General features: G+C 34.7%; 1 non-coding gene across 1 annotated transcript; it reads left to right on the top strand.

Annotated features, from left to right (window-relative positions):
- Positions 1–48,971: 48,971 nt before the first annotated feature.
- On the top strand, positions 48,972–49,053 carry TRNAL-AAG (transfer RNA leucine (anticodon AAG)). The gene has a single exon. It is a non-coding gene; the product is annotated as a tRNA-Leu (tRNA).
- Positions 49,054–72,089: the final 23,036 nt, after the last annotated feature.

The raw sequence follows: 72,089 nt of genomic DNA, 5'->3' as shown, positions 1-72,089 counted from the left end.
ATTTCGATTCAATCCAGAAATTGCGTTTAATTTCGTAAAGGCTACTCTATAAAGTCTCTAAAAAGAGTAAATGGCAAACTATTCACAAATGAATATAAATTCTCTAAGAAGAGTAAATCTACTTCTTCTGCAGCTTTTCCCACTTAAGTAGGGTCGCTGTTTGTAGTGAGTCTCCTCCACAACTTCCTATCTTGGGCTGTAGCCACATCCACGTTCTTCATCCTCCACCATCTCTTCTTTGGCCGTCCGCGCTTCCTCTTCCCCTGCACATCCATCTGGATGACCTTTCTTCACACATACTCTTCCTCCCTCCTCATCATGGCAGGAAAGTAACAGCAATAGCCGAGCCTCAGTTAGAACTTCATTGGCTACAGCTTTGCCATCCATTACCCTCCAAGGGTATTGGATTGAATGAATCATTCACCGTATCTCACGGTCCCTGAATAATGAAAATTGGTATGTAGAAAAAGAAATTGTATGCCTTTGTATATTAGAAATTATTTGGTGTTTGAAATTCTAACATGTATTCATATATTATTGTTAGAAAAATATAAAGTACTTGAAATATAAATTAATATAAATATATTTTCTTACATTTTTATAAAAGAATAAATTAAATTACTGAAATAAATTTGTTAAGAGCTGATCGTCATTAATTTTAAATTTCAGTAATAACGAGTATTTGAAAGTCATACTATTATGGCATTTATTTGGCAACATTCTTGTAAATAGGCACGTTAAGGATAGTTAATGTGTCTGTAAACAGACACGTTAAGGATAGTTATTATTAGTAGTAGAAGTAAGCATTTTCTTGGAAACATTAATAAACTGCTATATTATAAATATCAACGAAATTCTATATCAATGAAATTCTAACAATTATTTCATAATATTATTTAAAAATACTTCTGCTGCTATAATTTGTTCTGTGGGTTAAATTTTCATTTTAACTGATATTTGTCAGCTTTGCACGTTTTCCTTGCTCTATCAAAAAAGCAAGGAGAATGTGTAATTTGTTGAAGTAGCGTAATCGTTCGCTAAAGTAATAGCATGAAGAATATACCTGTACAGAAGAATTTTTATGATATAAATCGTATTTAGTACATAAATAATAATAATAATAATAATAATAATAATAATAATAATAATAATAATAATAATAATAATAATAATAATAATAATAATAATAATAATAATAATATATATATATAGATATATTGTGCACACAGGAAGACGTTTATCGGTACAAGCCTTCTCAGACGACAGCGATCTTGAGTATTGTGGGTTATTTTTCTACTGATTAAACATTCGGTATATCCTACCTTTTGAGAAACCAAGCTCTGCTGTTTTCAAAATTCTGGCTCCAGCCACCCACAATAATCCCGTTATCGAACTCCGAAAGATCTTTAGTTTTGTTTTTCCCATTGTGATCAACATTATTACTGACTCATCATCATCATTACTCATCATCATTCTTAAATAGTTGCCTAGAACACGTAGTGACGCACGTTTGCACTCTGCCAAATGACATTTACGTACATCTACATGAAGATTTCTACTTCAGTGGCCGGCATATGTAATATGGATTGTATGAATGCACAAACACATGCACATATACACACCACAAATATTTAAGCAGTAATCCATGATCAGGTGGATTTGGGATTTATCTAATGTCAGCAGCTGTACAGTTAAGATGCAACGTTGTAGTTCTTAGTTGGAAAATTACACCAACATTTTTAGGTTGAAGAAGCTATTGCCGAAATGCGTTTGTGCTATGAAAAGTCAGGTTGAAATACAGAGTAATGAGATTCTTCAGTATTGGTGGGGAAATTTGAAGAGAGGAAACTATCTGTCGTGACAAATGATGGAATGTCAAGGGCAACCAATTGAATTTCTCCAAATCTTTTTAATAGTTTGTGTTCGATGGTATGTTTGATTATGGCTTGGTTATGGAAATGAGCTGTGGACCGAGAGCGACATAATCCATATTACTGATCAATAGTAGCAAACACAATTGGACGATAGTTTGTTGGTAAGTTTTATCACCTTTGGTGATAAAAGGTGAACTGGGACAAGTCTTGTTTGCATTCATACTATACAGTGCCTGCCAGTCTAGTAGAAAATATTGAAAAGGCAATATAGGATGAGGGTACCATCAGCACCTGGTGATTTGTAGTGCCTATTCCACAGAATTATTCTGATTTCTTTCTGACAAAGACCAGCCAGGCATGAAATTACCGTTCTCCGTAATGTGAATAGTAATTTGCTGAATGATGCCAAGAAGTGTTTGCCTCATAACCGAATGATAATGCAAGCAAACCTCAGGTTGAATGAGAGATTGGATCATGGAAAAGTTGTATTGCACTCCACTCAATGGCAGAGGGAAGAGAGCCATGGATTGCCATTTGAACTGAAGCGATTTTTTTTTTTTTTTTGCATTTGTCGCTTTCAAGATCAGATTGGATTTCTTGATTGTTTTTGCATCTTAAGATCTACATTGTGGTATAAGTAATATATTAAATTTTTTGGACTGGCGTTGCATACTTATTAGAGAAGACTTGAAAAGTGGTCAGTAATTTTGGTGCAAATCGGAAGGACTTTATTGCGGTTTAGAATCTTTGTGTAGTCGGAGCGGGTGTTTTGATCAGAAAACCACAAACTGTAGTCAGAACATCGAAAAGAGTACAGGTTACAGATATCACTTAGCATCGCTGAAATTTCAAAGAACGCGAGGCAGAGAATATCTTAATGCAGGGGCTTTCATTGTATAGAAAACTTGCAGGAGGTTATGTTTGATCTACCAAGAAAATTTACATCTGCAGTGTATTTGGAAAGAGAGCTGGTTAAAAAAAAGTCTTAACGAGTTGGTGAGGATTACCTGGTATTCTGTTCGGTAGATAAACTATTTGTTAGGTCACTGCTAATAGGAGTTATCTCTCCATCCATATCAGATTTATCTCTGAAGCTGCAGAAGGAATGTCGATATGGACGCTTGGGTCTACAAGAAACATGACCTAACTTTTGCATATTTGGACTGCAGCAAATGAAACTTCAGAGATAAGCAATCAAAGAGTCAGAATACTTATCAGAATTCAGAGAAAACGGCACAGACAGTAAGTGTTCAAGGAAATTGAGGCAATACAGAACAATTTTGGCATACAATACATGGGATGACAGTCAGATCAGAGAGAGTATAACCATGCAAAGGGAAATAAAGACTTGAGACACGTCACTAGCACCGAAGGAATCTAGTCTTCTGTCCATGCGTGACTTCGAAAGGTCCAATTACATACTCCTCAATACAAAGACTTTCTCCGGACATTAATATGGAAAGTAAGTGTCAACAAGATTATTCGCTAGTTGTGGGGACGAGGCCTCATGACCTGTCCATCACTTTCGGTCTCCCTTGTACTATCCAGCGATCTGTTTTACTGCTGTTGTGAAGGATTTGTAATCCTACAGAGTATTTTTGCATGCTTTTGAAAGTTGTCCCTTTCACCACATATGAGAAGGGAGGGTGGACAGAACCACAATCATCGCTTCCAGAGACAAAACACGGCAGCAGACCATTTTAGGTTCAAATAAACAAGGTCGTGATGCATCTGGTGAAAGTCATCTACTATCAACAAGTGAGTTAAAGGTAATCTTTTTACCGAATTATAGTAATCACTGGCATTTTTAAGTTAACATATCATGTTAAATTAAGATCGAGTCATTTAAATGAAATTCTTCACCACAATAATTAAATTTAGTCATTTTGCTCAAAATGACACACGTTGTTCTCATTAGTAGCTGATTTTACCTGAACACGTTTAAATTTTTTCAGTATCACGAATGTATACATTACTGAAGAGCGACTTTCACCATACAAGTTATATTTAAATTGAAATATATAAATGGCGCTTTGTTAGTTTCTTTTATCTGAGAATTCTTTACTTTTTAAATTGTGAGAAAACCCCCCTAAATAGGGCCTTAATAAATAAACAAGTCTCCATTTATGCAGCAAGCTAAATATAAAAAATGGCTTCTCATAAATGTCACGTTGCACTGGAATTCCAGGATTACGGTGCACAGTTCGAGGATTAATCTCCTCTGAATAAAACCCTTTATTTGAAGGACAAAGAATGAGTTTCCAATTAGGTAAGCTAAATTTCTTTGTTGGAGTAGACGAGGCATTAGAAAATTATCTCTTGCTATTCTTTTCAATGTCGACATATCAAATCTCACAAATGTTGTGTATCTAATTGCTTTGTCGTTACCATAATTGCATAATTTAATTACATCCATTTACTAATTTAGCAATAGTAAGCCAATGCTATGTTAAAAGAAATTTGTTTTAATTTAAAAAAAAAAAAGTGTATTAAGATACAGCTAAGACAATTCGATATACTGAAGGCTATATAAATTTTAAAAGAAAAAATTACATATCTAATAATACATGCAATAATATTATATAATAAATTTTATATAAGATAGAGATAAAATTACAAATAATCGTTTTCTGACTGGACTATTTAATGATTGGTCATTTCTGTAAGAGCAAATGTATTGTGCACATTTCACTATTGCGTATTAATCGCTCAGATTGTTTTAGAGAACTTTTTTAACTGTAAACATCTCTTTCTCTCTCTCTCTCTCTCTCTCTCTCTCTCTCTCTCTCTCTCTCTCTCTCTCTCTCTCTCTCTCTCTCTCGCTCGCTCGCTTTAAACTTTTCTTAGATTGTTTAGCAAATCGAATATTTGCGAAAAAGAAATTTTCGCAAATACTAAAAAAATTTTTTTTTTTGGTCTCAATTTATATATATATATATATATATATATATATAATGAATGTTATGGCAGTTTCGCATATGGAATTCGGTTGAAGAGAGTTAGCATTTCAACTCAATTGTCAGCTATGCTTTTATCTTTCGGTTGCGCGATCTTTTGTTAATACCGCACCAATCATATGTTTTAATAACCTGCCTTTGGCGTCTGTTTCGCGTTAGGCTTAATTACCGTAAAGGGAGAAAAGTCACAAAAGAGAAAAATGTTCCTGGTCTGGGGATTCCCTTATTCAGGTAATATTCACTAATTTCATGTTATCAGTCTGTGGTGTGCCAGTATCGGTAAGTGGTGATATTATTTGATCTATTCTACGTTAAAAAATTTAACTCTGAGATGGATAAGTGGCTGATAAAAAAAATAAAAAAAAATCCCGCGAACAATCAGAAGAAGCAGAAACAGATTAAAAAAAAAAGGGCAGTATTTCATATTTACCAGAACAGCCCGCATCGTCTTCAGAACCAAACGGTAAGAGGCAAAAAATGTAATATATGCATTTGATTTTTGCAATATTCGCTATGTATGTTTTGTATTGAATATAAATACAATAAATATTATAATAATATATCTCTCTATTACGATTTTTTTCGAGGGGGCCGTGAAATATTTTAATTTTTGAAAAGGGGGCCCTGACATCCAGAAGTTTGGGAAGCACTGTTCTAGAGAACGTCCCATTTTTGAACAGAGGCAATCAAAAGGATTGTGGAAATTCTTGATATTTCCAAGGCGTGGCATAGAAGCCGCCTTACTAAAGTAATTTTTTTATTCGCCAGTTTCTACATCTGAGGCGATATTCTGTTTTTCTACATTGACGAGCAAAGAAAATTAAAAACGACTTGCGCATGCGTGCCTGCCTAAGCAATTCCCAACTGATTTTAGATCACTAAATATTCTACAATTTTTTCCAACTATGTTGGATGACAGATACTACTACAAAGAAAATGTTAATAGAATTTATAAACAGAAAAATATCGTGTCAGAAAATGCTAACAATGACTGGACGTAATATTATAACCTAAGGCCAGCTGCACAGAGCCCTCTATATCACCTTCTAGGAGACTGAGTATCTTGAGCTTAATGATTTAAATGCAATATTTAATATTTCACACCTTTCTAGGAAAGCATAAAATATTAGATGGCGATCGTGTTTCTGTAAATCTATGTAGAAAGATATTATTTGCAAAATCAGGCAGAAGTAATTATTTAAATAAATGCTGTGCTAATTTTCTGTTAAGCTGAGTGAAATTAACGGTAGTTGGACAATTTATTAAACAGCCTTGTTTCATGTTTATTGCCATAAATCACTACGCTGAGCATTAAGCTGTAAACCAAACCTACTTAATATTCATACAGTACCGCCTTACCTGCTTGCAGCTTTAGTGCATTTCTCCTTTATCATTAATATTCATTATGTAACGGAAGTCCCGGCCTGTCAGAGAATTAGAATACATTCACAGAGCATAGGTCATGCACCATAAATATTAATGTGGTCACATTACGAAACCAAAATGGACGGCTTTTCTTTCTCTGGGCATAACTTTCCTAAGACATAAGTAGGACTTTATGAATAACTCTGAATTTTAACTACCAACCAAAACTGTAAACGCCACTATAATATTTCTTCTTATTTTTCAGTGGAAAACATCGAAATTATTCTTAATACATCTGCTAACTTAAAGTTCATTGACCTGAAAAAGATTAAAAATTAATGCTGAATTCTTATCTGAGAAGATTTTCTTCACTTGAAAATTAATACTTTGCTCATGTCGAATTCCAATAAAATATCTTAAAAGATTTTAATTTATTTCTTTTAATTAATGCTTTGCTTAATTAAAAAATTAATGCTTTGCTCATGTCGAATTCCAATAAAATATCTTAAAAGATTTTAATTTATTTGGTTCAAAACCAACTTCGACTTCTAACAAATTTTCCAAAGCAATTTCAAATACTCCTAATATGATTTTGTTTTTTATTTGGCTAGATAGGTGAAGCAAGAATGCTTTTCATATTCCCCGTTATCTTCAAAAGAAAATGTATGGATTTGGTAATATAGTGCTATAAGCTCTGATCATGGCAGGTGGGTAATAGCAATAGCCGAGCCTCAGTTAGAACTTCATTGGCTACAGCAGTGCCATCCATTACCCTGCCTGGGTACCCATTTTAGTGGCCTCGTACGACATGCATGTGCTATAGTGGAACTATTCTTATCCCAGCTATCATGATAATCCTTATTTATTTATTGTAAAATGTATTATTATATTACAGAAGTTTAGTATTAGAATGATCTTATTAAATTATGTAATGTTTGGTCTATAGAAAAGGGTTTCCGAATTATGTAAAAAAGAAATAAAAATTAGAAAAAAAAATTAAAAACGGAAAATAAATATCCTTAGCTTGCCCAGTGTACAGATGTACCATAGATTAACAATCCTTTGTAGGTGGGAGTCATATAAATTTAAAAAAATATTTAAATTGGGAATTTGCCATTGAGACTTTTGTATCCATGATATAACACAGGGGGGGTTCTACTAAGGAAGAAGTGGAGAAAGATATAGACTGTCCGTGTTGGAGATCGGCATAGCATCGGTAGGAAACAAATATCAGACATATAGAAATATTTCGGAGAAATTTGGAGGAAAGAAAAAAACTAGAGCAACTAATAGTGGTACGTATTTGCTTTAGATTTCTGTTCAGGGTATGGACTAGACATTACTAATGTCACATTCCACACAAACACTGCAAAAATTCGTATGGACATAAGACAAGAAATAAGAAAAGACTGCTTTATTGTCAATAACGATATCTTATTGCTACTTCAGGGCATAAGAGGCATACAAAAGGATATGAAATAGGAAGTAATTATGATTTAGTTTAGAGCAAGATAGAACTGAACATCACGTTGAAAAGAAAAATATGTACAAAGTTTTTAAAAAAGAATCAAAGTTTAGCAGCTTCCAGATGTGAACTGTAGACTGAAATTGGCAAATATTATTGGGCAAAAATTAACCAGTTTTTAAACAATAATTAAACCGTGTGGAGTCATTAACAGTCTCTGAAAAAAAGAGTGATTGATTCAGCAAGAGAAGAATATGTTGGAGCTGTCTGCAAGGATAGAAAAATGAGAGTTCCGGTCGACTCAAGAAAATAAAGTGGAAGTCATGAAAAGGAATAAAGCGGATTGAATAACCATAGCATGTATGCAATATATATACTCTGGAAGAATACAGAGAAAAATTGAGAAAGTGAATTTATTTGTAATGGCAGCTAAACAAAACTCACTGGAAAACTGGTAAGGATATCGAAGATAAATATCAGGATGGTTGCGAAATGTTCCTGGAGGTTATTGAAAGGAAGTAGGAATGGAGTATAAAGGTGAAATGCAAAGCGAAGATATTATAGAAGTCTGATGTAATTACTTTGAAAGATTGTTAAATACAACAAAAAAGGGACAGAATAGTGGTACAAAATATTCAATACGAGTGCAGTGTAGAGTAACTGCAGTGCGGGTACATATGAGTTAGAACATTTGAGGTATTCAAAAAACTAAAATGTGGTCAGGAAGATGGAATAGATAATATTCGCCCGTAAATGGTCAAATATGGACTTTTAAAAGTGTCTGTACTGCATAATTCAGAAGGTCTGGTTAGTTTAACAGTTCCGTGGGAAGTTTTAATTACTTATGTTTTTATTAAACTCTTTATTTACATCATAATATGGTCTCAAAACGGAAACCTTCCCACAGACATTTGAGAATGTGTTAAGAAACATTATGAAAGAGAACTTGGAGAAAAAGCTGGAGTTGGGATCGAAATAATACACTTGATCAAAGGCTCAAAGACCACAGATGTGAGAGTTCGGAGAAAAAGGAGGGAGTGAACAAATGACATCATTGGAATCATATTAAAATGAAGAAAGTAAGAAGGAGCTTGAGACTCATTAAAATTCAGGCCTGTGTGAGTAGTGCTAGTATCTTAGTTTGTATGGTTACTTAAACCGAATTGGAGAGCAACAGCTAGTAGAAAAACAGGTATTCGATGCAGTGGCGTCAGGAAAAGACTTAGAAGTAGATGAGGTGGATTGATGCAGTTAGAACTGCTTTAGAATATCTTATGATATTGGATTCCTGATAGATTAATTTGGAGGGAAAATTGTTGATAGGAAGTGAGTAATAATGTAATTTTTTTTTACATTGCAGTATCATAGTATCACAATTGTGATGAATTATGTTAGTAAATTATGCAAATCAATACTAGAATTATATTAGTAAATGATGATGATGTCTGTACATCATCGTTAGCTATTTCTAGAGATAGTTAACGATGTAAAAGAAGTTTGCAGTAAAACGTAAAAATGTTGTATTCATGAAAATTAACAATATTTATTCAAAATATATGTATGTTGATTAATATTTATGTATCCATTGGGTGTGGTGTACATGAAGTGTTGAATAATATTTTATTCATGAATTCTCTCTTCTTGCTGTGGCTATGTAAATCGCTACATCAAACGATCTTTACAAATGCTTCACTGGTTTTCCATTGAAAATGGAAAACCAGCTCGTCAAATTAACGAGCAAGCCTCTTGATTCAGAGTTAACAAGGACATTGTTATTCATCTTCGTAGATTCTTACTAATTGTCCATTAGTAGTCTCTTTTATGCCTTGGATCTAGGTGACAATGAATTAGTAACTTTTATCAAGTTAGCAGAAGTGGTCTGAATGATTACAGTATTATAGGCATGTCTGCTAAGAAAAGGCGCCTCCAGAAATAGAATGAAACGAAGTGGCTCTGGAATATTAACACTTATAGACTTTATTAATTATAATCTAGAACAAACAGACGATGTGTCTAATAGCATTGATTCAGCTGGTTAGAATAATACCAGGTGAGACAATACTTGTATTCGTACAATTCTGCTTCTTAATATACAGCTGAACTGGATATTCTTGCATACGTGAATAAAGTAATATCTTAAAATGTATTGCTTTATTTTTTTCTCGCTGTTTCAATAAAATTAGTTATAGCCTTGAGGCGATTCTTTATTGTTCAAGTAGTTCCACTGAAACAAAATAATCTTTAGACTAATCTGGCACACAAGATACTTTGTAGTTAGTTCTAATAATTGTTATATTAGTCAAAGAGATAAAAGTTCACCTTTTTGTAAATAGCGAAAAAACAAACTATTGGTTTTACTAATAAAAATAATGTATAAACACAACAAAGATAACGTATAACACACACACACACACACACACACACACACACACACACACACACACGCGTAGAAGTAGTTTCTATAACTTTTCGTATCGCATTCTGTCCGAAACTTTGGTTTCAGGGCGTTGGAGTTATCCGAAATTAATCTCAAGGCATTTAAGGCACCAGCTGCGTGTTCTGTATCCGTCATTTGTGTGAATTTATACATCACAGTGAACAGACAGCAACGTCAGAAAACAAATGCCTACATCTGAGACTGGCTATAGTTTAGTTGAAAATGGTCTTATCACATTTTCTCGTTCTTTACGAGATTCTTCAATCTATCACATATGTTTTCAAGGAAGGACACTTATCATTCATCCAATTACCAAGGAAGCTTCGTCAAATTACAATTTTTTCCTACAAGTTTTGATTACGAAATGCGATTTTTTTGTTCTTTTGGTTGGCTTTAGTAAATCTGAATGATACACTTATGACCCAAAATATTATGAGCATCTACCTAGTAGTATGTTGGGTCTCCTTTGACCAAGATAATCGCTTGTCCGTCTTAGGAGCGGCTTTAATAGAACCACAGAAGATGTCCTGAGGTACTATGAACACAGATTGCTTGGATATATTCTTCGAACAATGATTTCACAATTCCAGCCTTGTGACATGTGGCGTTGTCGTCATGGAAGATTCCAACTCAAACAGGCCATATTGCCTCTATCTAAGACAACATCTGGTCCGAAACGATTCCCAAGTAAGAAATAGAAGAAAATGTGTGTTCAGTAGGGATGATAGGACCCAATGATGTCCACATACCAGGACACTGTCCCAACAGCCCGTTTTTTTTTCCAGTTAACAGTGCAGTCTGGTTTTCATAATATTTGGCTCGTGAGTGTAAATTACTAATTTTCCCATACCGCTTACTGAATTAGAAACCTTTATATAGATGTAGGTAAACGTCACTCACGTAGCGTGTATACAAAATACTTGGTGACGTGCGTCACCATATGACCAAGTATTTTGTGTTCTAGATAACTATTTAAAAATGCCGCTGGTTAGTAATCGTCAATAGCGTTGATCACAGTGGGATAAACAAAGAACTTTGCGGAACTCGGTAAAGAGCAGAGCGTACTGCTTTCTTAAAAAGCGAGATATACCGGGTGTTTAATCAGTGGAAAAATAACCCATATTGCTTGTACTAGAGGCATAACTGTGATCCTAAGACAGTCCGTCAGGAATGAGATCGCCGTCGTCTGAGAAGGACGCTAGTACGGACAAATAGAGTTTCGAGTGTGCAGCAATTGACCGAAGCATTTAATGAAGACTGTTCCTGACCCATATCTCACCTAACTATGCGCAGGGAATTGAAAAGGATCGGTATTGGTATTAGCATGCCTATACGGAAACGACTCATTTCTGCGAAGAACCGGAAAGGCCGTCTACAGTAGTGTCAAGAATACCGTGACCGGGCAACAGCAGAGTGGAAAAAAAAAGTCACGTGGTTCGATTTGTCACGGTACACCTTGTTTTGTACCGACGGTAGGCATAGCATTTTGTAGGAGTCCCATAAAGCAATGAACGCAGTTTGCATTATGAACACAACTCAAGGTTCTGGATGTGGTGTTATGGTGTGGGACATGTTCTGTTGATAAGGAACGGGTCTTCTGATATTGCTGGAAGATTGGGTTTCTCCACGATCACGCGCCAATTGTTCAGCAGTGGTTCGCCGTGAAATCTCAGCCAGTTAAAGGATTGTCTGATGAACTCCTGTTATGTTGTAGACGTACATAATACAATGCACCATCTAGCGGAATCTATGCCAAACTGCATATGTGCTGTAATTCGGGCTAAAGGAGGTCCAACACGGTATTAAATAAAAGTTTCTAATTCAGTGGCTGGCATGGATTAATCATTTCTTTATACTCTGATTTTACCATGTATATAAAGATAAATAAATAATAAAAACATTGTAAAGATTCCCGTATAACCACATTATGAGTATGAACGTAAGAAGTTATTTATTCATTCACTTGGAGGTTTCACTCGCTGTGGCATACTGCATCAGGAATCAAATTAAATATCATTAACGGATTCGTTATTAAACTGATAGTACATATTGTGTCGTCACACACACGTGCTACACGTGCTTCATTGTTAATGTGTGCTGTGGAACATTTCTCATATCCTTGTTTACTATATTTTAAGTCTTTTATTTATGTTAATCACAGTTAGTTTTAAGTTAAAGCCTTGATTTTTATTTCAGTGTTGGGTATCGCATTCATTTCGGAGGCTTCTTTCAACTTGCGAATATGGCTATTAAATTCAATGTAAGGAATGTTTCTTAGTTTCTAAATTATCTCATATTTTTCTTTGTACTAATATAATGAGCCTACTTGGTATCTAAGAATCATGATATTTATTTTCAAAGGTATGAAAGCCATTTTAGCACATACTGTTTAATCTACTTACCATTTTATGCGAGATGTTTTTCATGTATGACAGGCATCTTTATAGTCCATGTTTTCTTGTATCTTTCTTCCATGCTTTAGTAGTTTTAAAATCGTAGTCATTATTTAAAATCACTTCTTTTAGATAATGTATTTCGTGTTCTTTTTTGTTAGATTTGAATGCTCTATTTTTAGTCGTTAGTTCCCATGTATTTCGTATTTTCTTCCTTTTTGTTTAATTTCTGTAAACTCTCCAGTTTTTACGTGATAATTTATTTTATATGAATAAGGAAGCATACAAACTCCAGAAGGAAACGCGTAAATTTCAGAATAATAAACATCATTTGTTTATTATTCTAAGATTTAATATCAGGTTTTCATAGAAACATTCAAAAATGCTACTCGTTTAAAATACTGATATTAACATTTCGGAGGTTTATAGATTTCTGTATTTGAACAATTCTAACAATTCATGTTCATAAACTAGGATATTCTTATTCCAACATGCCATCCCTCCATTCCATAAAACAGCTTTGAAGTAACGCCTAGAGTCCAGGAGCAGTATAGGTCTCGCTTCTTCCAATAGAGAACACAAGACAAAATATTTCGCAAAGCAAGATCTACATTTTACATTTCTATATAAAACTATTGTGCTTCATTTCTAACGAAAATTAATTCTAACAACGATGGCTGGTGTTAGCATCACATATGCGCTGACTAAGTTTCTATAATATTTGATACGATAAAATAAACTCGTTTATTTCAGAAAATAAAAGGATTATGAACTAATTATGTTATATCTTTTCTATAATTAAGGAATACTTAATTACTTTTATTTATCTAAAAAACTAGCTTAAGTTAAAACTTTTATATATAAAACTAATTCAAAAATACCTTAACAATTTATTTTAAATTGGTAAAATATATTTATATTCTTTATAAATATTTGCTTCTGAGTATTGTTGTGCTCACGCACGAAAATTTCGTTTTAAATATGAATACTGGGACATAAATAAAATAAATTCCTATATGATATTTAATTATCTTGTTGCTTTATGTTCTTAAAAACACATTTTATTTTATATATAATATAATATAATTCGTAAAACTAGAAATAGATATTTTAAAATAAGTTATAAAAAAGAGAGAATTTTTAAATAAAGGAGATTTTAAATGATACTATTTTTCGTATCTTAATTTAAGTAGCCACAAGTTTTGATGATTTGTTATTATTTACTATTTTAGTACTTATTATAAATAAGTAGGATAGGATATAAGTAGGATACGGTGTACGGTTTGCAAAAAACCAAGGATTGCAAACTGTGGAAAAGTAGTTATTTATCGACTTTTGGAAAAATCCCGAATTCTTAATTGGTTCTTTAAGTATGATAATAATAATATCCTATTTATTCTATACATCCTATTATAAAGTTGAAAATTTTCTTATCGGCTTATAATGATTTTTTAACATTTTAAAGTAATCAGAAATCGTTAATAAAATATTTTCAAATAATCATTTCATTAAATATCATGTTTAACTAAATAAAATAATCTTAAAACAGGACCTTGAAACATGTTTTGAGGATATATTTTCTATATTTCGTGACTAGCCATGCCAATAAGTCAACCAAGAAAGGAAAACATTCATCTAAACTAATTCAAGTCTCCTTCCTTCAAATTTTCTGCTTTTTTGAACATTTTGGCCTCTCATGGTTAAGTAGATGATTCCTGAATGCTGAATCGCCTCCTGTAGCAGACAGTGAATTACTTTTCCATCACTTTTAAGCGGAGAAGACGAAAATTGATTTTTATTGAATAAGTTTAGGAAATTCTCAGCGCACTGAAAACTACGACGCACACAAGGCACATCATACATGGAGTATAGGACACACACACACACACACACACACACACATGCTGTTATAGAGCAAAGTTGCTTAACATGTATAGAATTTCACATCGTTCTCAGTATGAAGCCCTTTTATTAAAAGAAAATCAAATGGGATTTTCAATTCTACGTTTTTTATGGGACTTTAATAAAATATTAATTCGCATTTCCTAGTGAATTCATGAATTAAATCATTCCTTTGACTGACACTTTTATATTATCCATTAAAGCAACTTCTGATAGCGTTTAATATTTATTTAATTATTACATCATGTGATATTAAACAGTTTGTGAGCAGGTCTACTCTCCTGTTAATAGGCTGAAGGTTCGATCCTACTGTGGGCACGGATAATATACTACTGTAATGTGTGCGAATGATTCTAATGTGCTATGTGGTAGCAATTTTTCTTTGAGTGGGTGGGGAAGGAGGTTCACATTAAAAAATGTAAAATTTAGATTTTTATGATCTTTGGGATTTTATTATTTTTTCATTACTTTCCAAGTTATTTTTATATAATGGCTATCTATCTTAAACAAGGAGCCTCCATTGATTCCATGACATTAGCTATGTTACATAATTCCTTTTCACTCCCTATTTTGTTTCTTTACCATTGTCTTGATGTATACACCAGGCAACTATGCAATATATGTTGCCATAGGTGTCTGGTGAATTTGCTTTAAATAAATCAAAAGAATGAGTAGCTTACAAATTATGAATTTCGTAATTTTTTTCAATATTGTATTTATGAATATTAGATAATAATCGCATTATAATCTACTACATAATAATTGCATTATGTAGTAGATTATATCTCTGTTTCTCTATACTGTAATGGAATATTTCTAAAATCGACAAAACTTAGAGGCATAACTAAATTATCCCAAAGAACTTTAGAGATTAGCAATCAATTGGCACCGTAATATGGATAGCCTATTGGGATACCACCCGAAATCGAAACTGATAATATTTGCTAAGGGATATGTGTTATCTCCAGGTATCGGCTGCAGTCAATTCCCTTGATATACTAAACATTTTCAACTCACCGGAGACTTTCGAAATTTCATAAAACTAAAACCCATTTTGCTGCAAAAGCACTTGCTATCATCCACAAAATTGTCACTCTTTGTATTTCTCTTTTCCTCATAAATTTTAAGCAATTTTTTTGTGTCCTTCATTTCATGATTCGCGAGAAGTTTCGTACTTTACATAGAGATGAAGAAAGTGCACGAGGTTATTAATCTATGTCATGGTAACACAGCTAACAACTCTTGGCTCTCAGGCCACCTGGTAATTACAAAGTTGATGGAGTACAATTAAGATGGTGTTTGATAACTGGTCCAGGGAGCAGATGGCGCACGTTTAAATTATGAGCCTCTCAGGGATGCAGGCTATTAACAGTGTTCCTTGTTAACTTCCCAGAGCTACTTTACTTCCTTCGCTCTATCATTTTATATGGCATGCCATAATTTTCTCGTAGATTTAAACTTTGATATCTCTAAACTTTATTCCATTAAATTTGGTGTTGGTGATAGCCTTTGATTTGACGTGATTTTAGTTTCAATTTTACGAACGATCTCTGAAATTGATAACTATTAAAGTAATACAATCAAGAGGCAGAAAAATTAGCGGAAAAATAGTATAAACCACCTCATGGAGAACACATTCGAAATTGGAAAGCACTGTACTATATTAAATTATTATAATTCAGTAATAATATTGAATTATAATCCTTTTCGTTTTTGATAAATGTTGTTTTTTCGCACGGATTATTTTTAAGCACCTTCCACATTATAAATTCAGATATGTGCAGAAAGAATCAGATTCAGCTTTGAGTCAATTAACACCTTGATGATTTTAAAAGTTATAATGATAACAAGAGTCCGCACTTTACAAGTGTTTAACGTCAATGACTTATCCAGATTGTTTTCCATCACTCATTTTGGAAAACAATGAAGTTTGGAAAATATATTTAGCATAAGGTCTTATGCTAAATGTATTTTGCTGAGTAAATGGCGATTTCTTTGCGTCCTAGACGGTACTCGAACCCTACTCTTTCCAACCAAAGAACTTTGTCGAAACAGACTGAGCTACGGAGGTTCCGATACCCGTATTTTAGATAATTGTGTCCCAAGACCAATAGAAAATATAAGAACCATATAATGTAAGAATTATTCTAAATGAAAATTCATTTTTAGACGATGCTGTTTACGACAAATGCTAGTTTTCTTTTATCATTCAGTCGCTTTAAACATTTCTTTCTCTAACGTCGTAATAAGTATTTCCTTATGCTGTATGCCTATAGATTTAAATGCAATTCATTATTTTCACTCCAGTTGTTCTTGCGCGCCAAGAAAAGTTTTCTGGCTATGTGCCTGGAGTTGTATAGCACTTCAATGGACAATGTAGAGTTTATTTTGACTGAAACTATCAGAGTAAGTAAAACTACCGAACCTTTTTTAAAAAATTAAATTTTATTGCTGTGATAACAGTACATCATTGCTACTCGTCAATAAGTGGACAACTACTTATTGCCGAGCACGTTGGGGATTGTTCCCCGCGAGGGACGCTAATATTTAGGATCTAAACATATCCTAGAGTGTTTCCATTGTCAAATCGTTTTTAAGGATACTTATATGAGATTCGCGTACAATTAACTTACTTACCAAGTTTAATCGTTATTTTAAGAAGCTCTTACTGGGGACATGGATGATTCTGAATATGTTTAAGTGGGGATTTAATCTTAGCGTCCAATGTGAGTCCATCCTGTGTATTGGAGCTCTAAGTGGATTGGAGAATATCATGTTTGGTTTATTAAGTGCGAATTATGGGATTCTGGGATAGGAAAGTACAACAGCAGTTCAAAATTTGGATCTTAGAATGAATAAATGAATGGAAAAAAAATCTCCGAGCCCAAAACTCTCTAAGACAGCGATGGAGTTAGTTTGGGTCCAACAGTTGGATTGTCCGAAAGAAAAAGTATTTAATCTTCAACAAATCTGCGCACCATAATGAAGTTCAGTCTTGTAAGTGGGATTAATCCTTTACCAGTGTTAGGAAAACAAAAGGCATTCCTATAAACAACATCCTGTGACGTAAACGGAGTACGATGTTTCAATATGAATTTTTGACCGGTTTTAAGATTTCTTCCCAACAACACAGCACGCGTATGGTAACATAAAACAGTGACCAAACGGACATTCTCTCCAATGAATATTTATACTAGTCTCTCCCCCCCCCCCCCCCCCAGATTTTTTTTCTTGGTCGCAGTCAATCTGACATCGCAATCTTGCCTGAGCAGTTGTAAAACGGAATACTATCAAGTAACCAGAGATTAGGCGTATAATAAAACGAAACACCATCGCCCGAAGACGATATTTGAGGAAATAAAACTTTATGATGCAGTTAGAACGATTTGCTTTCTTCTTCAGAGAGTTTCACATTACGTATGAAATTCAAAGAGATCAAAACGGCCTTTTACATTCCCGAAATTGCGAGACAGTTAGATAAGAGCGTACCTAAATGGAAGACGGGCAATATATTTTCTTTTATCGGTCTCTTGGGCGGGCAAATTCCTGCCAACATCCACAGAAATCCTGTAGAGTGATTGATATCAGCTCTATGTAACTGTATCTTTTTTTTTTAAAACGTCTTTAGAATCTTCAGAAATTTGACTTCGTCTGTGAACGTATTTTGACAAACAACGGTTTTTAAATGAAACAATAAGAAAATCCATAGGTTAGAGAGAGAGCATCATAGGGCTACGTATTTCATATCGCACCGTCGTTTCGGTATTCTGAAGATATTTGTCAAAGAGCAAATAATATTACGCAAAGTAATGCCTAGGACTTCTTATATTTTTCAGGCATTTCCGTACATGCTTATATATTCATACAGCATTCCTTTATCGTGTTTTTCTAGAAGTTTAAGAGATTAAATATAATTTACTAGTGTTATCACATTAAAATCAATTGCATTTCGTATAATAATTATTTGCAGGTATGGACTTATTAGTTGGATTTTTCTTCTAATTTCTTCTAATTCTAAAGAAAGGAAATAAATCCTCTGACTCATTCCGTTCTTAAAGGAAGTAACTGAAACCTTTTCGGCGCTAAGAAACTTTTGGAAATCTGGGAGTAGCCGATCTCCATCTTTAGACGTCATAGCTGAGCTCATGTTGTGATGAAAGCTTTGGTGCAAGAGTAAGGTCGAAAACTGTTGCTGCCATCTGTGTTCCTCAACCCGAACTAGTATTGGTATCTAAGACAGTATGCGTTTTATGATCGATTTTGTTTTTTAGTTGCGAGGTTTAAATTCGGTTTTGGAGGCGAAAACAATTTATTTGTCTGAACTAAATCCCAACCAACTCGGAATCAGACTGAAACAAGGTATAGATGAGTTCTTTTAATCGGAGGCTAGAACAATCTTTCTTCTGGTAATCTAAGGTAGTCTTTCTCAAAGCATGATCTGCACCCCCTAATGGACAGCGAGAGACTTTTATTAAAATATATATATATATATATATATATATATTTTATCTTAGTGTGTAAATTTTCAGATACAGTTTAGAATATGATATGTTAAAATCAAATTAATTAAAATTCTTTACATTGTCTTTACTTTATTATTAAATACTTTACAAGTGTTTCGCTTGTTTTCATAATATATCACATTCTTATCCTAATTTTCCTCTGACTTAATTTTCCATGAAAAATATTAACGTTATGTATATTATACCACTACTCCATAATTTTGCACTTAGAGACGACATATGAAGGTTCACTTCTGGTGGCAAAATATGAATTATAATAAAGGGTAGTGTATGGGGGATAGTGGGCTCCTGAATTATTTACTTTGTCCAAGTGGGCCACGACCAGAAACATTTCTGAAACATTAGACACAGGTTTAAAGCCATGAAAGCAGAAATGTTAATAGAGTTTAACAGGCACAGGAGTTTTTAAGTGTTTTTTTTTTAATTTTATTTATTTAGATTCTTTTCAGTTAATATTTTTTGCAAGGTCACAACAGTTCATTTATTCACACCGCAAAGACAGCATAATGCTAGACTCGCTAGCATTTTTTTTTCCCTAACAAATTTTGGAGCGACTACTTATTGGGCATTTCTAATAGCATCTATCGCAGCCATGACAATGTTCTAATGAGAACATTCAATTCTCGAGAAGTAAAAGTAGCCTTATGAATATGGAGGATATTTCAGTTATGTAATATTGCATTTGACAGGTTATAGCAAGCGCCACTTAGGAAGCATTGTTTGTCCCTTCTTTAGTATAGAATTTCTCAGAAGATTCAAAAGAAATTGGTTGAGGATAATGAAAATAAGAGACAACAACTGTGTTTAAAATATATATATTTTTTTTATTCATAATTTTCTCCTTGCAATTTAAAAGTTCAGCTGCTAAATAGTCAGCGATGTCAGTTTGGAATAAATTTTTTTTCGGATTTATTGTCTTGTATGATTAAGTACGACATCGTTGTTTAAATTGTTTTGTAGCCTATTTTAGCTGCTTAGCTATTAGTCGATGTAGGTATTGTTATACAAGGATGTATAATAAAATTTTTCCGATAACTATTATAACTACTTTCTGTATACAAAGTATTGTATACAAAAGTATCTTTGAGGACCATTTTTGTTTTCATGATGCAACGGAATTAAAGAAATGAAAAATAAAATAGGAGATTTTGGACATTTTTGCGATATAAAATAACTATAAATGCCAGCGAAACTAAATTTATTTCCCCCGCTTTGTCCCTGAGTTGAAAGCTACCTATTACTCCTAGGATATCGCTGATAGATAAATAACGTATGAAGTCTCAAATTTTGAGACTTCTTACATCTAAAAAATAGAAGCATTTGAGTTATGCTGAGGAACAGCATTCAAAATTAACTGGCACTAAAATAACCAAATAGAAACATCATTATGGTAGTGAAAAAATAAGAGAAAAATGGATAGCTCTTAAGAACCAATAATTTATTGAAACCGATTTTGAAGTAAACCGCGATTAAGGAAGAAAAAGCGTGGAAGGCCAAGAGGTGAAATTTCTGAAACAAGCAAACTTGAAATCTAAATACCCCAGCTGCATTTAAATCAAGAGTCTGACAAGGACAAGGTAACAGAAATATTATTTTCCATAACTACGATGATATAAAAAAGATTCCATTATTGCTTCTATTACAAGTGTCTGTCGAAATATGATGCCCAAGATCAATTCCAACAAAGTGCTATTATGATTTTGCATACAGTGTAAATAAAACAATGAAGCTCTGAGAATATGATGAAATGCATGTATTGGATTGTATAGAGCAGATTCCAACATCACTTAACTTCCGCTGAGACGAAATTTATATGAGATTAGAACTTGCTTGCAAGGATACAGACTCATTTGACTTTAGCATAAGCGAAAAAATACGTTTTTTAGAAAAGACATTCTCGATGGAATTAAGGGAAAGATGTTATACCGAATATTGTAGAGTGCGGTCTATTTCATGCGAACATTATCTTTAATGAGATTCTCATGTGGAATTTTTCGTGCATTTTTCCCAAAAGGTATAACTTAAACTTTAATTGCAACTCAACATTATAATTCAGTGGCACAGCTATTAATGTTGTGAAAGACTGCAATCTTTCCTAAATAAAATTCCATTAATTTGTGCAAAAATAGTTGCTTCTTTCGACTAAGGCGATGCGATATAGTTTTGTTCCACTCTTTTTTTTTGTCCGCATAAAAAATCGCAGTGATATTTGGCAACATGCCAGCAACGTCAAATAGCTTTTTTTTTTCCTCTCTTCCTCCTTTTCCGCCCAGTGGTGGAATTGAAGATATAAAGATCTGATTAACTATAATTAAAGTATAATTAAAGTGATAAGTAAATTATTAAAACCTCTACAACATCCTATTTGATAACAGGTGCAGTAAGATTGCTCCAAATGAAAAATAATTAAAAGTTTAATAGTAAGTGAGTAGTTTCTGCAGTTGGTTAAAATCCAAACACTACATTAGTAATACATAAATCAGTGCTCTTTCATTTTGGGTTGTGTTATTTGAGCAGTGAGTTATTCTCGCTATGTATATCGCATAAGAAGACGAATAGATAGGCGATCGAGATGTTCGTTGATAAAGATCCTCCCACACTGTCACACAGAGTGAGCGGTATGTGAAGACATGCCACCCATTCCACGAAAAAGATGAAGAAGATATTACGATTTAGCTGTTTGTGTTTATGTTTGTGTATGTTTTTATGAAAAATCTAACTACATAAATAGCAGGATTACCTGAATGCTACAAACTTTTTCATACCGTATTTATCCAAATGTAGATCACGTATTCAAGAAATTCCGTATGGAAGTGCGTAGTAGTAGTAATCAAATAAAACTTTCTGTACATAAATTCTCATCCCATTCAAGTATCATCTCCTACCCAGGAGGTTGACTACCATGATGTGACTCGGGTCGTTACGACACGTGGTGAGGACCCTATCTCTTCCACATGTTGTCGTAAGTATTCATGTTTGTAAATCACTGGGCCAGATTGCTTGTACTGGGAGACAAAAAAACCGAGTTTCTGGTGAAAAAACCTACCTCCGTATGAGACCGGACTCACCTTTGGTCAAAAGAGACCAGAAAAAGGTTCTTAGTGTCATAGACGGGAATCGAACCCAGGTCTTTCCACCAAGGGGCTTCGTTCAGTCTAATGCTGACTGAGCTACGGAGGCTCTTGTACATAAATTACTTCACCTTTATTAAACGAGCTTCATTTATTGCAAACAAAAGAAAGTTGATCAAAAATATTAGAAGATAATTATTTACAGATAAATTAAAACCACATACAACTTTCTTTGCTTTCTTGTTTCGGGATGAATTTCAGCTGTCATCATCTTCAATTCCACATTCCAAGTTTTGAAATTGCCTTCCCTTTAGGATGCTTTTCGTCCCAGGTTAGAGAAAGAATCTAAGGAAGGAAGGGTGGTAGTATCCATGTAGAAGGCTGCGGGAATGCTATACTTCAACAAGAGGTGCAGGTACTGATGGCCGTATGGCATTTCCCATAGCTGTGGGCAATGCCAAATTGCCCACAGAAAAAAACCAAAATGTAGAAATGTCAAAAATGTCTGATGCATTAAGAATGGAAAAAATTCTTAATTGCATCAGAAGGCACATCTAACGTGGGATCAGTATAGTATCGAACTCAATTATTCTGTCTTCAGTTGACTCTTAACTTTCTTCCCCCTCTAAACTGTTTGCCGTAATATTTCCGGTCTATAACCATCTTATCAACTCTGTATCAGAACTTAATACACAAATGCTACTCTTTCAACATGTCCATTGAATTTAGCTTCCTCACGCCTATTAAGATTCCACGTTTTCGATAGGTAACAGCAGAAAACATTGCTAAAAACTTACATGGCGATTTCAATACTATTAGCAGCAATTTCAGTACTATTGGTCGATCTTAAGGTGAAAAAATAAATGAATACAGCATTTCTGAATTGCTATTTTTAGTAATTCATGATTGTTTCGTGAACAGTGATGTAGCAAAATGAAAGTAGCCTTGTTATTTTTATTTTTCAGTATCGAGGAATCAATAACATCCTTTCAAAATCAAACAGTAGAGAATATTTTTGAGTACATCAGTTTGAAATGAGACCTGCATAAGGATTTATTATTTTTAAGCTTCTTTCAGATGAAATTGTAGCAACTTATGTTTCTTTATGTATCTCCCAGCCTTTTCAAAATTTCAAATTTATTACACTTTTCAGTTGGTAGGTTTAACATTTCAGAGAAATAAAATCACGAATTCTAAGTGTCTGGAGAGCAGCTCTTGACTTTTAATGAACCACTCCCACAAATACTCTAAAGTCTGGACAGCTTGCAAGCAATTTCTTTGAAGATCATCTTTGCGTAATTTTTATTTTTATTTTTTCTTTGTCTGAACTCCTTCAGGAAAAAACGTTACAAATTGAATCCTGTGTATCGAATTCCCAAAACGACAGAAAAATAAACAACGGAAAAAAATATCATTTTTCTATCATTATTTATTTATTATTTTGCATCAATATGCTTAAAATTCTAGATGATATTCGTTCTGCGATATTACTGCTTCCATATTATATTGTAGATCGTTTTTTTAATTCTAATATTCTATCTTTTTTTTTCATATTAGCTTTATTTTCAGTCTCCTAGTACTGAAACTGTGTCTCCGTTTGATTTTATTTTCGTTTTCCCATTTTACAACTATGTCCTTTCTGATAGACATGAATTCTAATCCACGAAATAATTAAGTTACTAGAGCAGATAATTTAGATTTGTTAATGTTAGGAAATAATTTCCAAATATACATCGCATCTTGTTTTCAGTTATCTAAGAGAGAAGTAAAGAAGGGAATAATTATTGATTACATTCAAAATAGAAGCATAATTGTTATGACTTTCGTTTAGTCGATTCATAAGCCAGATCGTACATGAAAATAAGCGTGTTTCTAACTATAATAATAATCCTACAAAAATTAACTGCGACTTAATTTTTATGTGCATTCTGCCTCTGAAACTATTGTATATTAAGGCGTCACATCGGCAATGAAAATCAGCTACCACTTAAAGACATCCACAAAATCTATGACACAGTTGAAAGGATTTTAATCCGCAGTCTGTTGGTGGAGAGAACGAAGACGGTATCAACTAGGCCAGCCAAACCGTCAAAAATCTACGATGGGGTTTAAATCTTTATTTTGTCGAAGTTGAAAATCTAATTCAGAAAATGAATATTGTTCTTGATGTTTGGGAATTACAGCCGAAGGCAACACCTCACAATTATTTCTCTTAATTGCGCATGTTGTTCTTCTGTTCGGTTTCACTGTTTAGCCGAATGAAAATTAATGTTGTCAGGAAGAAAACTATAACTCATGGTAATAATGGTAAGAATTTTTGAAGGAAAATGTTTTGAAGGAAAATTTATCATATTTAAAGTTTATTAGGGAAAATATTGAAAAATCTGTATTTTTTTCTAGAAGAGAAATATGCAACAGTATTCACTAGTTATTATTTCCAGAACGCGTATTTGCTAGATGAGTTCTGTCTTTTGATTTATGCAAATAGGTTATTATAATTCTCTCTGGACGATATATCGATATAGGGTGGTTCAAAATTCCACCATACAAACTTTGAAGGGAGGTAGAGAACATCAAAATCAACCATATTCACATAGGAAAGCATAACCAGAAACGTCACCTGTAAGTAATAGGTGGAGCTATTCTCCAGCGCTCCAAGTGAGCAATTGGGGCTTCCTCATTCAAGCTTTCGACGTCGTACGAAGAACATGCGTTAGTTTACGAAAGCTGAGATGGCAGAAATGCACCAACTACTATTGAACTGTTCAGTTACGCCTAATAAAGTGTTTTACACTACATACTGCCTTGTGTTATTTCTGTGTCTTTGTATCCCTGTTAGTACCTTCCGGTGGCGTTTCCGGTCATGCTTTCCTATGTGAATATGGTTGATTTTGATGTTCTCTACCTCCCTTCAAAGTTTGTACGTGGAACTTTGAACCACCCTGTATATTACATGCGATAGGAACCAATCTTGATCCTCAAACTTTGTATCTAATGCTGGATTCCCAAAGCTGCGTTCTTTCATCTACCCCTCTTCATTTTGCATATCAGCAATATTTTCTAGTTGCCTAAAATTGAAATGAATAAATTAAAAGAAATATGAGTACGATTGTTCCTATCAGTTTTGCAAATGATAGGAACAATCTGTTTATTATTTGACAAACTAAACTACACAAATTAACATAACTTTTAGATATCATCTTCTACAAACCTAAATGATGAATCTCAAACTATTCTTCAATGGAGTTATTGAAGTTATAATAAATTCTTCATTTGAATGATAGCAAATTCGATCCTGTATTATTTCTCGCAAAAATGGAATTCTTTATTTTCAGTTTTATTGACAACATTCAAATCTCTGGACAAGATGCGATTTCTCTACTTAGTATAAGTTTAACCTCAAATCTTTCTTGGCATAAGCATATTACGAATATTGCCTCTTCAGTTAAAAAAAATTAACTAAGAAAAACTGTTAATTCTAAACAAATCACTAATCCATATACCCACTATTACTAATCCAGTAATACGAGTTAATATGTTGCGTGGTGTGATATAATTACATACGATAATAACTGTCTGTATGAGGAAGACATTAGGATAAGTTTTTGTTGTTATTTTTTTAATAACGTATATAAGCTGTTATTAAATTGTAAATTCATAGCTTATTAATTAAGTACAGAGTGATTCCTATAGTACCTAACCCGAAAAATTTGTTATAGACCAGAGATGAGGGAATGGATTCGTCTCTAAGCACTTGTGAATTGACGAGCATTTCGTGCCGAGCCATTCAAGTTAAGAATAAGACTCCTGAAACTCTTATCAGTAGCCATTTATTCGTTTGCGATCTAGAACGAAAACTTTGGGGTCGATTCTATATGATTTCCCCTATAGAATAATGTAGAGCTCTGTTCCGAATCTTGGGCGTGTTACAATCATCGAAACTTGCATTAGGATAGAAGTTAATTATAAACGACCTTGTTGCAAGGTCGTTTATAATTAACTGTTCATTTAAAAATCTTAAGCTGCACAAAGTACACATGAAGTGAATTGCTTCAGAAAGTTTATATCCTTTTAATGCAGATATGTTTGCATTTCTTAAAGCTTTTACAGTTCTTTTCAGGAAAAAAATATACGCAACTATGTATGGCATCTGAATTTCCCTACTGTTCGCAGGAAACCACTTCATAGCCCTTGCAAATACAAATGTCTCCGTTTAGCTTTGGCGATAGAAAGTTGAAAAACTGTTTACCTGACGTATGTGATTGATTTTATGTGTAGTTTCTACAAAGGTTTTCGAGCATTTACAAAATATATACACTTAGTCACTCGATAAATTTTAAATTTACGACAATTTCAAATGGGCAAATTGAATTCTCGTTTCAAAGTCAATAACAGCCTACTTTTTCCAGTAGATACAGAACGATCGCAGCTGTATCGGGACGGCATCTGTCTTATTTTAACCTTTCATTGATGTTTCTACTCTAATCTCGGTTGTGCCGAGTACATATCCCAGCAAGGTAGGGTTGCGCCTGCATGAGTAGATGTTTCCGGTATTGCTTTGCTACGGGAAACAAAGTTTTTCGGCCTTTTTCCCAGTTGTCTATCAAATTACTTCTGTAGAATGCATTTGCTTTGTTAACTCACCCAAGACTAACGCTGTCTTTCTTACTAAAATTGCACACCTTCTAGTGAAACCAAATCGTTACACAGATTTCAAAAGCGAGTGTTTGTCAAGAAATGAGTTCAAGTCTCAGCGGTCGATCATTTAAAGGAAACTAGAGACATTGGGATTTTTTGTTCTCTTTGTACGTGTAGAAAATATAAAGAAGCAGCCCTAAGAAATATTATTATTATTTTTTTTTTTTTTGAAACAGGAGTTAGTTTAATTTTTATTCCGATTTTAAAAAGTGTGTGTAATTTGAATCTCCGCAGTTTCTTACCTTTGGATATTTGGATATTATTGCGTACACATTAACTGGTGTCACCCTAACAAAATCGGAAGTGACTGGTGCAAAAACAAAGAAACTCATACCAATTAACGATTCACATTCAGTTGGAAATAATCGAGCGACTACTACAACACAGCACATGTATGTACACTATGTACCAATAATTGTTAGGACGCACGCCTCTGTTATTTGAAGTTAAGGAACATTCTGGTTTGTCAATAACATAAAATCCCGGTGTACAGATAGAAAGAAGCAATATTTCATCGCAGCGGTTGAATACAGGTGGTTTGGCAACACGACGTGAACTCAGTGACTTCGAGAGTGGTGCCATCGTGGGCTGTCACTTTAGTGGATGTCCATACATTCTATTGCCGCTCAACTGGAGCATCCAGAATTAAAGTTGGCGATGTGATCAACGAATGGAGACGTTCTCGCATCACTAGTGCAAGAAAACACCTAGGGTGGCAGTCCGTCGAAAATTACTGACAGGGACAGGAGGATGTTAAAAAGGATGGCAAGAAAGAATCGACTACAATCGGCATAGACCATCCGTGATGAGTTTAAGAGAGCCAGTAACACCATCTTGAGCACTAATACCGTACGAAAAGAACTCCATTTACTGGGTTTCCAAGAGAGAGAGAAGCGGAATGCTAGCCGAACATCAGAACGAACAAGGCGGTTCATCTAGCCTTGTGCAAAAGCGTGCGAACTAGACAATTGACCAGTGGAAAACAGTATTCTGGAGCGATGAATCAAAGTTCATCTGTTTTCAGTCTGATGGCAGGGAGTGAGTGTGGAGGCAGCCTGGTGAACGCTTGTTACCACAGTGTGTTGTAACCACAGCTGGTTTGGAGTGGGACCACTGGTCGTTGTCCGTGGTTCCATGAAGGCAACTCAGTACCTTGATATTCTGGATAATCAGATACTTCCTACACTGTGGACTGTTTATGGATCGGATCCGTGTTACTATCAAGACGACAATGCATCATGTCACAAAGCTGCAGCTGTTAAACGACTGCCTTAGCCTGCGCAGACTCCTGACGTCAATCCCATCGAACACCTATGGGACGACTTGGAGCAGCGATTGAGTCCAGAGCAGCACGTCATCGATCTGTCGCTGAACTCAGTGATGCTTCGATGGAGGAAAGGAGACAAATTCCTCCCTCCCATATTGGTGGAAAGCCTCCCTCAAAAGGGAAGCTTTCCACCTTTCTTTCTTTTCGAGTAATAATCTTCTTCTACCTTCTTCACTACAATACCCATTTTCATCAATTCAGGATCCTAGGACCCCATCTACTTCAAAATTTATTAAGTTCACATGTTGCCATACCGTTTGTCTTTTTGAGGTTAAGTGTTTAAGCCCATATTTAGCACTTTCTTCTGAAACTTTCATAAGTTCCTCCAAATCTTCTTTGCATTCTGCTAGCAAGGTGGTGTCATCTGCATACCGCAAATTATTAATATTTCTTCCGCCAATTTTAATTTCAACTGAAGACTTCTCCAGCCCTGCCATTCTTAAAATGTATTCACTGCATAAGTTAAACAGGTACGGAGATAAAATACATCCTTGTCGCACCCTTTACTTATTGTGAAACATTCATTTTCTCCGAGATCTGTTCGGAGAGTAGCTTCTTGTTCATAATAAAGATTCCTCAGAAGGATAATAAAATGCTCTGGTACTCTCATTGTTCTTAACAAATTCCACAGTTTCAGATGATCTACAGAGTCAAAAGCCTTACTATAGTCAAGGAAACAAAGGTAGACATTCTTGTGATATTCCTGTGCTCTTTCTATTATTTATCTCACATTGGCGATCTGATCTCTTGTTCCACTGCATATTAGAAATTCTGCCTATTCATCTGGCATTTCTCTATTCATGAATGGGTCCAGACTGGTGAACAATAAGTTGTGAACTTCACGTGGGCGAAGATGGCTGCTATTTAATCATCTAGGTGATTTAACCTTGCGATTCGATCTCAGGCTGCGTATTCTTCAAAAATAGCATAAAGATAATTTCTTTTCCAGAAGATAGTACAACTTTATATTTCCGAACATATGTGGTTCAACTTTCACACATTTTTTATAATATAAATTTAACGGGAATATACACGGTCTCTTATACTTCTCTCATCATCAACATCGTCCACTCGCTCAGCAATAATTCTAATTATAATGGATAGCGTAAGCCAGTTCAAAAACTGAGTATCCACTTCGTTTTATGCGTTCATGTATACATTTTTTCTTCACTTCTTCCATCCTAAGATGTGTTGTGTCTCCTAGTTTAGAATTTTATAGGAATTTAATGCAGACTAAATTACCATGTCAGTAACATTACTCTTTACACCAATGTTGTCCGTGTTACCGAATGCCATGGTTAATGATTGCTTAAGTGAAGTATTTTTGTACAGCTGTTTGTGTAATGTACTATTACTAACCTGACTCCCTGTGCCTCTCACAGTTTCATAATATGATTCTTTAAATTCTGGGTTGGTTGTTTACACTGACGAAATTTCCGTAGCACCTTTTCAACTTACCTTAGTCCTTTTCTTGGTATTAGCTTTCTGGTTTCTTCTGTAAGTACTTAGCAATGATATGCTACCACTTTTCTAAATGTTTTTGCCTGCAGTTAATTTGGCTGATGTCAGTTTTTAGTGTCAAGAACAAATAAGACACTGAAATGACATTCTAAAAATTAACACATCTTTCAAAACCTGCAGTTGTTCTTCATTTACTGCAGTCTGCAGGAGTACTAATTCTTAGAGATATATCTGTTTTTCGACAGATAGTCCACGTGCGATGACAAGAATGTCGATAATCAGTATGCTTCATTCTAACACGTCTCCCAATATCTATTTCCCAATAGTGGTTGTGAGTGTGTATCACAAATCATGTAAACTTGTTCACCAATATAATCATAAAATACGGTGATGCCAATAGAAAGATTTTCTGCTATTATAGTAGAAGGAAAATCTAAAATTTATATTAATTTCAACTTCATTTATTTTTATTATGAACTTTACAAAAAAGATCATTCCCATTTATATACTATTTGCATTATCCAAGCAAGTAATTATTTAGAAGCATGAAAGAAGGAGAAATTAATCGAAAAATAATACCAAAAACGTAACTTAAATATTTAATGAATTTTGCATTATAATGACGAAATACCAAAACATTTTCAAATATTTAAATGACGATGAAAGGAAGGTAGACAGAAAATAAAAATATACCACATTTAAAAATGCAAACCTTCCATGAAAGTAAGAAAAATAAACATATATTTAAGAAGTATAAGACAAAATTAAAAATGAAATCCCACGAGAAATCTCTAAGGCTGGGTGTTTTGCTATCCACTATGACCAACAAACAGACGGAGAAAGAAACGACATATTCCCGAGACACAATAACATTTAGCACACTGATTTTTGAGTATTTAGTAGACTATAAATCAAAAACATTACCACATGATAGTAGACTATAAATCAAAAACATTACCACATGATATAAATAAATGCATAGAGTATAGCACGAGTAGTTTTAATTTCTTTTACTAGAAAAGCAAAATTCCTTGAACAACACCATTGCATCATCTTTTTCACATAATCTAATTTGCGCTGAGAATTATTGTATTTTTGTTATATGTTAATCAATTCACTGTGGGTGTATGTGGTCGGATTGTGTAATTAATATTACAGTTGATATCAAAATACTAATAAAATAATCGTGGATTTTCTTTGTTGCTAAGTGCATTTTGTTCTTTTTTCTTAATTGGGCAGTAGAAAAATTAGAATTTCGAATTGAATGCGTTTAGCAAACTAAGATGGGACATTCACATACAGGGTGTTCGGGATAAATTTGACATATTTATAATTAATTATATTTTTCCGTAAGTTACATGTATTAACACACACTTCTCTTCATTTAAAAGTTTGGACCCTTCTTCATTCATATACAAGATGTCAGAAAGGATGGATAGCTGGAACCCACCTGAATCATGGAAGAGAATAACTTGTATCATGATGATTCGTGCCTGCCCGCCATCAAAATAAGGATATTACGACTGCTGCCCAATGCTCCCTGAATACAGTAAAAACAATCAGGCATGAACTAGAGACTTGCAATGGTGACTACGAGGATGTAGCAAGAAGAAAGATCCCTAGCAGACGATCTGATTGCGTTCGTACAGCAGAATTCCTCGCAAATCTACAGGAACAGGTGTTGAAGAACCCTGGCATTGGAATTCGGGCTTTGTTCGTGGAGTTGCTAACTGTAGTCAAGCCCTGGATAACAAGGGTAGCCAATGGTAGGCCGTATGTATGGCAGCAGGATTCGGCCCCTTGCCACACCTCTGGGAAAAGTCAAAAATGGTTGTCTGAAAATTTCTACGACTTCACCAGTCCAAATGTTTGGCCTCCAAACTCCCCAGACCTTAACCCCATGGATTATTTTGTATGGGGCGCAGTTGAAAAAGACACCAATCGCACTTCCAGTAATACAAAAGCCCAGTTAATGGATAAAATTAAAACAGTTTTTGCGGCCCTTCCCAGGGAGACTGTAGCATCAGCTTGTTCGAGGTTCCGAAGCAGAATTGAAGCTGTGATCGATGCTAATGGTGGTTATTTTGAGTAAATCTTGTTGATAGTATTGTAATTAACTCTGCCTGTAATGTTTTTTTGTCAATTCATTAAATTTAATAGATACAAAGAAGATTTTCTTTTTCCTTACGAAACTGTCAAATTTATCCCGAACACCCTGTAAGTGTACAAACATGCTAATTCTATTACGTTTGTTTTTCAACTATCATTATAGTTAAATTTAAGAAACCATTGTGAGAGCTCTAACACTTAGATATTAAAGTTATAACTTTAATAGATCCAGGAATTTGACTAGATACGAATCCAAAAGAGTGTTATTATTCATATCTTATATAAATTGTAAAGTTTAAAAAAGATACACGAAATTAATATTAAAAATGTTGATGTTTGTGTACATTCACTTTAATCTAGGTCTGCTTTAAGTCTTTCTTCCCCCAACTGAATACATATTTAGTAAACTAAACCGTGATCGAGGTATTGGATCTCGAGAAACTTCGATTCCATCATAAGAAGATTCATTTACACACCTCGAACGCTGAAGAGTTCTTTGAGCGGCAGAGCTGTTGGTTTGAATGCCCTTTTTCTCGATTAAAATTTGTATCTCCACAATTCCGCACTAGTGGAGTTACGCAAAGTATTTCCTAGAACTTCTTATATTTTTCAGACATTTCCGTACATGCTTATATATTCATACAGCATTCCTTTATCTAATTTTTCTAGAATTTAAGATAGTTAAATTTAATATTAATCATTTAATATAATTAAATTATTAATAATTAATTATTTACATTTTAAATTTAATCTATTTAAGATTTAATTGATATAGTTAAATAATTCACAGTGTTATCACATTAAAATCAATTGCATTTCGTATAATAATTATTTGCAGGACAACTTGCTTTCTTATGGATTTTTCTTCTAACTGTGGGTTCTAATTCTAAGGAAAGAAAATAAATCTAGTGGCGCTAATGACAGCCCCGACGACAGAGTGCGTGAGTGACGAATATTAACAAGGTTCCAAAACCTTTCGCAAATCATTTAGTTGAGTGTCCAACATTTTGTTTGGTCATTATCTTATATTTTTATGTATATTACTAAATATATATTTATCTTTTCATACATTCCTGAGTGGGTGTCGAAGTATTTTGATTAAAAAAAAACAAAAAAACTATTTTACTACTCCAAAGTGGCTGTTGACCAACAGAATAAACCTCGAACTCCGGATTCAGAGAAAACAGCACGCAATACTATTGGTCTATCTGCACAAAAACATGAAAAAGTACAATAAACTCCTGACGTTTTTTCATTTAATGCACTTCTAACGCTATGTAGGATGCATTTCGTGTGTAAATAGTAATGATCTACCCAGCGATAGACAGAGAGAGAGAGAAAGAGAGAGAGAGGGGGGGGGTCGTGTGGTGGTTGTGCTGCCGAGAAAAAGAAATGCAAAGACTTTACAATTCTAAGAAATAAAATAAAATAAAAATCAACATAAAAACACTAATTCACATTATCAATGAAAAATGTCTGAGAATTCAAGGGTCATAGATGTACAATACAATGAGATGCTCATATGACATTCCATTATAATCAAAGTTTTTAAAAGCTTAAAATAGGTAAACTTTTTTTTTATTAAATGCAACTACGTCCATTAATTCAATAATCTTCTCCAGAATGGATAAAAATAAATTGACTAGGTTGATAGAAATAAGAAACTCAACTCAGTTACATATCGATTTAATAAATACACAAAAAGCGATATTCATTGATTTCAATATCATATCTAACAAGAAATTATATTTATACGTATTTAAATATAATAATAAATATATCTATTATATTTATTATTATATTTATACATATTATTATTAGCAAATTATATTTAATTATTTTCCGAAGGAAAAAAAAGCGACCTTCTGTACTGCTCTAAACTTTTCTTCGTCGTAATATGACAGGGGTATTCAACCCGTCGATCGCGGAGCGATTTTTGGTCGATCTCTTACTTATTCCTCCTTATTTACAAATTTAATTAAAACTGAAAACATAATATTTTATTTATCATTATTTTGTATTAGTTTTAATTCGCTTTAAGTGTATTGCTATTGTTTATTTATTTTTCGTTAAAATTGTCAAATTACTAATTTTCTTATAAGTCCGGGTAAATGAATTAATTTGGATCAGTGGAAGTCAAACAGCAAGCCGAGTGAATACGAATATAAGCAAAGTGTAAAAACTCGTGTAAAAATTGTAAAAAAATAAACTTTGTTTGTCTCGGTATAGTTTGTATTAGATGTTTTTGTAAATAACTCTTTTGAAGCTAACTGTATATACTGCTTTAATAAGAATATGTTAGTGTTAAAAACAAATGCAATGTTTTTGTTGCCAAAGCTGTACATGGCGACACTAGAAAGCTTGTTATTGAAACTTGTATGTATGAGAAAGGCTTGCAGGCTCTAAGTGTAAACATCTCCGAAGTCAGTCAGAAAGGTTTCAAACAACTTTCCGATGGCCGGCAACTTACAATCAAAAGAAAGCGGAGGAGAACAAAAGGCGTGCCGAACTTGAAACTTAAGATGAAAGACTCATACCGATTCTTTGGGGGTTGTCAAATTTCATGCGATGTGTCAGAAGAGGCCTAATAAAGAGGGACTGAGGCAAGCAGAAGGGGTCCCGGTTCCAGAATTGTTGTCAGAGAGGAGGCCGCCAGGTCCAGAGTCGCCGTCAGAGAGCCTTCCCGGATCCACGAGGAGTTTCCTGCTTCCAGAAAGGAGCTTCTCAGTTCTAGACGTCGCTAGAGAGAGAAAAAGACTACTTCTAGGCCACAGACAAGGTTTCAAATTGCCGAAAGGAAGAGTTCCAATTGCCTGTGAAACGTTTCCAGGCCAGATTAATGTCAGACATTCACCAGTGTGTTGTGTTTTCATTACAATTTGATTATTCAAACGACTTCACTGATATTACTCAGTTAATGATATTTATTCGCATGGTATTTCAAGATTATGCAAGTAAAGAAGAACTTTTGAAAATTATACCATTATTGGGAAGGGTTAATGGAGAAGACATTTTTTCGACATTTGATGAATTTGTGAAACAACACAAACTTCCGCTTTTTAAACTTGTGTCTATTACTGCTGATGGTGCTCCTGAAATGATAGGTAATAAATCAGGCTTCATTTCATTATGTAAAAACGATGACAAATATCCGGATTTTTTAACGTACTACTGTATTATTCACCAGCAAGTGCTGTGTAGTAAAAGATTAAACACAAAAGTTGGTTTGGATATTACATTTAAAATTGTAAATTCTGTTCGAAGAAAAGCCCTGCAACGGCGGTTATTTAAATTACAGGCAGATGATGATAGGGAACTTCTGTTGTATACAATAATGTTCGCTGGCTCAGCAGAAGTCAATTTTTAGAAAGATTTCTTGTATTAATTAACGATATAAAAATTTCTTGATGAAAAAGGAGATATTTATCCACAATTGAGTGATAGAGGATGGCTGTTACACTTATCATTTTTATTAGATTTCTGTACGAAATTAAGCAATATAAATTTAGAGTTACAAGGTAGAGATAAAAATTTAATTGACATGTTAAGTTCAATAAAAACTTTCCAACAATAGTTACTTTTATTAAAGAAAAATATAAATGACCGCGAATTTACACATCTCCCATATTTATTAAAACTGTTTTGAACAAAATCAAGAAATGCTTCGCTATGATCTAAAAGAATTTATTCGTGAAATAGAATTAGTTTAAATAAATTCAAGATTTAAAGATTTTAATAAAACTGAAATGATTGTATCTTTTATCAATAATCCATTTCAAGAAAACTTGAACATCACAGATATTTCAAATAAAATTAGTTGGCTGTTTGATATAAACCAAGCTGAAGTAGAACTTGAGATAATAAACATTCAGAATAGTTTACATTTAAAATCAATAAACAATGAAGTCATTTGGAAGTATGCACATGAAAAATTCCCAATATTAACTGATATTGCGCGAAAAATTCTGTTATGTTTTGGATCGACATACTTGTCAGAATCCGCTTTTTCAAATATGAACGTCATAAAAAATCAATTCAGAAACCAAATTACAAATGATTATTTGGATGATTGTCTGCGATTGGTCACTTCTTCATATCAACTTGACTATGAAAATATTGCGAGGCAAACAATGCCAAATTTCACATTAACTTTTTTTTTTAATCAACCAGCATTTTCTGTAACTTGTGAGTTTGTAATCAATCTGTTGTTTTTTCTAACTTTGCTTTTCCAAAATAGAGAAATAAATATTTTATTCCAATATATTTGTTATTTTTTGTTGTATTAAAATAATTAAAAGTGATAAATAAATTTTTAAATACACAAATAAAGTTTTTAGTTGTGTATTTTTGTTGTTGTTGTTGTTGTTTCTTTGTGCGTAATCAGATATCAGGTTTGTGGAACATGATCTATATAAGAGAGTAGATCGCCGAATAACTTATATATATATATATATATATATATATAAGAGAATAGATCGCTGAATAACTTTTTATAGAAAAGTAGCTCGTGTAGTAAAAAAGGTTGACCACCACTGCAATGTGACCTCACGCAAATAATCAACGGATCAATCACTCATAAAATAAGTGAACAAACACAGGGAATGCAGTACAGTATACTCAACAGATCACTCACTAAGAAAATAAGTGAACAAACACTACATTAAGTTCTTAAAAGAACTGGGCGATGGACTGAGTCCTTGACTCTTTATCCCGTCATCTGAATGAAGAAAATCTGTGTGGATGGAGTGTTATTTGTGTGTGGATGGAGTGTTATTGAGCTAAAAAGCTCTAGTCATGGCTGGGTAACGGCAATAGCCGAGCCTCAGTTAAAACTTCATTGGCTATAGCATTGCCATTTGTTACCCTGGAAGTCCTAAAAAGGACTTTCTTTATATTATGTTTATTATGTTCCCTCGCCACAAACACTACATTATATCTAAACATATATAAATGGTGTGTAATCATATATATATATTTTTTTTTTCTTTTTTTTTTAAATACACAAATAAAGTTTTTAGTTGTGTATTTTTTTATTTTGTTGTTTATTTGTGCGTAATCAGATATCAGGTTTGGGGAACGTGATCTATATATGAGAGTAGATCGCCGAATAAATAATAATATATAAATAATATATATATTTTATTTATATATTATTTAAATTAAGGGGATATTAAATCCCACATTGTTTTAAAACCGAATAAGAAACTCAAAGATTGGAATCAGAGAGTTTCATTCCGAATATAGTAAACTATAAAAGTATCGGCGACTACTAGAGTGAGCTAATGCACGTAGTCCAAATACGTAGTACAAACTCGGGCAACTCGTAGTGAAGGTGGTAAAGTTCTGATCGCTATTCTTGGTATTTTCCATAATGTAAAACACATTTCCTAGGAAATGTATGCTGTTATTACATTATGGTGGGAGGTCACTACCCAGACCGGTTTCAACCTTATGAATAAGTAAAGCCGTCCCTAAAAATTCGGACGATCCCTAGGCCACTCAATTGTGGGAGAAAGACCGTCCATCTCAGCGTTGGCTCCACTCAGTGATGGCCTTCCACCCACCACCACCAAGCAGAACCGCTCATATTCCGAAGAAAAGCATGCACCGACAAAGCCCCTCACCGGGCCGTGCCGGAAAACACTTTCTCTGGAAACTTAAATTGCTCCCTTAAGGCAAAAACCTTAAGAGAGGGAACTCATAATAGTCCCCACCGGTTTCAGCCTTAAGAGAACCTTAAGAGAGCGAACTCATAATAGCCCCCGCTGGTTTCAGCCTTTATTGAGGCTTCATCAGTGAGTAGCTAGACCAAATTAATACCAAAGGGTTAACTGTTAACTGTTAACTGATGTGGCTTTGATGGATATCAGTCCCGTGGACTCTGATCCCTTCATCGCTATGAATAATTCTTGGTTTAAAGGAAGAAAGTTTTCAGCACTTGGCTCACCCTATTTAGGGCTGTGTTGAAAAATTTCAATCAGTGATCAGGGCCGCCTTTGGGCGTTTATGTTTCCATTTGTCTTTTTTATCGTAATCTGATGACTCACGAATGAGTAGGTTGGGATGGAGTGATGCTTGAGTAAAGTACTTGGCTGCTATCTGGAGGAGAAATGTAGGTGTGTCTGGCAGGTTTCCGTCGTGATGGAGGATGGTGTTCCTTACAAACCACGGGGCATTGAAGGTCATTCGGAGGCATTTAGTTTGGATTATTTGTAATTTTTTGATGTTGCTAGGAGAGGTGTGGCTCCATGCTGGTGAACCATAGGTCAGTATGGGTCTGATGATTGCCTTGTATATTCTTAATTTGTTTTCTGGGCTGACTTTGCTTCTACGGTTGGGTAGGGGTTAGAGTTGAGCAATTGCTGAGTTTGCTTTGTTGCAGGCATGAGAGATGTGAGAGTTAAAGTTGAGGCGGCTGTCTAGTTGAATACCTAAATATTTGATGCTGGATTTCTATGGAATAGTTGTGTTGAACAGTTTGACTTCTCCGTATTGTGGTGCCTTCCGTCTTGTGAAGAGAATGGCAGTACTTTTGTCAGTATTCACAGATATTCTCCATTTCCTGAGATATCTTTCCAGGTTTGCTGCTGCGGTCTGCAAGCGCTGTGTAGCTAAGTACGGCCTGAGAGATCTACTCAAAATTGCCATATCATCCGCATAGTAAGTGTGGTGGTTGACTTCGTGATAGGAACGTCAGCAACGAAGATGTTAAAAAGCAGTGAGGAGAGCAACGAGACTTGAGGAACACCTGCAGTCATTCTTTTCAAAGAGGATTTGAGTCCTCTCAACTTGACCTGAAATTTCCGGTTTTTTAGAAAGGGATCGATAAGTTTGATAAGGTAGAGCGGAACTTTGGCCATAAATAATTTATAGACGAGGACTTTGTGCCAAACCTTGTCAAAGGCTTTTGCTACATCCAGAAAAACAGCACCTGTATGTTGTCTCCAACTGAATCCAGTAGTGATAAATTCAACCAGTCTGTGAACTTGATGTGTAGTACAGTGTCCGGTTCTAAACCCAAACTGTTCCTTCGGTACTGTGTTGTTATTGTTCACCACATCCTGAAGTCGATTGAGGACGTTTTTTTCTGCAACCTTTCCCAAGCATGAAAGGAGACTGATGGTTCTGTAACTTTGTGGCAACTGAGATTCTTTTCCTGGCTTGATTCCATTGGGTTGGAAAATGGTTTAGTCTGAACATTGCATTTATGATTGCTACCAAGTGCATGACAGCTTTGTGCGGAAGGACCTTGATTGTTTTTTTGTTAATTTCATCTGGGCCAGGGGCTTTTTTGTTGTTGAGCTTCCTAATGATTGAGTAGACCTCTTTAGGTGAAGTGGGACAGATATTTTCGCAGTTGTTAGGCCGCTGGAGCGCAGTACGGACTCGACGGTGAATTTTCTCTATGAAGACCAAATCCGCATGCATATAATTAGGACTGCACTGAAGTTGAAGAGTTTCAGCGAGGGCTTCTGCTTTTTCATCGTCCCTATAAACTATACCTCTTTCTCCGTGAATGGAGTGGATGTTGGAACGGTCCGTACGGATAGCCTTTGCCAACTTCCACAAGGATTATCTTCAGTTTTCAGGGAACAAAGTTTTCTTTCCCATTGCAAATTTCTGTGATCTTTTAGTGCATAGCGAAGTAAGTTTGATGCTCTGTTCAGTTCTTGGCGATCTTGAGGAGACAGTGCGTTATAAAAGCGACGTCTGATTTTATTTTTGTTTTTGATTAAAGCAAGGATTTCTTCTGGAAGTTGGTTTATTTGTGCTGGAGTGGAGATAGAAGAGGCTGCAGCTAAGTTAGGCTGCAATTGTTGTCTGCTGCGTCAATTTCTTCACAAGTGGAGATATTCGGCACTGAATCCATGATAGTGTTGATTATAGCCTTGAATTTTGTGAAATTAGTAAATGACGAACTGGGAATAAGTTCCGGATCTTCACCCAGTTTTAGAAGTACCAGGTTGTGGTCCGAACTGAGGTCGTTAACTACTTGCAGCTGGAATTGATGAGATGTGTTTTTGAGTATCGCTATATCTAATACATCTGGACTGCCATGTGATCCATAGTGCGTTGGTTCAATCGGGCCTGAGATGATAATATTTCTCAACTTAGCAAAATTGGAAAGGATTTTTCCGTTGTAATTGGTACACCTGCTATTCCATAAGGGATGTTTTGAGTTTAGATCACCTGCTACTATTGTTGCTTCAGTAGTGTCAAGCAACTGAGAAAGATCAGAGGATAACAGAGTTCTGCCTGGAGGGTTATAAACAGAATATATTTTTAAGGTGCCTGCATTAATGGTGTAAATATCTATGCCAGTTTTTTCCAGATTAGTTGTAGGAATGTTTTTTATCTCATTATAACGGATGTTTTTCTTGATACAGATTGCAGTACCTCCACCTCTGGCATTAGGTCTGTCGTTTCTAATTAACGAGTAATTTCTTAGTTTGGGATTATCACATGACCACAGATGGGTCTCATTAACTAACATGATATCAATTTTGCAGTGGGTAACAAATTCATGGAGTTCTAGCATGTTGTTGCTGAGTCCATTAGCATTCCAAAATGCAACCTGTATAGAATTTATTGTGATGGCCGAATTATCCATTAATCAACGAGAATATGACTTTGGTATTTTTGAGAAATCTATTTGTGTCATCCTGGTTTGAATTTGATTTGCTGAAAACTGATAGTATTTCTCCAAAGTGGCAGCAAGCATTGCAGCAAAGTTTTGGCTGCTTGGTGTGGATTCTGCTGGTTTGTTGCATGAGGAAACTAGAGAGGCATATGATTTATCAGGTGTAATATTCCGCATTTTAATTTCCGATTTAAGGTGCGTGACTCGCTTTTGAGTGGGTGGCGTTACTACCTCCCTAGTCCTTGTCAGGTTAGATGGGTGGAGTGAACATCCCTTGTAATTAGCTGGATGTGGGCCGCCACAATTGGCACACTTAGCAGGAGTGGTTCTTCGTTTGGCACATGTGTGCGAGGGATGATTATTTCTGCACTTCACACATTTGTATTCCGCCCTGCAGAGTTTCTGCGCATGCCCATACTTTTGGCAGTGGTGACATTGACCAGCTGAAGCCTTTCTTCTGAGAGGTTCGGTCTTGATGACTAAGCTGCAAACTATTTTAAGGTCGTAAATTTCTCTATGGTCTTTACTGATCTCGACCAAGACCAGAGGCATGGGGCGCTTGTATGTTCGGTACATGCGTGATATCTTAATCGGCTCAAGGCCTTGTGATCTGAGGTCAGTAGCTATGTCTTTGGCTGGTATGGTCTCAACCAGCCCTCTGATTACCACCTTTAAGTTTTTTTCGCTTTTAGGCTGAAACGTATGATATGGGACTTTTAGTTCATCCATAAGTCTGGTGAGCTGGCGGTAGTCCGAAATTCCTTCTGGTTGAATCTGGATTCCTTCATCTGTACGCTTGGCTGATGTAAATTTGATGTTTGCGTTCTTCATCGTCGCTGTAATTGAAGATCATTTTTCTTTTGTTCTTAAAATTACAGGTGGAATCTTCTCTTTGGGTTGTGCCCTGGAGTCAGTCTCAATTCTTTCATCAGATTGTGCTATTAAGTCCATTGGATGTTGAAAATTTATTTTTCACTAGGTTAGACTATGATAAATTTAGTTTAGTCCTTTATGCCAGCTTTATCCCAGCGTTATCCTTTATGCCAAAAGGTTTGCAACCTGTTTTTTTTATTATTATTAAATTACTCTGGATTTGGCAACTCCTATAGGTAGAGATGACCTTGCTACTGCTTCTGCCTGGTATCTCCAACTCTGGACCTGGCTCCCACTGAAGAGACCTCAATAACGGTCGAAACTAGTCTGTGTAGTGGCCAATCCTTTAATGCATAACAGTATACATATCCACAAGGAGATGTGTTTTGTATTATGGGAGATACTGGGATAGGAGTGTTGGTATCTTGCTCCACCTTTGCCACGAGTTGCCTGGTGTTGTACTACTTACCCAGGTAAGATAGTACAACACTATATTCAGTCCTGAAGATATTTTCAGGCGCAAACTTTGTTTGCTCTCACTGGGATAAAGGATTAAACTAAATTTATCATTATCAAGTCCATTGGAGTTGTTTTATCCAAGGGTTGATGTATTATTTCAGGATCTGCTGCTGGTGAACCTTTCTTACGCTTCTTTCTGCTGACAACCTGATAGTCTGTAGAGTTATCTGAGTCCGCTAGGGGCTGGTCATTAACCGGTGACATAATCTCTCTGGTGTTATCTTGAGAATTGCTTGGGAGAGGGTCAGGGGATTGACAGTCCTCTGTTTCAACCTCTTCTATTTGGTGGATTGCCACCTTTCCTGGCCATTTCCTTTGTAGCAGGCCACCTGTATGCTTAAAGATTGCCAATAGCTGCTTGAAATCAAGCTCATCATATGGAGAGTCCACAGTTTGGCCTGAGAGAAAATAGCGGTTTTTCTAGTAATTCTGTAGACTGAGAGTCTACTAGCAAATCCCGTAGACAGCTTAGAGTAAGCGTCTACCAGCAAAAAGTTAGTTTGTTATAGGTGACTATCCTAAAAACTAGGAAAAAGGAGTTTCGGGAACTTAGTTGGACACAGTGCAGCGATCTACCTCCCTAAAAAACCATTCAACTACCACTGGTCCTCATTGCGGGTGGGGCCTGCCGGCCATTAGACCTCTGGATATTTCATACAGAGAGGGAGATAGTAGGTCACGAACTGTGTTAGTTCCAGTGCAATGCGAGCTTCCCGAAAAACCTTATATAAAAATCAACTAGGTAGAGTCTAAAGGAATACGTCCGATCACAATGACAGCAAAAACAACTCTCAAATTTTTCGATCAATACCAAAGGGTATAGCGAAAAGAACTTATATACTCTGCTATACGAGTTGTCAAAAAGGTGGACCCATTAAGTTACTTAAATATAAAGAGCCAATAGGCTTCATTTTGGCGATATTAACATTATTTTAATTAAGGGGATATTAAATCCTATATATATATATATATATATATATATATATATATATATATATATATATATATATACACACTCATTTTCCTTTTTAAAAACCATTATCAAGATCGTATATCTAAATAAAATTAGAACGGTAATCTGCATATTTTTTGCACGCAGAATTCAAATATATTACAAAGCTAATTTATTGAAGGAGAACTTTATCTTACCAAATTAACAACTAATATATAGTGAGCATTTTTAATAAATTTAACCTCTCTCCTAAATTTTCACGGGTATAAGAATTAACTGTCGAATGTTAATTATTACACCCGTAAAATTTTAGGATCCCCACTTGTATCTCTGTTGACCTACAGATGAGCAAAGTGGTCAAAGTGTGCATTCGCGGTATTTACATTTATATTAACTGAGTGGAGATTGCAATATTTGGGTTATTCCTTATATTGATTGATAATATCACTACGTTCGGAAATATTAAACAATTTCCATAATATCGAAACGACAAACGTTATCCGTGCAGGCTGTCGTACGACTAGCGAATTATCGTTATTTAACACAGATTTTCATCCATAAATGACATAGTTGCCATATTTACTTCTCGAAGGTAGTTACATGTTAAGTGCCAAAATGTTTTCTGGTTTCTGAAATCTCAGAGTAAACAAAAAAAAATATTTTGCAAGCAATTCGTATTAATATCTAGGTATCGACATGAATCAGTTCATCATTCGCCCCCCATATATATGAGTGTGTGTGGGGGGGAGTAACTGTGCCTGAGTTTATTTATTCGTATGGAGTTTCCTCCCTTTTTCTCCCCCGTCCCTATTGGGGTGAATTGAGCTCCCTCATGGGGGGTTAAGTATTTTTGGCTGTAGAAGCGTATGTTCAGGGGGCCGGTTTGCCTGCTTGCGGGATGAAAAACGCTAGATAAACTGGCAGAAAAAAACCCTACTGCCCACACCCAAGACCGGCTAACTTGGCTATGGCTGAAGAAGATCCTCAAATTCCTCACGTCTTCGAGGGGAATCGAACCTGGGACACTCCTTCCGCAGTCATATGGTTGCGAAGCGCAAAGCCACTAGGCTAACCGTGCGGACTGTGCCTGAGTGTTCTCCTATTTGTCTGTTTTGTAGAAATAGAATGCCTTGCAACTATAGTTTTAAGCAGACGACCGAGCTCCGATTGAAACGAGATGCCAGTGTAATTATTATTATTATTATTATTAAGAGAGATCTCCAGTGAGGCAGGGACTCATTGAGGGAGGCCACATACCTCCCACACCAGCTGCCATACCTGTTGTTGATTCACACTTGCACACACACAACGTCCAACGGCAATCCATTCCAATTACACACCACTCATAGAGTGGTGTGTAAATACAGCAGGCCTCACCTTGTTCAGAAAGTTTGGAAGTCTCAATAACATCAGCTCTCTTTCGCCTGCTTGGTAGTGTCTTCAGTCCACGAATTCTTAATCTGTCTTCATAATCTGTATTCCACAATCCCGATATTATCTTTATCATTCTCCTTTGCACTTTTCCCCAATGTAACAGAATAACCACGGAAACTAGAAGACCAGACTAGCGCTCAGTAGTCCAAGTGTGGTCATATCAAAGCCTTGTAGAGAGGTAAAATGACATCCTTACATGTCAAGGTTTATTTCAGAATTTATTTCAATAAATGTTGAAATAATTGCAATTATTCTCTGAGTTGTATTTGTAGTCTTTGAGATATGGCTCTAGAATTTCAACTTGCTTTATACTAAAACAACAAGATCCCTGGTCCGATCAATATCCTCTAGCATAATTCCACCAAAATGATACAATATAACATTGGATATCTCGTCACATCGAAGAGCATAATGTTACATTTAACAACGTTGAACTGACGGCCATTTTCACTTGCCACAATTCGAGCCTATTCAAGTCATTCTGCAAGTATGCATATAAGCTGCATTCCTGATTATCCTGATTTATTGTATGAAACTTTTCATCCTTCTCCTAACTGTTTCATGGCTTCTAATTTAAATGCAATTGTAAACCCACTGCTCTCTGCATTTACAGAAAATACAATAAGAGTTTCATATTAAGCTTGTTCTTTTTTCTCAACCTTTAACGCATCGATAATAATGGTATGTCATAACATCAACAATATTTGGAAGAATTACCATGATCATACGATTTTATAAGCTCGAATTCCTTCCCGAACTACCTGTAGAAAAGACATCTTAAAAAAGAAAGAAAACAAAAACTAATTTCTTGCCCCTTTCAACATCATTCTAGTGATCTGGACTAGGTTTCAACCATTTACTAAACACATATTAAGTAAAAGCGTCATAACCTTCTACTATCTTCTTAACAGTAAAGTCTAAGACAATGCATGAAATTCTCCTGCGGTATGGGATAAATGCTGCATAAGTTTTCAAAGGAATGAATCTTTTATCATTACCTGCCTTCTTCTCGAGAAAGAGACCGAAAAATCCAGAGAAGGTTAATCAAGGCAGCACCTACTCGGCCAAGCAATGATAGTTCACAAAAAGTAGATACAACTTTAGTCTATTTTACATAGTGATGTCATGCATTATTTATCTTTTTGGTCGCCTTAAACAAAGTACTTAGAATGTTTAAAACTGCATGCACGATAGTAGATGATGGTAGTGGAAAATCTCTTATTGGCTATACGACAGTAATATATTCGAATACTTTTCTGTTAATTTTTATAAACACCTGTGCAGTTTATTTATTTTTATACACTTATTTTAACCTATAGACTGAAATTTTAATGTTACACAGACAAACCACTTGCCAGAGTAGAAAAAAAAGACAAAAAAAAAAAAAGACTATCACTTGCTCGAGCTATTTGGTGATGTTTCGCGTACTTGGTTTTCCCTTGGGATGATGGGTAATTTATTTCATTGATTAAGGAAGTGTGGTTGCTTAACGCCGTCTGTTGTAGTTCGTTAAGTAACTTGTATTTTAAACGGCGAAGAGCTACTTTTATTGTAGCATTTGTATGACGGTCGATACAAAGAAAATAAGACATTCGAGAAAAAAGAAACTTATAAAAGAGATAGAACTCTTATCGTGTAACGACATAGTTCATCTTTGGTCTATTCTTTGTTTTTTGAATTATAATACTTGAACTTGAACCAAAGAAAAATTCCTTTTTCATAAAAGATTTTGAAGAAATGTTGTATGTCTCCGCGTCTACCCTGTCGCCTGTTTTCGAACGCGTACAAATTTACGGCTCGACGAAACCTCCAAAGAAGTCAATAACACTTTTCTTTATTTCCTTCCCCCCCGCTCTGATCCAAGAAGAGCAAGTCTGTAATCTCTCGGGCTCTCCTTCTCTGAGGGTCAATGACCTTCGGCTGTAGTTGTGTTCTGTCGCTGGCAGTTGCTAGAAATATACAATTTCATATACGCCGAACATCTTCGATCACTTACTGGAAACTCACCGTTCTTAATCTGATTCTCCGTAAAGAATTTGAAACTGCATAGAAATGTTATTTCGTAGGTCGGACTAAATGCAACTCGTGGTTTTCTACTTTAACTGTTGAATAACAACATGACAATTACAGCTGTGTTTGCGTACATTCATAAAGCAATCAAGCACGAATAAAATGCATTTATTCGTGCTTGATTGCTGCATAAAACTGATTTATTTAATTTATATTTATTACACTCAGAAAGAATTGATAAAAATTACATTCATTCGTAACTGAATTTAACTAAACATTTCTTTCATTCCCATTATTTTGTTGATAGTTCCTATTTCGTTAACACTTCTTAAATGTATTGAATTGTTAATATGGTATTTTAATTATGTTCTTATATACCAGAAGTGTTTTATTAGTTCGTTTGAATTACTAACAGCATGTGAAGCTATGTTTCCATGGCAATAACAGGCTTATGATTACTTCTCAGATGGAATTTGACGGTAGTTTTAGTTTTACGATGTTCATGGCACGTGACACATTCAAGAACGAAATGGACGATGGTAATCTGTGTTGTAGTCCATAACAAATATTCCTTTGAATTGCAATACAGAATGAGTCTCAAACACAGTGACATAATTCACATTTTAACCAATTGACTTGGAGAGTCTTGCAACAAGTTTCTAAGTCACGTGTTTGTGATATTCTGATGTCATCCATCACAATTAATCTTAAAACTTTAAATAAAAATTATTATGATTGAGGTTCAACTTCATTTTAATGATGTATGCTCTGGAGTACTGCCATCATTGTGGATGTCTGGTAAAACCTGACATCCACAATGATGGTCTGTTGTTCGATAGAGTAGAGTCTACCCAATAAATATTTTCGAATTTCAGTTTTGAACCACATTTCATCTACCGTAGTACCTTCTAGGAGAAACTCGTAAGATTGTCAAAGGCTTCTCCATTCCTTAAAATGCTTAAACCAGAAGTTTTTAAAAAATAGTAAACTCTATCTCTTAGAGGGTTGCATTAAGGTCTGAAGAAGTAGAAACGTTTACCATCAAAACAAGTTTTTCCTGAAGAAAAAAAGGATACTTTAGAGAGTGGCATCACATTGTGCCATGACGAAAATATCTCAAACATGAGCTTCCATTTAATCAATTTGAAACAGATTACGAATATCATGGAACAAGCACAGTTAAACACAGCTTAAGCATTCAGATAATGATGTGACAACAATCTCAATGACAACTTTTACATTAGCAATTAAATCTTCAAATATAAACATTTATTGGGGCTCTGAGAATAGTCTCGAAAGGTTTTATGCGTGTTTCTATAGAAGGGTTCTTTCAAGTTTTATGTAATCTTTACTTTACTTAATCCTCCTTCTTCTACCTTTACAATGTCGACGTTTTATTCAAATTAAATTAAAATGATTCTTAACCGCAACCATAACTCAAGGATAAGGTGGTTGGGCCCTTTGCCTCTTGGTGTGTCCTAATGTCTGTGGATGCGTGTGTTCACGGTGCAGGTTTTCCTGTAATGGGGGGGGCGAAAAACCCAAGTTTTCGGATGGAAAAACCCTCTACCTCCGTATGAGACCGGCTAACTCACCTTTAGTCGAAAGAGATCACATAACGGTTCCTCACGTCACTAACTGGAATGCTGTGGTTGATGTTTATATAACATCAATTCTCTTCTTCTTTTAGCTCTACAACCCGTTATAGGTTTTGGCTTGCTTCACAATATTTTTTCCATTCTACTCTGTTGAATGCAGTACTTTTCCGATTCTTAACTTTAAGAATTCCGAGGTCTTTCTCAAACTCATATAACCATGTCTTTTTAGATCTTCCTCCTCTTCATTGTCCAATTATATATTTTTTAATTCCTCTACTTTGTTCCATCCTTTCTAAATGATCTATCCATCATACTATTCTTTGTGCCTTAATAAATCTAACAATATCTTCTCCATTTATTAATTCGTTAATTTCATTATTTGTTCTTATTCTCCAATTGTCATTCTTCTCTTTAATTGGTCCATAAATTTTTCTCATTATTTTACTTTTAAAAATCATTAACCTATTCTCTTTTTTTGTGGTAAAGTCCATGATTCACATTCATATGTTATTACTGGTCTAATAATTGATTTATAAATGTTTAATTTATCTACAGCTTTAGTACTTAATAATCCTTTATGCATGTGATGGCATTTATTTCCAACTATTATTCTCTTATTTATTTGTTCTTCTATGTTATTCTTTATGTGTTATGATCCTAGATATTTAAAATGATTTACTGATTCAAATTTATAGCCATCTATACTACATTTAGAGGCTATTACGTATATTTCCATTTCTTCCATATTGCATATATTTAGCTTTTAGCTCATTAATTTGTAAACCAACTTCTTTTGCTCATTAATTTGTAAACCAAATTAAACAAACTTGCAGACAGCACATCTTCCTCTCTCACTCCGGAACTTATTTCGAATGCTTCTGTTACCTCACCTTGTACTTAAACCCTTGCCTTAGATCCTTCTAATGTTATTTCAACCATTCTCACCAATTTTCTGGAATTCCCCAATCTTTTAAGATTATCATTTTTGTCTATTTATTTTATTAAAAGCCTGGTTAAAATCAGTATATAAATTACATAATTCTATATTATATTCCATACATTTTCTATGCATTTTCCTTAACCTAAATATATTATCAATGGTAGATTTTTGGTCTGAAACCAGATTGGTAATCTCCTAAAATTTCGTCAGTATATGGTTCTAATTTACTCCTTATTAAACTTAAAATTTTTTCATTATGTATTTATTTCCATATCCATATTTATTTTTTTAATGTTGTAACGCACATTTCCGTTTTCTTATATGTATTTTTCCAATATTTTCCAAAATAAATATTTCTTTATTTATAGTTACTGTTTTCATTTTAAATTGTAATTACAGAGATTAAAACAACTGTGTGTATGGGTAGTGTGGCCGAGCGGTCTAAGGCGCTGGTTTAAGGCACCAGTCTCTTCGGAGGCGTGGGTTCGAATCCCATCACTGCCAGTTTATTTTTTTTTTAAGTTTACAGCACTTATCATTTATAGCTTCCGTAATCGTCAGCTTGTTGGACTAAAATAAATAATAATAAAAATAATTAATTAAACTAAACACAAATAACTAAATAATAATAAATAAATAAATAAGGAAATGGTCTAAGGCATATTTATATCGATGGCTTTCAAGGCATCGATAATGTTGTCTGAAATGGGGTGTTATAGAATCGATTTTTCTAAGATGGGGGATTACAGTTCTGGTTAATAGAAAGAAAAACTCGAGTTTTAACCCTATCTGCCTGTTCCATAAGTAGATGTACTGGATAAAAAAGGATGGAAAAAATTTCTTCAATCAGCAACTACAATCGAACCTCCAACGGTCTGTTTTTCTTTGCGATCTAGCATTATGGTAGAAACGTTTCCACAAGGTTTGATTGTTGTTAATGACTGCTGTGGTTGATGTTTATATAACATCAACCATAGCAGTCAATAACTCAGAGTCCTGGTGGAAAGAATACCATGATTGGTCCTTAAAGTTCTGAGTATCCGTAGTATTGAATAACGAATCAAGATGATGAATGATAATTTTGGAATTTTGATTGTTGTAATGCCCTGAAGGATAATGCCTGCCTATGCGCAAGCCCTTTGTAAGTGTCGTAGATGAAAGCGACCAAGATGTATTCGATAACTCGGCATAGATAGAAGTGACAACAGATCTATTCCATATATCTGTAGGAGGAGGTAATAGGGTTTTTCTCTCGGAACGGTTTTTCATCCGCGTACTGGCAAATCGGCCTTCAGAACACACGCAATTTACAGACAAAAAATAATGTTGATAGTGGTGATGGGCAGTAGATGGCGTTGACTGAGGTTGTATGTAATGGGATAATTAAGTAGTAATGGAGAAGATTAGATGTGTGTAACGGAGGGGAGTAGAGTGCCGTCTCGCGATGAGTCCTTGTATTCCTTGGAGGTGTCATATAATAATAATAATAAGAAGAAGAAGAAGAAGAGCTGGAATACCTCTCACTTTCAGAATGACAGGGTATCATTCTGTATATGCTGTTGAGAAAATGGAATTAAGTAAAAGTTGACTAGCCTTCACGGAGTGCCTATCTCAACATACCGAATACCTTCAGGATAAAATGGAAAAAGTCAGGTACCTGAGCATACCTGAGCCAAACAAGGTATACTGACTAGAAATCATAGTGAAGGAAGAATGGCCCAAAAACTGATTCATGTTATGAAAAAACCGATAGAGAGTATGCCGAGAAGAATGGAAAGTATGATAAGGAAAAATAGTAGGGAGGATAAACGCTATTGTGGTATGTGTAGTTTCAATTTCTTTGAAGTACAGCGATGTCTCAATTCTTATTTCAGTATGATCTATACGTCTCAGCGTTCACCTTTAGGATAATGTTTATGCAATAATTCATTTTGTTTTATAATTTCTAATGGTCAGTGATGATAAAGAAGCAGTTTTGTGGAACGGCTACCATTAGTCTATTGCACTCATTGAAACATCAGCATCGTAGGCTTCCCAGAAACAATATTAGTCTCAATCCGATCAGTGAATCAAGTTCATATTAACTCAATAATGAATTTTCAAGTAAGTAGGTAGCATGATAAGTTATTATTTGTAAAAAATGAATGTTATCAAAATGAAAAAAAAATTCAAGTTTAGACAACTATTTAGTTTCAGTTTATTGATTTTACATTACATATCATTTAATCTCCCTTGATAGTTAATATTCTGCAACTACAATAGACTTTCGAACAATATCGTTTTAGAATTTTAATTTGGCATATGCAACAATGCCGAGCATTGATAGAAATTAAGCATTTGATAGATTCACAATACTATTCAGCGAATGACAGAGTCACTGAATGTTCATGAAGTGTGTATGTGTACAATTATTACGTTTAGCTATTCCAACCATTGCAGAATAGTTCAGGAACTAGTTTGGAGTGTTATATTAACAGCTGTTTGCAGTTCGTCCATTCTATATTCGGCAATTTCTGTGTATCTTGGTCAAACACGTCGCATATTGTCACATACACGTCCTTTCGGAGTCCACTTTAGATTTATGAGTATGGTTAGCTCGCTTTATGGTCGGCAGCCTATCGTGATCTGTGTTAAAAGATGATTTTGTGTCTGCGGTAGTTGCCTATTATACGGCTGACACGCTACTTGTTCTTGGAATAGGTTTCGTATCATCACAAAGTAAGCAGAGAATCTGTATGTGTGCTAGTCTCGATAATTCTGTGGATATTTAATCAAGCTCTTAGTATTTAAGTCATTTATTTATGAGAAAGAGGTGTTGATTGACTAGGAAAGTAGATTTGGGATTCATCAAATCTATACCAAGAGAGAGAGAGAGAGAGAGAGAGAGTAAATTTAATATATTTTAGAGTTTTATTGAGTAAAAATAAGAATATTAGTTTATCATTATCAATCTAATAACGCGCTAATAATACGCATGCGTGAGATTTAAATTTAAATAGCTTTCCGCCGTGTAACATGCCTAGAATCAATATCTAAATCAAGAAATCTTTTTTTTAATTATTTTCGACTTCTATTATTTTATTTTAAATAAAATAATAGAAGTCAAAAATAAAATTTAGTTATTAATATTCGACTATCCAAGAATCATTTGGTATTTAATTTCTTTTGATATATCGTTATAGAATAAAATAGTTTCTTTTTTAAGTAACTCCCAACCCACGCAAGGGTGTAAACCTTCACCGGCAATTTTTTATTATTATTATTTTTTTTTTTTATTTCTTTACATAATCTAGAAATTCTGCTAGTTCAGAGACCAAACATGGAACTTTTTCAGCCATTTAATTACGCCCTCTAATAACCCCACAGGTGATGTCCCACTGAGCAATGAAATTATCTCCCACCTAAGACATTCCCGAACATCAAAGCCCAACGCAAAATTCGAACTTTCAGTCTTTTAAGTTGGAGAGGGGGTGCTAACTGCGTGGTCAACAAGAACTGAATTTTTAGGGAAGATATTACGGTATGATTTCGTGTTTGAAGGCAACATGTGCAGAGTATTCTATTCATTTAATATTTTTTTCTATTATCAGCGAAGAGCGTGTTATTATCAACAACGAAATAGGTTAACTGTGTGTAGGTCAGAGATAAATGCTTGCTATTACTTCCGAACTTCTACGTAGAAGTTTGGAGGTGCAATCCATATTACAAATATGCTGACTGCAATTTGTAAAGGGGGAAGATAATAAAGATTGTAATATGCCAGAGAGACTAAAAAATACGAATGATGTATAGTACGCAGCAAGAAAGACATGAAGTACATGAAGAACAATAAAGCACCTAATTGGGAAGCATTTAATACAAGAAGGTAAGTAGCCAGGAATGTCTACAAATAGAATCACAAAAAGTGGTTCTTCGCAATAGCATCCTATACTAGGAACGATGAATGATGATGTCACTATACTAGTGACATCATTATTCATTTTCACCGTAATTTAAATCTAGAGCGGTTTTTGAATTATATAGTATATACGTTTCCCAGTTTATTTACTATACCATTAATAATCATTGTAATGGACGATTTCGCAGCGGCATTTCTAAAATACATTTAGGAACATAACTTCGCATTTTCATTTACATATAGTACTGAATATACAGACATTAAAATTTTAAAAACATGAACCACGAGTGTCATTTTAAGACAGATCTAAGTTCCAGAATTTCCATAAATATTTTAAACATTCGTACGAAATGACGTATATTTGGTTTTAAAAAAATCATGACAATGCTTCTCAGTCTTCCTTCAGTGTCGCTAACAAATTGGATTTTGTATTCTCTTATTCTTAATAGCGAAATTGCTTTGCAGCTATTTAGAACCTCTCTTATCAAAACGATTGAGTAAAACAAAACTGAATAATAACCATTTAAAATAAACGTGATTTAGTTGTTTCGGTAGCAAGATATATATTGTTCACTACTAATATATTGGCATCAACAAATTATAAAAAACTAAAAATCTTTTAAATGTAAAATTCTAAAATTGTAAAAAAAAAGTAAAAAGTAATAAAAAACGTGCAAAACATGCGTTTTAATTTTTTATTAATTGTTTCATAATACCAAAGCTTCAGTGATATATTAACAGCCTAGTTTTATTTTATTTATTTTTATGTGAACCCAACCCAAGAAAGGTTTTGGTAAAATTATAGCGCATTCACGCGTTAAGTGGATTGAGGATTTTTAATTAATTTTATGTATTTTATTTTTTTTTATATTTGTGTTTACTTTTATGTAATCCGAAAAGGCTAACTCCAGAGACCAAAATAGAGCTTTTATGCCACTTCTCTCCTCCAAAATACGTCGCAGTAATCTCATACTGGGCGTTGAAATTCATTCCTCCACCTAAAGACAATCACAAACATCCATGGATTCGAACCTGCAGTCTCTTGGTTGGAGAGTCAATAATGGATACGCTAACCCACTCGGCATAGAAACCATAGATACGTTCAGCAAGCAAACTAAAATCCTAAGCTTGGGAACTGTTGCCGCCAGTTTCCTTGGTATGCACTACTATAATTAAAATCACCGAAGAGGAATAGGAATTTCCACACTAATTGATAAAAATCACCTATTACTTATACAGTAAAGGCTACGCATGAAGCCTTGATAATGTAAGTAATAATAATTTAATAGCCCCTTTTTTGCAGTTAAAAACGCCATTAAAGTGGTAAAAATCTCTTAGGGATGCATTTATTTATACAAAAAAAAGCAATGAGAGTAAACATTATACAGAAAAAAGGGGAAAAAACGGATAATAAGGTTTACTTTCTCCTGAGAACATATTTCTTAAGTCAATTTTTACTAACTAATTTTCCCTTTCAGTCGTTTCCGACCGTAGGTGACTTTGTAGGCATTGGCCACAAAGTGTTCCTAGTAAGATTTTTACATGGTTGTTCACCATTGCTTCCCCCGTCCCCCAATTTTATCCTGGCTCAAGACCGGCATATGTCTGGCACGTATTCATGACTGTACTGTAATCCATGTGTGTTCACGTGTCCGGGTTGCCTGTTCTAGGGGACGAAAAACCCAAGTTTTCGGGTGAAACCCCCCCTACCACCCGTGTGAAAAACAAACAGTAGGTTTTTTTCACCCGGTGAGTTAGCCGGTGTGAGACCAGCTAACTCACCTTTAGTCGAAAGAGACCAGATAAAGGATTCCTCACGTCTTGGATCGAACACAGATCTTTCCGACCTGGGTCTTTCATTTTTTTTTTCTGAAATAACGTAAAATGTAATACTATTTATAAATAATTGTAATTTTAATTTTAATATCGAACGTAGGTAGTTAAAAATCAAATACATTAACACAATTAATATATTCTAATTAATGTGAAAACTTTAAAATTAAATTAATCATCAAATTTACTTTAAATCCTAAAATTAAAATGCTTTACTGCATGCTAGAAAACCATTTTAGAAAACTACATGAAAGAATTTTTGTTTAAAATAATACGAAACTTTAGTTTTCAAATAATAATAATAATAATAATAATAATAATAATAATAATAATAATAATAATAATAATAATAATAATACAGTTCTAAGTAAAAACGAAATAACTAAATATCGCCATTATTTGCTATGATATTTCTTACACAGTGAAAATCCCAGACGATGGCATTTCAAATCATATATTTTTGTGCGTATGCTTTTTATATTTTATAGATCCCAAACGGCCATAAGAATATTTACTCCCCTGATGAACTTCTTAAGCGGGTTTTGCTGTATATCATTTCCCCTCACTGATGTGAAAAGAAGGTTCTTCTTTATGCCTTTGAATGCATAGACCTATTCCAGATTGAAAGACTGGAAGAATACCAATACAAACTCTTCATTGGAGTACCGGAAATAATCGAAAAAAAATGGAGCCTCGCATTGTTCCCTTATGCGATGGCTAGTGGCAATATATATATCAGAATATATGACATCAGAGAATGGCCCTGCCAGGCGGTTTTCCTCTACAGCCCCAAGGTCGTCATTCACATCATGCGTCAAATACGAACTTCACAAAAGAAAATGGAATGAACTCTTTGGAGAACATCTGATGTTTTTACGTAGCAAAAGAAATCCTTCCTGGAATATGCCTGTTTATTCTTCTTTTATAAGATTTACGTGGACAAAAAAAAAGTCAAAAGTCAGACTAAGAATTTGGTCTCAAGAGAAGCATATTACTTACGCTCTAAGGGATCTATGGATTTTCGGCAAGCTTGGTATAAATTAACAAAGTATTTGTGCAACTTTCGAGTTTAAGACTTCTTTATCCAAAAAATATCAGAACAGTTAAAAGTTCATCCTTGGCATCTCTTCCATGTAGAAGGAAGTCGCATAAGCAAACTTTTTTTTTTTTACGGAGAGAATGTTATTTTTTTCCTACTGTCTCAGCTTTATTTATTGCATTTGATAAATCAACAGCCAAACTATAGGTGACGGGTGCAAAACCTTTATATGATGTTCTCTGTGAAATCTGTATAAAGCAAAGAATACATGTCAGCTGTCATCATCTAGTAACGGTTCTATGATTTATCTGGTACTAGGGGGGATTTCCTCGGTATTTAAGTGAAATAATTGAAGTGCTAATAAGAAGTGACGTTCTGTGAAAGACCCAAACAATTTTTCTCTGCGAACAAAAGATTGTCAAATTCGATGAAATTTATAAGCCCTTCTTTAAGAAGTGCTGCGTTTTCATAACCACCGTGTGTGTGTGTGTGTGTGTGTGTGTGTGTGTGTGTGTGTGTGTGTGTGTGTGTGTGTGTGTGTGTGTGTGTGTGTGTGTGTGTGTGTGTGTGTGCACGTTAATAGGAAGGTGCGAAATTTTCTGGAAAATGTCCATACTCGCTATCACTTTTGATAGTCTACTATCATTCATCATATTAATGCGTTATGAAGAGGCAATGAAATAACTAAATACTCCAGCGGTTTTTCATCGTACTGGATGGATAATGGATGCTCGATTGTATAGTGACTGTAAGTGTTTAGAGGAGGTAGATCTCATGAGAAATACCGTAAAACAAAATGGAAATTTAGGAAGTAATTCTTTTTAAATTAAGTTGATGCCACTAAGTCGTTATGTCGGGGTGTCTAAGTTATAAATTATATTTCGCTTTATTTTCGAACTAACAGTGACTCACAGACATGCAGTGGTGTTTGATAAAACTGCTTCATGGGGGTAAAGTAACACTTTGAAATTTCGTAATTCCTTATTTTAGTAAAAATGATTGTAAATTATTGATTATATTTTGATATAAAGTTCATATATCATGATTCAAATCCATTAATAACATTCTCGAATAAATATTGAATTATGAATTTGAGATTAAGGATTCTCGATTTAGGATTCTGTTTTGTTTAACAGAGTTCCAGGTGTCATTTCCATAATGATTGTCGTATTTATATATGATATAATTAATTATCTGAGGTCTTGTTATAATACGTGGTTCTAGCTATTCTGTGCTTGGTATCAAAGTAATACTTCAGTATAACTGCGCAGTGGATGTTTGGTTGTTAATATTTTATGTGATATTGTGGTGCAGATAAATTTGCATAATCTCTTAGCTTCCATAAGATCAGCTTTATAATTTTATACTAAAACGATATTAATCAATTAAAAATTTATAGTCTGCAAAAATGCATAATTTTTTATAGCGTATAGTAATGTATTTTCCTACGATGCCTTGTATAACAGTGTTACATATAGGAGTTACATACTCACTATTGAAAATATAGCAATATTAAATAAAATCCAGAGAGCCTGTCTCTGAGTAGAGCCACCTCTGAGATTATGGCTCTGTCTGGTGGTGGGGTGAGCCTGCCACTGGGTAGTGTGAACGCTGAGAAGTTCTTCTTGGTGACGGGGTGAGCCTATCACCGAGTGGAACAAAGCTGAGTTGGGCGATCTTTCGGGATCATCTAATTTTTAGAGTGGTTTTTAAATACACCAATAAATGATTTGATCCAAAAAACGGAGAAAAATGAAACATCATATCTGGAAGATAAATTTCAAGGTATCGTATTGTTTAGAACTGTGTTATGGTGGTAGATAACCAAGTGGATGCTCTTGTATGTAGGAAGGTGGATGCTGGATTGCCATGCACTTATTATTTTGTCTTGTCAGAGATTGAATGGAGGGAGTTTACAGTGTATCAGTTGGTGACCAGATTTATTGTCATGTTGCATGCTTCATTGGCCAGTGATTACGCCAATGTTACATACTGTAGTATTACAGTATGTATACATAGTGTTACATACAATTACATACTGTAGCTGTCATATTGAAAGCTGGGTATTAAGAGATATTTCAATATAGCTGTGTACCGCAAGATATTGCCGATGAGAGATTGCTTATTAATACCATGCATGTAGATGTTAAATATAATAATAATAATAATAATAATAATAATAATAATAATAATAATAATAATAATAATATCGAATAAAATTTCGGAATAATTATTGCTAACAATAATACTACTAATAAAATTATATTTATGAAAACATTACATTTATTTATTTATTTTATTTATTACATTTATGTTTCTGAAAACATTTAGTAAGATGATTTTCATTCTTCCAGAGCGAGACTGTTTATTAGAAAACTAAAGTGCCTTGAAACAGGATCGTATTGAATCTATAGAGCAGCGTTCCTATATATCAAAACTAGATCGATCCCCTTTACTAAATATACGATAAATATACAAACCTCCCCGAGTGTGATTTCGAATGTCAAATGCCAAATTAAAGAGACCCTATAAAAACGAAAAGTAAGTTTTAGGGGACACATTTTCTGTTCATTACGTTGAGAGGCTTTAAATGGATTGTAAAAATAAAAACTAACAGGCACACTGCTTGGAAAGAAGTAAACGGGCATCCCCATGGAATAGGTACATCGTGCTATGTAACAATCACGTGTTCGTAGCCGGTACAAATTGGAGGAATACGATGCTACCAAGTCAGTGCAACTGTATCCTAGTGAAATGGCTACAAGAAGGGAACTGAAGGAGTTTTAAAGAGGCGTTGTGAGGATGCCATGTTAAGACCTGTTGGTTCGACAAATTGGGCCATTCCAGGTCAATAATCAGTGATACCAAACTGAGATGGAAGCGCAGAGGAGTCAAATGCAAGTGCTTTCTCGTAGCGGATGATTCACCACTATCACCGAATGTGACCGTAGGGTACTACGAAAGATAATACGAGTATGTAAATTCCGCCATTCGTCGGTCAACACGTTGAATATGGAGTTCTGGACATCGACGTGAACATAAATCTGCAAAATCATTCGGAACCAAGGCCCACAGCATGGGTTTCCATGGTAGGACCGCAATATGCAAGCCCCAAAGAGCCTGTACGATGGGACGTAGTGGGCTCGTAGTATGTGCTCGGTAGTGGGCATGGCTTGATTCTTTGCTACAAAATATACCGGTGTGAATGTGATGGATGCCTGGTGAACGTCTCTTACCAGAGTGCGTAACCCCAACTATGAAATTCGGAGGTGGAGGTGTGATATGGTCCTGTTTTTTCTGGTTTGGACTTGGTCCTCTGTTTGTGTTGCTTAGAAGATTGAACTCCAATAGGTGTCAGAACATTCTGAATAATGCAATGCTTTCTACTTTGTGTCGTTTCTACAGAATTGACCATTGTCTCTTTCAGCAAGACAATGAACCGCATCATAAGACTACTGCTGTAATTGTGGTTTGTGGACATGAACGTGATCGCACTTAACTGGCCTCCACAGAAGCCTGATGTCAGCCATTGAACATCTGTGGGATGAACTGAAGCGTCGGGTGGAGTCAAGGGATGTGTTACCCACAACAGTACAGGACCTGATTACGTGCCTACAGGAACAAATGGTCCAAAATTAACATTGATCGCTTGTGTAAAGGTACACAAGCGTACTATTGTACGCTTGTGCAAAGTATGCCCCGTAGGCTTTCTGCAATCTGGATGCAAGGTGGATGGCATGGCTGTTCGGTCCTCACACAACGAACATCTTTCTTCACAATGGAAAAGTGTTCGTTGACTTCTTTCTAAGCAGTGTATAATGCGAGGATGTCAACGACATTCTCGCTTTCTTTGCGAGGATGTCGTTGTCCAGTTTGATTTTGTGCTGGCCGGTGTAACTAAGAATATGCAATTGGTTTAGTATATCTGTTTAATCACTCGTGTTTTTCTTTTTTTTTTTTTTTACTTTTTCATAGAAGGAAAAACGAGTTTGACAGCATATAACCCTGCCATCCCTTACAGGAGATCCTCGTTCCCTTTATGACTGCGAAATGCCACACAGCGAATCTATTTATAACAGCTGATCATAACTAAAAGCAACTGCTTTGTTGCAAACTGAAGATCTCATTAAGATTAGAGCAACGGAGCCATAATATTCTTGAATAGTAATTCTATTTATCATTATGGCCATTATTCCTTGAGCCATGTACTTTTCTATATTTTGAATCACTTTGTAAAACGTGGTCAAAATCAAAATAGGTGAACAGGTTTTACTTCGTATTCCAAATACCAAATATTTAATTTTCATAAATCGGTCTATCCAGAGTCCATAGAAATTCATAACTAATAAACATATAGATATCATAATCACTCATCAATGAAGCACATGTAAACGAAAAAGAAAAAATATATATATATTGTTAACATTTGTAAAACAATAATAATAGTTTTCCACTCAATTTTCTTTTTAATATCACTTAGAAAACGGCTTTTATCAGTGAAAGAAGATGAATCGCCTAAATATAAATTTGCCAAGTAGGATAAACCAATTTGTTGACTGCATAATAATTAATAAATTACAATTTTAACCTAACATATAATACAGAATCACACATGTAATGATTCTATTAACCAGTGACAATTTAAAATAAGAAATTAATGAAGTGAGATTACCGAAAGCTATTAAACAGTCCGTTTAGAGCCGCATCTTATCAGAAACCCCTTAAGATCCTTTAGTGAGCAGAATCAAAGCTACATTAAGGACTAAGTGAACCGTATGAGAAGAAGAGATTTTTCCTCTCATACGGTATTCTGATTTCTAGAAATCAATTTTACTACCACAGACTTTGGGCTTGGAATTCTTTATAAGGCGTACCAGCTAGAGATGTAATGTCTAAACGTAACGTCCTTGAGAGAAAATCAATCAACAGTGAGCTCTGAGACATCCAGATACCGAAAGGATTTGCAGTACGGTTGTGTCCGATATTTCGGATACGGAATTGTCATCGGCAGAGCACGTCATCTTATCTAGTGAACCACAGATTTCCAGAATGTGAAAGGTCATACGTACCCTTTCTACGTTCGCTTTGGTGAATATCTCGGTTTGTCTTTATGATAATAATGGCATACTTTCTTTTCGAGAAAAATCTTAAGAATTTCTCCTAAGACTAACATAATTAGAGCTAATATCATTTTATCATTCCTTTTGCAAATGAAACAATGGTGTCAACTCAGCAAAATGTAATAATAATGCAGATATCACATTAAGCCATGTTCCCGGATTTAAATTGTGGAGGAGATTGTATGGGAAAGTAATGATTAAATTGAGAAATTAAATTATGGCGAGTGAGTGAGTGAGAGAGAGAGAGAGAGAGAGAGAGAGAGAGAGAGAATTATCAGATTAAATTACATTCTTCAACTTTCTCCCCCATTTTCAGAGTCCATTATCTGATAATGGACACCGCTTCATTTGCAATCAGTACAGAGAAAATAGTTTAATCCCCCTTCACGCGTTTAAATGCATTCACAATCATTATGATTAGTGATTAAGTTCAGTGATACCTCGAGTTTATTTGTAGTTTCATTCCGTTTCTATCAAAGGACCTTATTGTGCTATCTTAACTAAGACTTAAAGAAGATATTCGGATGGGTTTGATGTCTCCTGAAATAATCTAAAACAACGCATTAAATAAAATATTTCTTTCTGTGAGGAATAATAATTAGTTATTCTTTTGCATCATGTAAACGTTCAGGATATTATTCCATATTTTGAATTTTTGATGTGTTATAATTTTAATTTGACGTGGGGTCGATGACAGTTCATTTTGAAATAATTTCTACTTATCAAAGGGAATGTCATATTTTCGTGAAAGAAAACTTCATATGCTAGAACTGTGACCTTAACAACATCACACGAAACCTAAATTAAAATGATCCATTTAAGGAATTTCAATATTATTATTATTATTATTATTATACGGTATCTCCATGAAGTCCGGAGACCCATCGCAGGAGATCCCAAGTCTACCATCATACACACAAATCCTATCATACCTCTCCTTGAATCCATTCACTGTCAGGGAACCCCCAACCAGTTCTGGTAATCCATTCCACTCACTCATCACTCTCCTTGTAAAACATCTGGTCCGCACACTCTGACTAACCACACTCTTACATAACTTCTACGGATGGACCCTAGTTCTATGACTATTTGTCATATATTGAAAAATTTCGCATGCATCAATTTTATAAAACCCCTTTAATATCTTGAAAATTTCTCTCATGTCCTTTCTTTTTCTGCTATTAACTAAACTTTGTCACCTACGAACCTTCAATCTATCCTCGTAGAGAGCATTCCACTCACCTGTCACCATCTTTGTCACTCGTTTGTGAATCTTTTCGACCACCACCTGGTTCCCAAGAAAAAACTCACGTGACCAAATCTGTGCACAGTAATCAAGATGTGACCGAATCATAGCCTTATAAAGAGGGATAATAACTTTCTTATCTTTACTTGCTAATGTGTTTTTCAACATCCAAGTAATTCGTTGAGCTATTTTACCAACTTTTGCCATATACCTCTGAACTTCAACTCTTTGTCCAGCATTATTCCCAAGTCCCTAGTCTCATCAATTTCCTGCAAAACAATACCATCAATATGATACACCACATGCAATCTTTTCAACTCGAAATGCATAGCCAGTGGCGTAGCTGGGGGGGGGTCCGTCCCGGGTGACACTTTGAACCTTTTTGAACTTTTGCGGAAAATACAGCCTCGAGAACTCCATTCCAAAAATTGTAATACTGCTGCGAATTTTCCTCACAATTGCTGTAAGTGTTGATAGTTATGAGAGGAGTTTTTCTAAATAAAATTGATTAAGCATTACCTATATTATTATGAAATAGACTTCGCCAATGTCGAGTTTTTTAGCAAAATTCGACGATTTTGCTAACAGAAAAGCAAGAAAAATAACATTTTATAATATTGAAATTAAAATTTTACTTCAAAAATAAACATAGTGTTTTAATTTATTTCCCTATACGTCGTTTTGATTTTTTGTAGTATTTTTGGTGTGCATTGAGGGGAGACAAACTCAGGGATCGCCCCGGGCGACAAAAGCTGTAGCTACATCACTGTGCATAGCTTTACATTTTGCCACATTAAACTGATAATCATCATCCTTTACCCGCAATGCCAATTTATTTAAATCAGTTTAAATCATCCTGTAGGATATCTACATCAAATTTATCAATTATTGTCCTCCCCAGCTTCGCATCATCAGCAAACAACTGAATATCCCTTCTCTCAAATCTTTCCCTATGTCATTGATATACAAATGAAAGAGTAGAGGCCCTAGTACCGAACCCGAAAGTACTCTACTAGTCACGATCATTCTTCTAGACTCCACTCCACCATATACGACTCTCTGGTGTCTGTCCGTCAGCCATCCCCTTATCACATAGCTAGTCTCATATCCATTCCCATCCTCTCCAGTTTTTTGTAATAGTTTTCCATGTGACTTGACAAAGGCGAGCAGTATCATAGTGTAGCCTGCCACTTTATTATAAAATGTGAATAAGTTACTAAGACAGGATCTACCTTTTACAAAGCCATGCTGCGCACTGTAGAGTATCGCATCCCTATTCATCCACTGTTGTATTTTACCTTTCAGCAACTTTTTCAATACTTTATCAACCACTGCCCATATATTAATTGGTCTGTAGTTTCTGAGACTTAGATTGAAAAACTTCGTCAGAGGAAATGCCAATTCTCTTGCACACTCACCTAGTACACGGGCTGACATGCCATCCAGTCCCACTGCTGTGTTCGCATTTATATTTTTAATACGCTGAACACTTCCTGTTTATCCACCTTAATGTTGATATGCATCTCTGTAACATCATCAACTGTAAAATCACCACCAGGATGATACGCCTTTGCAAATTGATCACTCAGCAACTCAACTATTTCTTTTTGTTCAGTCACCTTCCTACCACGATCATTGTTTAATGTCATTCTCCCATCATTTTTCTTCTTAATTACTACATAACGAAAAACTCTTTTGGGTTTACTTTGGCCTGTTTGGCTAATTCTCTCCCTCATACTCTGATTTGACCTTCTTTACCATACTAGGTACCCTTCTTAAAGCACTTTGTACTGCTCATGAGTAAGTTGATCACTTTTTTCTTTATATTTCCTCTACGATATTTTTTTTTGCAGATGTTGCTTTCTATCCCTACGGATCCGCTTAATTCCAACTTGATTTATCCTCCTGAACTAGAGTATGCAGTGTGATACTGCTACTCTCAAGCAATCTCTGACCACTTGCATGCACTACTAACATTCTTTCCTTGCAGCTTCTAAAGTCATGGCACTGTTCCAAGATGACTCCTGAGTCCTGAGTCTTTCTTAATCGGCAGCCTTTTAGTTGAACATAAAACCCCTTCTTAACAGATAACTCCACGTGTTGGGCAACTTCCCAAAACAAGACTGTATGGTCACTCTTCCCAATTGGAAGCAAAATGTTTACCTTAGTTATTAATACATCTCATGCTACTATCAGATCCAAAACCCTCAAAAACCTTGTTCCCTCTATAACGTTGTTTTATGTAATTATCCCTTAGAAACTGTATAAATCCCGCTTGAATCTTGCCATGCCTCTTTACTCCCTCCAATCAATGTCTACATAGTTAAAGTCTCCCATAATAATTCTTCAGCCTACACTAATTGTACTAATCTGCGGATACACGGTATCTACATCTTCCTGCAGATCCCCGGTCTATAGCAGCACCCGATGCATTTGTCCTATTTGTCTCTAACTCACACTAGACAGCTTCAAATGAACCATCTCTCTCAGACCTAATATCATCTTTAACTTCTCTTCTGTTGCTTGTAATTCTGCAGCTCTTATCAGCAATACCCCATTTCCTGTAATGTTCCTTCTGTTCCCCCTGAAAATACAATACTCTTTACATTGTATCCCTGTAACTATATCGTTTTCAGTGAACCAGGTCTCAGTGATTATTATTATTATTATTATGTGACACCTCCAGGGAGTGCGAGGCCTCTTTGTGGGAGGGCAGTCTACTCTACTTCGCTAAATACATCTCACCCTCTCCACCACTACTTAATTCTCCTTCTATGACACTACAACCATCAACGCCATCTATTGTTCATCATCACCAACAACAGTATTTTTTTTGTCTGTAAGTGGCGTGTGTTCTGAAGGTCATTTTATCTGTATGCAGGATGAAAAAACTGAGTTTCCAGGAGGAAAAAACCCTGCTACCTTCATATCAGATCGCCTAACTCAATTTCGATTGAAAATGTCCATATAAGGATTCCCCTCAACACGACGAGAATCAAATGCCTATAAATTTTGGCCAAGTTGAGCTTACCAATGCCCAAAACTCCACACCCTTATTCTTGATAATTTAAATAATTTATATTTTAATAATTTAAAGAATTAATATAATTTAAAATTATATTAGTTGATAAAGTATTCAAAGTTATCCTACAATTAATTGCATTGGAACAATTAAGATGAGCGCTGATGAGCAATGCATTCTTAAAACTTTCATACATCAATAAAAATGCAATCGTATGTCAAATTGACGTGAATTTTGAAGTGCGGGTTGCATAAGCCACATAACAGCACATCCAACCTAAATGGGCACGTGATACCACTGATAAGATGTTATATCCAGGCAACATTGATCAGGAAAAGGAAGATGCAGCTATAGTATTTGACAATAAGCATGAAGATTAAACACACTGAACGATAGCAATTTCAACAATAATAATATGGGGAAATTTCCAAATAGGGAATTGGTCAAAGAGACTTATTTTTGCCTGTAGAGAAGGAAAATGGCAGCATAAGACATCAATTACCAGAAATACTGAAAAGTTTTGGAAAACATTTTGGAGGAAAGAGCAAAGCTAATAATAATGGTGAGTACTATATGATTTCTGTTCAAGACACGGACAAGTTAGTAATGCTATCATCTATCATGAAGACATGCAAACTTTTGAGCAGGATAATAATGAATATCATATACTGATAAGAAAGATATGTAGTAAAGTTTTAATAAAGAATCAAAGTCAAAGTCAAAATCAAAGTTGAGCAGCATTAGTAGGTGAACTGGAAACCCAAATATACAAATATTATTCAAGAAAAAAAAAGTTTAAATCTTGGAGATTCAATAGAAGAATATTTTTATAATGATTGAAAAATGGTGGAAAAAAATGAAAAAGCATACTGGAAGGGCCTAGCAAGTAAGTCAAAGGCCCAAGTATAAACCAAACCAAATAAGAAAGCTAAGCTAAGTAGGCTACTTTCACACTTAGTATAGGCCTGAAGTAGCTTGAAAAAGTTCCATGTTTGGTTTCTAGAGCAGAATTTCTGGACTATGTAAAAATATAAATAAAAAATACAAAAGAAATGAAATCATAAAAACAAATTGATGGAAAGAAGGATTTGTATAATACTGATGGATCACACCTAAACGGTTTTGGTGTTAGCTGTCTAGAGAGAGCCCTTGTTGACCGCGCTTGCTCTGATTAGACTCTTTAATTTTTGATTAGACTATGTAAGTGGACAAATGATTGGAGTTATCAGTTTAATGTTGCAATTTGGTAGGCAAGGTTGGGATGCAGAGTATACAATTAATGGAGACATTTTGAAGGAAGTGAGGAGGTGAGAAATCTAGGAATGATGGTGGACAGAGGTCACATTGCTAAAATTGTAAGAACATCCAACAGATTATGGCAATAATGAGGAGATTAGAGGCAAAGAGGTTATGGTTCCCTTGTATAAGGCTTTGATCAGGCCACATATTGACTACTGAACACAGATTTGGTTGTCTAGTTTTCAGGGGAATGAGGATATTAGAGAAGGTTTACTAAGTTAATGTCAGTCTATGGAATGTCAGATACAAGGAGAGATTGAGAAAATGCAACTTACAGAGCCTTTTGAATAGAAGAAGAAGAAGAGGGAATATGAAGAAGACATGTAAGTTGTGAGGGTTGTTACCAGATTATGTGGAGAAGATATTTCATAGAGTAGAAGGTGGCAAGGGTAGAACTAGAGGCCATCCATGGAAGCTATTTAGAGAGGATATAAGCAGGAGAGTGAGAAGCGGGTTCTTTGCATGGAGAGCGATTGGTGAGTGGAATTGCCCGAAATTCTGGTGAGTGTAGAAACTATGAATGGGTCCGAGGCACGGTTCAATGATCTTTTGGCATGACAGAGTATAGACTTCCTATGATGAGTTATTTGAATCCATGGAGGGCAGAAAATAATAATAATAATAATAATTTTTTTTATAAATATTACTTTTTAATAACAATAATAATAATAATAATCCAAGTGAGATTAATGCTATGACATATGTGAAAAAAAACTGATGTGGGAACAGAGGTGGATGAATTGGAGGTTCTTAGGCTATTGCAGGTTAGTTCAAGTACCTGGGTTGTAGAAATTTTTATTGGTAAGGTAACCAGCCTTATGCAAAACCCCCAACCAGAAGGACCAGGTTATCTCTCTTAGTCTGGATACTCGACCTGTCCAGCTAGGAGGCCCTACCAGTAGCTACAAGTAGAAAAGAAGAAAGATATTGCAGACTCTCAATGTAAATATAGCTGTGAGATTACATGGAATATCAATTAGCATTTTGCAAGAATGTGCAAGGAACGCAGTGGCTCTGCCTAGGCTCTTTAATTTAGGGCAAAATAATTCCTTTGGTAGTTCTAAGACTGCAGTAGCAAATTATAGACCAATCAGTATCTCAGGAGTGGTGGTACAAAGTACTAAACATTGATCCAAAAACTTTGTATATAGAGGAGCAGGAGCATAATCCAGGAGAAAACAGATGACTAGTGGTATGTCACAAGGTTCTGTGCTAGTGCCACTACTGTTTAATTTGTACATAAATAATATAGGAAATAACCTGAAAGGAAATATTCAGTTGTTTGCTACTGATGCAAAATTAGATAGAATATTAGTTAATTAAGACAAAGTGGAGAGCTTTTTGGATAATTTAAATAGGTTGTCGATATGGGCAGAAGATGACAACTATCAGTTTAATGTGGAGAAATGTAAACTTATGCATTTTGAGATAAATCAATTACAAGCTGTGAACCACACTGATAGAACTGTACTGCAAGAAATAGTTGAAGCTAGGGATTTAGAGGTGATGTTAGAAAGTTTAATGGGCATATTTCTAAGGTTGCTAAGGTAGCTCATGCGATTACTTGGCTATTGAAGAATACACTAGCAAGTAGAAATAAGGAAGTTGTTATTCTTCTTTATAAGGCCTTGATACAGTCACATCTGGATTACTGTGTTCAGGTGTGGTCTTCTTGGTTCTTGAGGATTGCGTGTGCTTTATCTGTTAATAGGGTCAAGCAGAAGTAAATATCGTGTAGATAGTCTTGTCTCCTATGACGAGTCTTTGGACTCCATGAAGGTATGGAGGCACCCATATAATAATAATAATTATTATTATTATTTTAGTGAAAAAGCATTTTATTTAGCATATTTAAAAAAAAGACAAATACCAAATAATATCCTAAAAGCTATCATAATTATATATGAAAATAACCAAATACAAATAAAATTAAATCATGAGCTATCATATACGAGAGAGATAAACCAAGGGATCCGACAGGGATATCCCTCTCAGTAACTCTTTTTAATATTTACCTAAATGAAATAATAATAAAATGGAATAAAATTTTCCATCAAGGTATTAAACTTTCTCCTACTGTGAACTGAAACACTCTCCTTTTCTGCCGACGACCAAATAATAATTACAAATTCTGAAGACAACTTACAGAAAGCTATTTTAGATCTAAATGAGATAGCCAAAGATTAATATGAAAATATCAACAGAAAAATCAAAAACTATGGCCTTTAAAAAATACGATCCAGCAAGAACTAAGATAGTAATAGATAACAAGATCTTAGAACAGGTGAATTCATTTAACTACCTAGGATATATGATCACATATGAAAATGAAAAATATATAAACATAAAAATTGCAAAACAAATATTTAAAAATAACAGGTGTAATTAACTCTATACTGTATTTAAACCTAACAAAGTTCAAAAGCAAATCAGACTAAAAGTATACAATACATTAGCCCTACCAGTTTTAATGGAAGCGAAATCTGGGTGATAAAACAAAAAGACAAAGATTAATAACAGCAGAAATGAAGTTTATGAGAAAAACTGCAAAGTATACCCTATTTGATCACAAAAGAAACAAAGAAATTATGAAAGAATTAAACCAAGAATCAGAAATAAAAAAAAATTAAAAATGTAAACATAAATGGATAGAACACGTTCAAAGAATGAAAATAAAAAGATTACCAAAACAAGCCTTAAAGTACAAGCCATTAGGAAAAAGAAAACCAGGACGTCCTCTTAAAACATTTAAAGATGACTTCCACGCTAGGCCTAAATCCTTGATATATATAATGATGATGATGATGATGATGATGATTTTAGAAAAATCCTATCCTTAGCCTACACGTGTTACTGACGTAATATGGGTTTTCAGTTCATGAATGACATACACACACAAAACAATCTAAAAGTAGCTAAACAAAAAGAAAACGAATACAAAAGATTACAAATCTGGTGGATCGGTTGCTGGTGATGAAGAAATGCATCGCCAAATAGAAAAAGTGAGCGCGAAAAGAGTAATCATAATGGGAGACTTTAATTATCCAAATATTGATTGGGTAGCGGTAGAATCTAATGAGGAAGAATGAAAATGCGTTTATTGCATGTTGCGGGACAACTTTCTCAATCAGCATGTGACAGAAGGAAGTTGAGGAAGTCCATTTGTGATTTGGAATATACGTCCATTTCACGGTCTGAATATCTGTGGACTATACCACTCCAATTATTCAGTCACTTGTCCATTAGATATATTGGAACAGAAAGTTGCAAAATCAAGAAACACGTTTTAATAATCAACCGTCATCACAAAGTGATGACGATGTCATCTCTTTGTTAAAGAACCTACAGATATAAGGAGCAGTGTAAACGAAAAACCTATAACTACTATGCGCCTGGCTTCATATATGGATTTATTTTATATGAATGAACATATTAATATGTTTATTTATTCTAGTTTGGAAAACTATGTATTAGACAATCAAAGAGGCATTTGAAAGAGGCTCTTGAAATTGGCAATTTCGCTCTCCTAGGTAGTTATGAACACTGTGAAATAGAAAGCTTGAAGAAGCAGTTGATCGAAATTTCACATACTTGTACTAACGTATCGTTATCCACATATCTATGTGATAAATTACGGCTTGGATAACAGTTCTGTATGGCACATCGTTACTTTCATGATATCAGCACGATGTTACATGATAAATGTTGGGCATTGGCAATGACATTAAAATACCGTGAATTCTTGGCCACCAATATTCCAAGTATCCATTTGACATAAAATACGTAATTCGTTTTACAAATATAGATACTATAATGCCAACACGCATCGTACGGCTAGATTTCCTTGTGTTTCTCCCAATTTCTTTTAACATATGAACATTGAAAACATCAAATATGGGAATGGATACAATGATATATATATAATAAAAAATATATAAGCTGAAGAAAGAGGAAAACGTACAGATATGACTACATTGAGCTATGCACCAAAAACATGAAATGGTAATTTTTTTTATGAAGAAAAAACATGGCTATGGAATGATCATTCTAAGATTTTTTTTAAAAAAAAAAAAGAAAAAATAGTTTTGCTTATATTTTATCAAAGTTTCCGAAAGCAATATAAAACATTCATGAGCAAATAAACTGAAGAAAATGCTGTCTGCAATTTATTCTGTATCTAATTTAAATCTCTTGTTTATCTAAGGATGGATGACATAATTGTAAATAGATATGAGTTATTTTAATAATGGGAAATGACATATTTTATATAAAATGTGCACTAGAATATTAAGATTAATTCATTTTTATTTACAAAGAGAGAAAATAAGTTCGAGGTACAGCAAACATCATTTTTACGTGACTGAAAATAGTAATCGCAATTTCTTGTGAAATTTATTAAAAAAATGAATACATAAAATTATAATCATATTTCCTTTTTTTTCAGGTATACTTTATGACGCGACTCAATATCCTAATGGATTTCAGATTATTAATGAATAATATCAAATACATGGCGAAAGAGAACAGGTGGCGCAAGTTAAATATCTCATCACAGAAGATGGAAAATTAAAAATGAAAACAGACAACAGAATTAGTACAGAATTGTACAGAAATGAACAAAATTGTTCATGTCAATTTTAATTGATGAATCTTTGATCGGCGTAAGAAATAAAACACTTGAACAAAGACTGGAGACTGCAAATATCAGTCCTGAGAAAAACTAAGAGAGTGAGTGGGCAGATGGCATCAATGGTAGTGACAAATAAAATCATCATATAAGGAAGGATGTTGGCATTGTTAGTATTCAGGAATTTTTGAGCAAAGCTGATCTCAGATGGTATGGTCACTTTAACAGAATGAGAGAGGAATGGTTAGCACAACTGTTATTTGTTGATGTCAGGATGGAAGGAAAAAGACCCAGAGAAAGGTCAAAATGTAGTTGAGGTGACGCGATAGAAGTGCCTTGGAAATTTAATGTGCTTCTAATAGGTAGCCTATAACATATTTGTATTAGTGCCGTAGATAGCCTAAGAGGTACTTATGCGGGAAACATTACTTCGGAGCCAACTGTTGATTTCTTGATGCCTCCATTAAAGCAGGATGGTAGTCTCACACCAAGTCATGCGAGGAAATTCATGCACCACTTAAAAGGCATTCATAAACATCCGTGCCCACGATAGGATTCAAACTCACAGTTTGGTGGTTAGAGAGTGGGCACATTATCCACTCGGCAAACCAGTCGCCTTCAAGTTTTGCCTTTACGCAGAATGATTTACATGCCACTCGGTAAATCATTGCGGGCCAATGATTTACGCTTAAAATTCTGTACACCATATTGTAAAATGTATTAATGTTTGGATGACATAAAAGCCACCAAATGTGTTCGCTATGATGAACACATTCTAGTTGCATCTTATGTCTGTAAATTGTCCGTGTTCTTCCGTTTGTATATTTAACGGAATGAAAATGCCGAGTTTAAAGTCCTTTCATCTCCGTATGTAATGTGATCAGCTAACTCACTTTCAGTTGAAAAGCTCCGATAAAGGTTCTTGGCTTCCTATAGGGGATTAGAATCAAGATCTTTCCAACCAAAGGGCATCGTCAAACTGGCTGAGCTCCGGGGATCATTACAATTGACACCGTACATAAAAAAATAGTAAAAACGTTATATGCAATGTTTCTTACATCAGAGTTTACTTTATTAGGCTTACTACGAATATTAAAAAAAAAAAAAATTCAAAAAATTACAGTTTCTTGAGGATTCTTTCTTTTCCGTAACTCTAACATTTCTTTATAGCTAAATTCAAATAACAAATTGTAATTTGAGCTAAGAAAAAAAAACAATCGCGACATCTGTCATTTTTTAATATAAACAACATTGCAATTCAAAATCGATATTAGTGTACCAAAGTTGTGTTTTTTTAAGTATAACAAATTCTCGACTCAAAAGCAAAAGAAAATTTATTTAATGTGTGAAATTTCAGCAGTTTTCTGTTATTTCACACCCTCCTTAATTATTCTTATCTTCGCTGCTAGCAGCGCGTACTGCTTTCGTTAACTTATTTCTAGTGTGGAATCTGCCC

The sequence above is a fragment of the Typopeltis vanoorti genome, chromosome 8 (assembly GCF_054136105.1).
Source record: "Typopeltis vanoorti isolate ZY-2024b chromosome 8, IOZ_Tvanoo_1.0, whole genome shotgun sequence".
Classification (NCBI taxonomy): domain Eukaryota; kingdom Metazoa; phylum Arthropoda; class Arachnida; order Uropygi; family Thelyphonidae; genus Typopeltis; species Typopeltis vanoorti.
Note: the sequence above shows the minus strand (reverse complement) of the source record. Positions and strands in the feature narration are given on the sequence as shown.